The 72,089-nt window shown below is 45.4% G+C and overlaps 6 non-coding genes across 6 annotated transcripts; 4 read left to right on the top strand and 2 right to left on the bottom strand.

Annotated features, from left to right (window-relative positions):
- The first annotated feature begins 17,131 nt into the window (after positions 1-17,131).
- On the top strand, positions 17,132-17,204 carry trnak-cuu (transfer RNA lysine (anticodon CUU)). Its single transcript has one exon. It is a non-coding gene; the product is annotated as a tRNA-Lys (tRNA).
- A 439-nt stretch (positions 17,205-17,643) lies between these two features.
- trnal-cag (transfer RNA leucine (anticodon CAG)) lies at positions 17,644-17,726 on the bottom strand. Its single transcript has one exon. It is a non-coding gene; the product is annotated as a tRNA-Leu (tRNA).
- Positions 17,727-29,151: 11,425 nt separating this feature from the next.
- Positions 29,152-29,223, bottom strand: trnaw-cca (transfer RNA tryptophan (anticodon CCA)). Its single transcript has one exon. It is a non-coding gene; the product is annotated as a tRNA-Trp (tRNA).
- A 10,195-nt stretch (positions 29,224-39,418) lies between these two features.
- trnan-guu (transfer RNA asparagine (anticodon GUU)) lies at positions 39,419-39,492 on the top strand. The gene has a single exon. It is a non-coding gene; the product is annotated as a tRNA-Asn (tRNA).
- Positions 39,493-56,212: 16,720 nt separating this feature from the next.
- trnan-guu (transfer RNA asparagine (anticodon GUU)) lies at positions 56,213-56,286 on the top strand. Its single transcript has one exon. It is a non-coding gene; the product is annotated as a tRNA-Asn (tRNA).
- A 14,023-nt stretch (positions 56,287-70,309) lies between these two features.
- Positions 70,310-70,383, top strand: trnan-guu (transfer RNA asparagine (anticodon GUU)). Its single transcript has one exon. It is a non-coding gene; the product is annotated as a tRNA-Asn (tRNA).
- The last annotated feature ends 1,706 nt before the right edge of the window (positions 70,384-72,089 follow it).

Raw genomic sequence — 72,089 nt, 5'->3', positions numbered from 1 at the left:
CATGTAAGGATTCGGAGCCGGAGTAGGCCTTTCGGCCCCTCGAGCCTGGTCCACCATTCAAGAGGATCCTGGCAGTTCCTCGACAGCAAGTTTAAACATCTGGGGCGGAGCCAACAGGCGCCTGGCTGCAATCAGCGACAAAAAGGTGCATTTGGCAGAAGCCCGGCGAGGTCAATCAGTCGAGCATGAGAATCTTAATCTTTGATTCAGGGGTGTGAGCCCCACGTTAATGGTTAAAACATGTCCCATTTTACACACTGTGCTTTAGGGATCTGATTCAAAATGTTCATTGCTGGTAACATCAACAGGAGAGTGGGGAAACAGTGCGACTGACTTTAGAGCAAGGGTCTGGTTTTTGTGAAACAGCAATTCTGGAAGAATGACATCGAAAAGAAATGTGACCACGACACACAGAAAGAAGTGTTAAGGCAGATGATTAAATGCTGCATTCCTCTGTGCAAAAAATTCCTTTCACAAACATTTCTCTGACCAAAACTGCACAAAACAAAAATGTTCCTTTCAAATTCATTAAACTCCCGAATTTCCACAACCCTCGAATCTCCTGAATCAGATGCATCTTGTTTTGCCGACTCAATCAATGTCCCTTTGCAATGTTCTGCTTCCACCAACACTATGAAATGTGCCACTAACTTATAGAATCATGGAATGGTTACAGCACGGAAGGCCATTCGGCCCGTCGAGCCCGTGCCGACTCTCAGTGAGTCCCACTCCCCCGCTCTTTCCCCTGAGGCCTGCAATTGTTATTCCTTCAGACACTTATCCAACTCCTGTTTGAAAGATAAGATTGAGTCTGCCTCCAGTACATTCCAGATCCTACCCACTCGCTGCTAAATAGCCAGCTCCTGTTCCTATGTGTAAAGTCTGGGAAACACTGGATCAATTCCTACCACACTCACAGCCTTCCTAAATATAGCACCGTCTTTCTATTCTCGTAAAACCAGCTCCTGAAGTATAGTCCAGCTGTGTAGGTTAAAGCTCTGGTAATGTTCCTAACATTACTTCAAATGCAGTGTTTCCGTAGCGTAGTGGTTGTCACATTTGCCTCACACGCGAAAAGTTCCTGGTTCAAAATTGGGTGGAAACATTTTGAAAACTTGCTCAATTAAATATTGGAAAAAATGGATTGATTCATATTCGTGGTTCAATATTAACCAAACACAATGTCCCACAACCTTGTAAATTTTCTGATATCACTGTACAGTTCTGTATACACTCAACCTCTACACTTGAACTGAATGCTGATAAAAGTATTGGAGTGGGAACTCACTGAATAACAGCACAGCTGGTAATGTTTGCAGAATATGTTTGTGCAGTCAAAATGCGCAATGCCAAACTGGAACTGTGCAGCACCGAATCCTCAGGGAAAACACAGTTAAAAACTTCGCTTCTGGGTGGGCTTGAACCACCAAATTTAGGTTAATAGCCCAACGCGCTAAACCATTGCGTCACAGAGACTGACGCAAGTGCACACTGCACGACATCCAAAACCAAGGTGTCAGTCAGTTAAACCTTCAGATTGCTCCTTCCGGGATGGAACTTGTCCACTCTCAGTTGTACTTTTCCCAAATAAAGGGTGGACATTCAGTGTGGATGTATGGAAGCAGTCTGGTCCCGCACACTGCAGACACTTCCATGTCACTGCCAACCAGCTCTCCCACAACCGGTGTGATCTACCTTCCAGCCTTCCGGTGCCTTGTCTGTGACGAAGTACTCTGATTGTCCCGAAGACGGTATTCGGTTTTAATTCCTTTTCTGCTCCCGACTGCAGATATTCCTGTGAATAAACGCGAACAAAGTGCTTACAGGGTCAGTTCGATTGACCGTTTCTTTGCTTGGTGAAATTTCAAAGATTGAAAGCGACGCACATCAACCCCAGAAAATGCTGGAAACACTCAGCAGGTCGGGCAGTATCTGTGGAGGTGGGGAAGTGGGAATAATCGATTGGTTTGTTTGTGGCTTTGATCTGCTGCTGGGAAGTGAGGCAGAGCTGCAGGATGCTTTTTTTCGAGGTGTAAGCAGAGGTTTCCGTCGTATAACGGTTATCACGTTCGCCACACATGTGAAATATCCTCGGTTTCAGCACGGACAGAAACATTGTTTTGGAGAATATTTTTCTGTGGAATACATTTTTTAAAAGTAGCCCCAGGTTCCTTGTATCATGAACGATGGGCATTTTAACTCACTCTCCTAAAATACAGTGTGTGTAAAATCAGATAGGGGATAAAACTTCATCAATGATTAAAGTTCCTTAACTCAGTAAAGTTCAGTTCTTGAAGTTTCCATCAATTCATTTCAAAAACATAATTGAAGTGTGTGAGAGAATTAATAATGGGCTTTAATCGTTAAGGACCCCAGTACTTTATGTTATAAACCCAGGTTACACACTCTCTTGCTTCTGAAAGAGTTGAGGTCCATATGGGGGTGATTTGGGCACATCTTTCCCCACATTACAAGTGTGTAAGGAAATCAACCACCCAAAGCCCTTTCATTAACCACAGGGGTTCCCGCAATTGTCTGGTCTCAAAGCGGTTTTAGTCCTTGTCAATATCTCTTGTCCATTTCCCGGTGTTTCCCGATTCTGTCGGTCTCCCTGGCTCTCTTCAATCTGTGTGTGGCCACCTACAGATTGGATTTCAATGAATACCTGTGTTTGCGTTTTCAATAACAACAGAAAATGTTTCTTATATATTGCTTATGTTCTCTCCAAATCCTCGATATCCTTCCTAAATTATGGTGCCCAGAACTGTAAACAGGATCCAACTGAGGCCGAAGCAGGGATTTATAAAGCTTTGGTGTAAGTTCCTCACCGGTGTAATCTATTTCACGTTATAAAGCCAAGGGTCCTGTATTCTTTTTTAGTAACCTTATCAACTTTTCTACCCACCTTCAAATATTGCTGTGTGTAAATCTCTCGGTCACTCTGTTTCTGCATCCCCTTTAAAACAACACCATTTAGTTGAAGTTTCCAAAGATCAATACCGTGTGTTTCCCAGACCTTACACAGAGGGACATAGGAACAGGAGGAGGCCATTTAGCCCCTCGAGCCTGTTCCACTATTCAGTGAGATCATGGCTGATCTGATCTTGGCCTCAGCTCCACTTCCCTACCATCTCCGCCTAACCCTTGACTCCCATATCGTTCAAAAATCTGTCGACCTCCACCTTAAATATATTCAATGACCGAGCCTTCACAGCTCTCAGGGGTAGAAATACAAAGATTCACGCCCCTCTGAGGGAAGAAATTCCTCCTCATCCCCATTTTAAATGGGCAACCCCTTATTCTGAAACTATGTCCCCTCGTTCTAGATTCCCCCACGAGGGGAAACATCCTCTCTGCATCTACCCTGTCTAGCCCCTCAGAATCTTACACCATTCAAAGATATCATCTCTCACTCTGCTAATCTCCAATAGGTAGATCCCAACCTGTTCAACCATTCTTCATAAGACAACTTTGTGAACCTTCTGTGAAATTCCCCCAATGTAAGTTTATCCCTCCTGAAATGAGGAGAGCAAAACTGTACGCAGTACTCCAGGTTTGGTTTCACCTGTGCTCTGTACATTTGTAGCAGGACTTCCGTACTTTTATATTCCATCCCCCTTGAAATAAAGGCCAATTTTCCATTTGCCTTCCTAATTACTTGCTGTATCTGCATGCTAACTTTTTGTGATCAGGAAGGCCAATGGTATCTTGGCCTTTATTGCAAAGGGGATGGAGTATAAAAGCAGGGAAGTCCTGCGACAGCTGTATAACGTATTGGTGAGGCCAATCCTGGAATACTGCATGCAGTTTTGTTTTCCATATTTACGAAAGGCTGTACTTGCTTTGGAGGCAGTTCAGAGAAGGTTCACTAGTTTGATTCTGGATATGAGGGGGTTGACTTATAAGGAAAGGTTGAGTAGGTTGGGCCTCTACTCATTGGAATTCAGAAGAATGAGTGGTGATCTTATCGAAACGTGTAAGATTATGAGGGGGCTTGAGAAGGTGGATGCAGAGAGGATGTTTCCAATGATGGGGAGACTAGAACTAGAGGGCATCATCTTAGAATAAGGGGCCACCCATGTAAAACTGAGATGAGGAGAAATTTCTTCTCTCAGAGGGTTGTAAAACTGTGGAATTCGCTGCCTCAGTGAGCTGTGGAAGCTGGGACATTGAATAAATTTAAGAGAGAAATTGACAGTTTTTTAAATGATAAGGGGAGAAGGGGTTATGGGGAGCGGGCAGTGAAGTGGAGATGAGTCCATGATCGGATAAGCCATGATCTTATTAAATGGCGGAGCAAGCTCGAGGGGCCGTATGGCCTACTCCTGCTCCTATTTCTTATGTTCTTCTGTAAAAGGACTCCCAGATCCCTCTGCTCCACAGCATTTTGTAATCTCTCCCCATTTAAGTAATTATTAGCTTTTTTTGTTTTACCGACCAAAGTGAATAATCTCATATTTCCCACATTATACTGCAGCTGCCAATTTTATGCTCACTCACTGACCCTATCTATATCGCTTTGCAGATTGTTTGCGTCCTCCTCACAACTTGCTTTCCCACCATATCTTTGTATCAGCAGCAAATTTGTCTACATTACAAACATGCAGAGCCGAGAACAAATTATTTTGCACCCTGGCGATGTTTTCCCATTGCCTTTGAAGGCGTATATCGCAGATTACCCAGAATGAAACCGTACATTTAAGATTTATACTATGAGGGAAAATTGCACCTTATTTTATTAGTTCGAGGTGTTTCATTAATTGATTTGACATGCTGTATTTGTTTGAGGTGCTGTGGAAAAATGGATCCTTACTCATTGCTGACTCTAAGTTAGAACAAATGAGTGTTCGACAGTAAAATGAGCACTGCACTTTAATTGAGAATTACATATCCAGAGTTATAGTAGGCAGCCGCATACCGCAGTGAAGTAGAGCAGACCCGAGAGACTCAGCTAACATTTGGAAAGTAATCACTGAATTAACACAGAAGAGTGCAAAACATTCATCAGAACAATATACAATCAATACAATGCGTCTGATTGTGTTTGAAGGAACACGGCCATTGGAGAGAGAGCATCGTTTCCAATTACATTACATAATAAGTCTGATCAACATTTTCCAGTTTTGGGACGTTTAGCTTCAATTTCGGAATTTTGCATTTAAACATATTCTGTGTCATGAGGGACTCAAATCAGCGGCCGTAATGTGTTTGTTCAAACAACTGAAACTAATTTCAACTCTGTTGCATCTTGACTGTCCCAGTGGGGAGCCCACAGGGTATAATTGAAAGGCTCCGGGAATATTTCAGAGTTTAATTCAGAGAGATTGCCTAAAGCATGAAGAGGCAGCATCGCTTAACACAGAAAATGCCTGATACGTCCTTACTACACAGTATAAATACACACGAGGCCCATGCTTGAGAGAAGGTCAGTCTGTGACCTGTCCTTTATTCCTTCGCACTCAAGTGATGAAGGTGGGTGGAGCTTCCCCTTTTATACCTGAAGGTCCAGGTTAGCAGTATCTCCCACCTAGTGGTCAGTGTTCTCACGGTGTACAACTTAGGTCAGTTTATACATGGGTTACAATGCTGGTTGAATACATGACATCACCTCCTACCCCAAAGTCTTATTGGGATCACAGGTTGAGTCTCTCTGGTGGTTTACGCTCCCTTGTAGAGCGCCTGAGTTGGGGCTCCAGTTGTTGGGCGCTGGCCTGAGCGTCTGCTGTTTGCAGTGCTCAGGCCTGTCCGGACTGCCCACAGTGACTGGGCTCTCCTCCCTTTGGTTCCGGTGTTCGGTCACCTGTGGTGGAGTGAACTCTATATCGTTCTCTTCCTCTGCTTCTTCTATGGGGTTGCTGAACCTCCTTTTTGTTTGATCCACATGTTTGCGGCAGATTTGTCCATTGGTAAGTTTAACTACCAGAAACCTATTTCACTCTTTGGCAACCACAGTGCCTGCGAGCCATTTGGGCCCTGCAGCGTAGTTGAGGACAAAAACAGGATCATTTACATCAATACATCATGCCCTCGCATTCCTGTCATGGTAGTAATATTGTGACTGGCGCCTGCTCTCGACAATTTCTTTCATGGTGGGGTGTATAATGGATAATCGGGTTTTGAGCGTCCTTTTCATTAGTAGCTCTGCGGGTGGAACCCCTGTGAGCGAGTGTGGTCGGGATCTATAGGCCAACAGGAGGCGTGATAAGCGGGTTTGTAGGGAACCCCCTTGGAATCTGAGCATCCCCTGTTTGATTATCTGCACTGCTCGTTCTGCCTGGCTGTTTGAGGCCGGCTTGAACAGTGCCGTTCTAACATGGTTAATTCCATTGCCTGCCATGAAGTCCTGGAATTCAGTGCTTGTGAAGCACGGGCCATTGTCACTGACCAAGATGTCCGCTAGACTGTGGGCGGCGAACATTGCCCGTAGACTTTCTACCGTGGCAGAGGATGTGCTTGAATTTAAAATGTCACACTCGATCATTTGGAGTAGGCGTCTACTGCAAACAAAAACATTTTCCCCATGAAAGGACCTGCGTAGTCCACATGGATGCGTGACCAAGGCTTGGCCAGTGGTTAAGGAGGGCTTCCCTGGGAGCATGGCCCAGCTGGGCACATGTGTTGCACCTGCGAACACAAAGTTCCAGATCTGCGTCTATCCCTGGCCACCAAACGTGTGACCTGGCAATTGCCTTCATCGTGACAATGCCCGGGTGCCCATTGTGGAGTTCTCAGATGAACACCTCTCTGTCCATCTGGGGCATGACTACGCGGTTTCTCCACAGTAGGCAATCGGCTTGAATCGAGAGTTCATCCCTGCCCCTGTGAAATGGTTTAAATTCCTCAGGGCATGCCCTGTACGTGGCTGCCCAGTCCCCATTCAGGACACATTTCTTGACTAGAGACAATAGCGGGTCTCTATTTGTCCAGACTTTAATCTGACGGGCTGTCACTTGTGAGCCTTCGCTTCCGAAAGCTTCAACAGCCATGACCATCGCAGCAGCATGCTCGGTAGCCCCCTCAGTGGTGGCTAGTGGGAGCCTGCTGAGTGCATCAGCGCAGTTTTCAGTGCCCGGTCTGTGCCGAATTGTGTAGTCATATGCAGCTAACGTGAGTGCCACCTCTGTATGCGGACCGATGCGTTTGCATTTATAGCCTTGTTGTCGGCCATAAGGGACGTTAGGGGTTTGTGATCAGTCTCCAGCTCAAATTTCCTGCCAAACAGGTACTGGTGCATTTTCTTTACCACATATACACATGCGAGCCCTTCCTTTTCTACCATTCCGTAGCCCCTTTCTGCCTGGGACAGACTTCTGGAGGCATAAGCTACCGGCTGTAACTGACCCTTAGCATTGACATGGTGCAACACACACCCGACACCATAGGACGACAGATCGCACGTTAACACAAGTTTCTTACATGGGTCATATAGCGTTAACAGATTGTTGGAAGATAACAAATTGCGTGCTCTATTAAAAGCCCTTTCCTGGCTGTCCCCCCAGAGCCATTCACGACCTTTGCTTAGGAGCACGTGCAGCGGCTCCAGCAGGGTGCTCAATTTGGGAAGAAAGTTGCCAAAATAATTCAGGAGCCCCAGGAACGAACGCAGTTCCGTCATGCTACGGGGTCTGGGTGCTCTCTGGATCGCTTCCGTCTTGGATGCAGTTGGGCTGATCCCGTCTGCTGCTACCCTCATCCCCAGGAATTCTACCTCTGGAGCTAGGAAGATGCACTTCACAGTTTTCAGGCGCAGACCTACCCGGTCCAGTCTGCGTCGCACCACCTCCAGGTTGTGGAGGTGTTCTTCAGTATCGTAACCCGTAATGAGGATGTCGTCCTGAAAAACCACCATCCCTGGAATGGACTTGAGGAGGTTTTCCATATTTCGTTGGAAAAGCGCGGCGACCGAGCGAATCCCGAACGGACATCTGTTGTACTCAAACAACCCCTTGTGTGTCGTGATGGTGGTCAGCTTCTTCGACTCACTTGCCAGCTCCTGGGTCATGTAAGCTGAGGTCAGGTCCAATTTTGAAAAAAGTTTGCCACTGGATAGCGTCGCAAAGAGGTCCTCCGCTCTCGGTAGTGGGTACTGGTCTTGGAGTGACACCCGATTGATGGTGGCCTTGTAATCGCCACATATCCTGACCGACCCATCCGCCTTGAGCACCGGCACAATCGGGCTCGCCCAGTCACTGAATTCGACTGGCGAGATGATGCCTTCCCTCAGGAAGCGGTCCAATTCACCTTCTACCTTTTTCCGCATCACGTACGGCACCGCTCTGGCCTTGTGGTGTACTGGTCTGGCGTCCGGGTTTATGTGAATCACTACCTTGGCCCCCATGAAAGTGCCAATGCCGGGTTGAAATAATGAGTCAAATTTGTCCAGGACCTGTGAGCATGATACTCGCTCCACAGAGGAAATTGCATTGACATCGCCCCATTTCCAGTTCATGACAGCAAGCCAACTCCTCCCCAGTAGTGCGGGACCGTCCCATGGGACAATCCAGAGTGGCAACCTGTTCTCTGAATCTTTGTGGCTCACGACTACCGTGGCGCTGCCAAGCACCGGAATGATCTCCTTGGTGTAAGTCCGGAGCTGTGCGTCAATCGGCGATAATTTTGGCCTCCTGGCCTTGGATGCCCACAACTTTTTGAACTGTTTGATACCCATCAGGGACTGGCTGGCACTCGTGTCTAACTCCATTGATATGGGATGCCATTGAGGAGCACTTTCATCATTATTGGTGGCGTCCTGGTGTATGAACTGTATACGTGCTCCACATGAACTCACTGAACTTCAGCTTCCAGCGATTTCCCCCAGTGTCCATTTCTGCAATTTCTGCAGGCATTTTGCTCATCTCTGCAAACTCCGGCTGAATGTATGCCTCCACGCCTCCAGCATGAGTTACGGTTTGAAACAAAAGGTCCCTTGCCAGTCGATCGTCCCTGACTGCCCCTGTTATTGTCCTTGAGTGCACCATTAACAGGTGTTGATGGCCCCATTACTGGCCGCATTGTCCCTTGCAATGGCGTGAATCGCTGTTTAGCTTGCCATTGTCTCTGTCGAACTCCCCCTCTGGGTTCGACTACATGTTGGGGCATGCCTGACTGCCCTTGTCTGCCTGGAGAACTGTGTGCTGCTTTAACAATGTTGAATCTCTGTCCCAACCATTCCTTAACACAGTACCTCTCGTCTGTTCTGCTGGTGGCCATGCTCGCGTGGTTTAAATCCCAGTTTCTTGTCGCCATTGATACGTCCTTACTTCACAGTATAAATGCACACAAGGCCTATGCTTGAGAGAAGGTCAGTCTGTGACCTGTCCTTTATTCCATAGCACTCAAGTGATGAAGGTGGGTGGAGCTTCCCCTTTTATACCTGAAGGTCCAGGTTAGGAGTGTCTCCCACCTAGTGGTCAGTGTCCTCACGGTGTACAACTTAGGTCAGTTTATACATGGGTTACAATGCTGGTTGAATACATGACAATGCCTGCGACATTTTCCATCATTGATAAAATATTCTACGTGATCCTTGCAGTCACTGCTCTTCCTGGTCTGTGATTATAGTCATTGACGTTGTATAACTCTGTGTGTGATCCATATTTGGCCTTGTTCTGTATCTGACAATGTAGTGATGACCATTAAATGATAGGGGCAGTGACATAATTTCAATAAATCGGAAGTCCACATTAGCCAAATTCCCACTGCTCATTTATGCCGTTCCTTTAACAGAAACCGTAACTCTGTACTCTGCAGACACGCAAATGATGAAGTTATTGCTGTTGTTGGAACACTTTGTATACTTGCACCTGCCCTCGGCACTAAAAGCTCGCTAAAGTTTGTTTCTTACTGGGATTCGCTCTCACAATAGAGTTGTGAGAACTGAGAGGCACTGGGCAGACTGCAATATCTGACCTGACTGAATCTGTATTACTGGGACTATCTGTCATTGTACAACTGTATTGAGTGTCGTTCATTGACTGGGGTCGAACATCTGACCATCGTGGCCATGTAATTACTGGAATTCTTTGAGGATACAACGAGCATGGTGGATAGAGGTGTACCGATGGATGTGCTGTATTTAGATTTCCAAAAGGCATTCGATAACGTGCCACACAAAAGGTTACTGCAGAAGATAAAGGTACGCGGAGTCAGAGGAAATGTATTAGCATGGATGGAGAATTGGCTGGCGAACAGAAAGCAGAGATCAGGATAAATGGGTCATTTTCCGGTTGGAAATCAGTGGTTAGTGGTGTGCCACAGGGATCAGTGCTGGGACCACAACTGTTTACAAGATACATAGATGACCTAGAAGAGGCGACAGAGAGTCGTGCAACAAAATTTGCAGATGACATTAAGATTAGTGGGAAAGCGGTTTGTGCAGCGGACTCAGAGAGGCTGCAAGGATATTTGGATAGGTTAAGCGAATGGGCTAAGGTTTGGCAGATGGAATACAATGTCGGAAAGTGTGAGGTCATCCACCTTGGGGAAAGAAACAGTAAAAGGGAATATTATTTGAATGGGGAGCAATTACAACATGCTGTGGTGCAGAGGTACCTGGGGGTCCTTGTGCATGAATCCCAAAAGGTTAGTTTGCAGGTGCAGCAGGTAATCAGGAAGGCGAATGGAATGTTGGCCTTCATTGTGAAAGGGATGGAGTACAAAAGCAGGGAGGTGTTGCTGCAACTGTATAAAGTATTGGTAAGGCCGCACCAGGAGTACTGCGTGCAGTTTTGGTCACCTTACTTAAGGAAGGATCTACTAGTTTTGGAAGGGGTACAGAGACGATTCACCAGGCTGATTCCAGAAATGAGGGGGTTACCTTATGATGATTGATTGAGTAGACTGGGTCTTTACTCCTTGGAGTTCAGAAGGATGAGGGGTGATCTTATAGAAACATTTAAAATCATGAAAGGGATAGACAAGATAGAGGCAGAGAGGTTGTTTCCACTGGAAGGGGAGACCAGAACTAGGGGACACGGCCTCAAAATACGGAGGAGCCAATTTAAAACCAAGTTGAGAAAGAATTTCTTCTCCCAGAGGCTTGTGAATCTGTGGAATTCTCTGCCCAAGGAAGCAGTTGAGGCTATCGCATTGAATGTTTTCAAGTCAAAGATAGATAGATTTTTAAGCAATAAGGGAATTAAGGGTTACAGGGAGAAGGCGGGTAAGTGGAGCTGAGTCCACGACCAAATCAGCCATGATCTTATTGAATGGCGGAGCAGGCTCGAGGGGCTCGATGGCCAACTCCTGTTCCTAATTCTTGTGTTCTTATGTTCTTATGTAATAGCCATTGTTGAATTGTACTGAGTGTGGGTCACGAACTGAAGTGGATCATTTTACCCCAGTTGTCATGTAACACTGGGCGTATATGCCACTATAGAACTGCACTGGTTGTGGGTCATTAACTGCAGTGGAACCCCTGATTCCATTGGCGATGTATTAGTGGAGGTATCTGTCATTGGAGAATTGTTCTGAATGTGAGTCACATATAGAATGACATATTATATACAGCACAGCAATAGCCCATTTGGTGTTTATATTCCACTCGAGCCTCCTCATGTCTTTTCACATCTTACTCTATCAGTGTAACTCTCTATTCCCTTATTCCTCATTTACTTATCTAGCCTCCCCTTAAATTAATCTATACTTTTCGCCTCAACTACTTCCTCACCTATCTCTGTGTAATGACACTTCTGCTGAATTCCCCACTTGGTTTCTTGGTGACTCTCTTATATTGATAGTTCCAGTTTTGTTCTTCCCCACAGATGAACACGCTCTCTCTGTGTCAACTCAATCAAAACCTTTCATCATATTATACACCTCAATTAGGTCACACCTCAGACTTCGCTTTTCAAAAGAAAAGAGATCCAGTCTCTTCATCCCTTTCTGATAGGTATAAAGTCGTATTTCTGGTATCATTCTTGTAAATCGTGTTTGCAACCTCACCAGTGCCTCTATATCCTTTTTATAAGGATATAAATGCAAGAAACAAAAAGGGCGACTGAATATAAAAGGGCTGCAGGAGGGGTCAAAACTAAAAATCATGGTTTAAAAACTAGGATGAAAACACTCTACCTAAATGCACGCAGCATTCAAAATAAAGTAAATGAGATGATGACACAAATCATTACAAATGGGTATGATTTGGTGGCCATTACAGAAACATGGTTGCAGGGTGACCAAGACTGGGAATTAAACATACAGTGGTATCTGACGATTCAGAAAGATAGACAAGAAGGGAAAGAAGGTGGAGTAGCTCTGTTAATAAAAGATGATATCAGGGCAGTTGTGAGGGATGATATTGGCTCTAATGAACAAAATGTTGAATCATTGTGGGTGCAGATTAGAGACAGTAAAGGGAAAAAGTCACTGGTCAGCGTAGTTTATAGGCCCCCAAATAATAACTTCACGGTGGGGCGGGCAATAATCAAGGGAATAATGGAGGCATGTGAAAAAGGAACGGCAGTAGTCATGGGGGATTTTAACCTACATATCGATTGGTCAAATCAAATCGCACGGGGTAGCCTGGAGGAGGAATTCATAGAATGCATGCGGGATTGTTTCTGTGAACAGTATGTAACAGAACCTACAAGGGAGCAAGCCATCTTAGATCTGGTCCTGTGTAACGCGACAGGAAAAATAAATGATCTCCAAGTAAAAGGTCCTCTCGGAATGAGTGATCACAATATGGTTGAATTTGTAATACAGATTGAAGATGAGGAAGTTGTGTCAGAAACGAGCATACTATGATTAAACAAAGGGGACTACAGTGGGATGAGGGCAGAGTTGGCTAAAGTAGACTGGACGCAAGGACGAAACGGTGGCACAATTGAGGAGCAGTGGAGGACTTTTAAGGAGCTCTTTCATAGTGCGCAACAAAAATACATTCCAGTGAAAAACAAGGGCGGCAAGAGAATGGATAACCAGCTGTGGATAACCAAGGAAATAAAGAAAAGTATCAAATCAAAGACCAATGCGTATAAGGTGGTCAAGGTTAGTGGGAAACTAGAGGATTGGGAACATTTTAAGCAACAGCAAAGAATGACTTAAAAAGCAATAAAGAAAGGGAAGATGGATTACGAAGGTAAACTTGCGCAAAACATAAAAACAGATAGTAAAAGCTTTTACAGATTTATAAAACGGAAAAGAGTGACTAATGTAAATGTTGGTCCCTTAGAAGATGAAAAGGGGGAATTAATAATGGGAAATGTGGAAATGGCTGAGACCTTAAACAATTATTTTGCTTCCGTCTTCACAGTGGAAGACAGAAAAACCATGCCTAAATTTGCAGGCCACAGGAATGTGGGAAGGGAGGACCTTGAGACAATCACTATCACTAGGGGGCTAGTGCTGGAGAGGCTAATGGGACTGAAGGTAGACAAGTCCCCTGGTCCTGATGAAATGCATCCCAGGGTATTAAAAGAGATGGCGGAAGTTATAGCAGATGCATTCGTTATAATCTACCAAAATTCTCTGGACTCTGGGGAGGTACCAGCGGATTGGAAAGCAGCTAATGTAACGCCTCTGTTTAAAAAAGGGGGCAGGCAAAAGGCAGGTGACGATAGGCCGGATAGTTTAACATCTGTAGTGGGGAAAATGCTTGAAACTATCATTAAGGAAGAAATACCGGGACATCTAGATAGGAATAGTGCAATCAAGCAGACGCAGCATGGATTCATGAAGGGGAAATCATGTTCAACTAATTTATTGGAATTCTTTGAGGATATAACGAGCATGGTGGATAGAGGTGTACCGATGGATGTGGTGTATTTAGATTTCCAAAAGGCATTCGATAAGGTGCCACACAAAAGGTTACTGCAGAAGATAAAGTTATGCGGAGTCAGTGGAAATGTATTAGCATGGATAAATGGGTCATTTTCCGGTTGGAAATCAGTGGTTAGTGGTGTGCCACAAGGATCAGTGCTGGGACCGCAACTGTTTACAAGGTACATAGATGACCTAGAAGAGGGGACAGAGTGTAGTGCAACAAAATTTGCAGATTACACTAAGATTAGTGGGAAAGCGGGTTGTGTAGAGGACTCAGAGAGGCTGCAAGGAGATTTGGATAGGTTAAGCGAATGGGCTAAGGTTTGGCAGATGGAATACAATGTCGGAAAGTGTGAGGTCATCCACCTTGGGGAAAAAAAACAGTAAATGGGAATATTATTTGAATGGGGAGAAATTACAACATGCTGTGGCGCAGAGGGACCTGGGGGTCCTTGTGCATGAATCCCAAAAGGTTAGTTTGCAGGTGCAGCAGGTAATCAGGAAGGCGAATGGAATGTTGGCCTTCATTGCGAGAGGGATGGAGTACAAAAGCAGGGAGGTCTTGCTGCAACTGTATAAGGTATTAGTAAGGCCGCACCTGGAGTACTGCGTGCAGTTTTGGTCACCTTACTTAAGGAAGGATATACTAGCTTTGGAAGGGGTACAGAGACGATTCACTGGGCTGATTCCAGAAATGAGGGGGTTACCTTATGATGATAGATTGAGTAGACTGGGTCTTTACTCGTTGGAGTTCAGAAGGATGAGGGGTTATCTTATAGAAACATTTCAAATAATGAAAGGGATAGACAAGATAGAGGCAGAGAGGTTGTTTCCACTGGTAGGTGAGACTAGAACTAGGGGTCACGGCCTCAAAATACGGAGGAGCCAATTTAAAACCGAGTTGAGAAAGAATTTCTTCTCCCAGAGGGTTGTGAATCTGTGGAATTCTCTGCCCAAGGAAGCAGTTGAGCCTAGCTCATTTAATGTTTTCAATTCAAAGATAGATAGATTTTTAACCAATAAGGGAATTAAGGGTTACGGGAAGAGGGCGGGTAAGTGGAGCTGAGTCCACGACCAGATCAGCCATGATCTTATTGAATGGCGGAGCAGGCTCGAGGGGCTAGATGGCCTACTCCTGTTCCTAATTCTGATGTTCTCATGTTCTTATGTTCTTATAACACGGCGATGAGAATTGTACAGTGTACTGCAAGTGTGGTCCAAAGAAAGTTTGATACCAGTTCAACAGAACTTCACTACTTTCAACACTATCCATCTTGAATTAACCCTTGGTGCTCCATTTTCTTTTTATGGATGTATAACCCGCATCACGAACTTTACTGTTTATTTGTATTTCTACTCTGAGATCCCTTTGCTCCTCGACCTCACTTAGATTCTTATTCTCACGTAGTATTTGACCTTATCTTTCTTACCAAAGTACATGACCTCACTCCGTCTGTGTTGGATTGAATTTGCCAATTCAATGTCCAGTCTACAAGATTATTAATGTCTTGTTGTAGTTTGTTGCAGTCCTCCTCAATAATGTCTATCAGCCCCACCCCAATTTGGCCTCATCTGAAAGTGTAGAAATTGTTTTTTTGATTCCAAAGTCTAAATGGACAATTTAAATTGTGAACAGCATTGGTCCCACACTGATCCTCATGGGAGCCCACTTTACACCTTCTGCACTCAGAATAACAGTCCTATACTTCTGCTTTCTGTCCTGGGGTCAGCTCGCTATACATTCCACGACTTGTCCCCTAACACCGCAAGCTCTGACCTTATTCATTATTCTAATATGTGGTACCTCATCAAAGATTTTTTGGAAATTTAAGGATATTATATCGACCACATTACCCTGGTCTACTCTCCCTGTTACTTCTTCAATGAAATCAAAGAAGTTGGTCAAGCAAGACTTTTGCTTTTGAATCCACGCTGATTATACATAATTATATTTTTGGTTTATAGATATTCTTCTATTCTCTACTTTAGTAGGGATTCCATTATTTTCCTGCCACCGAAGTTCCACTGACTGGTTTATAGTTCCCCGAACATGTTCTATCTTCCATCTCAAATATAAGTATTACGTTAGCTATCCGCCATTCCTCAGAAACTACACATTTTTCAAACTAATCATTAAATATTTGTAATAGTGCTCCTGCTATTTCTTCGCTGAATTATTTTAAAGTGTATGGATGTAATCCATCCAGACCAGGGGTTCAATCCTCCTTTCATTTGGTTCGTTCATTTAATATTTCTCCTCTTTACTTATTGCAGTTATATAATTTCCCATACATTATTCCACCGTCATGTCCATCTGCCCTGTGTCCCTGGTAAATACAGAGGCAAAGTAATTATTTCATATTTTATGTAATTTTTCCATCGCTTCATGTGATTTAATATTGTCCATCGATTTGTGGCCCTATTCCCATCCGACATTCTTTTTTAAATGAATGTGCCTGTAGAAAGTTAGATGAGCGATTATGTTATCGGCCACCTAATAGTGGGAAGGATAAAGAGGTGTAAATTTAGATAAAATGCAGAAAGATTCAAGATCTGTCGTGATAATGTGGGACTTCAACGTAAACTGGGAAAATAACCATGCAAAGCGAAAATGCAGGGGAGGATTTCCTGAAATCTGTATTAGAACTTTCTCCATCAGTATGTTTCCAGCACGATGAGGAAGAAAGCAGTTCTGGATTTCGGAAATGGATTAAGTAGAACATGTTTCTGTGGAGGAGCATTGAGGAAACAGTGATCACAATATCATTAGGTTTAGAGTAGTTATGGAAAAGGAGAAGGTATAATCATGTGTGAAATTACCCAACTGTAGGAGGACTAATTTTATGAGTTGAAAGGGATCCGGCCTAGGTAGATTGAAACCAAAGATTTCTCGGTAAAACAGTAAATGCACATTGGGAGACTTTCAAAAAGGAGATAGATCGGGTAACGACTAGACACGTTCTCATGCAGGGTGCAGAAATAGCATGATAGCTAGCTACAGCTCGGTGGATGAATGAAGATCAACTGAAACACAAAAATGGAAGCTTGTGATAAACTTCAGTCTCATATTTCAGTAGAGAACCAAGCAGAATACAGAATGTACAGAGAAGGACTATCAAAGGAGGAGGAAGTAGAATCAGCAGAAAAACAGGATATTCGCCCATAGTTCTTATCTGAGGAAAGACACACTTGCCTTGGAGGTGGTGCAACAGAGGTTCAACAGATTGATTCCTGGGATGAGAGGGCTGTCCTATGATGAGAGATTGTGTCGAAAATGCCAATTCTCTATGGGGTTTCGAAGAATCGGAGGTGATCTCGTTGAAACGGACAATATTCTGAAGGGGATTGACAGGGTAGATGTTGAGAAGCCTGGCTAGCTCAGTCGGTAGAGCATGAGACTCTTAATCTCAGGGTTGTGGGTTTTAGCCCCATGTTAGTCGATTACAGTTCCTTAAAATTTATGTTGCTTTCACAGGAAAACATCATTAATGAACCCATTTTCTTCTTTTGCACAATGAAAGAAATGCGAACTGAGAGAGAGCTGATAATTTTATCATCTGTTCTGTGCTCTGCATAAGAACACAAGAACCAGGAGCAGGAGTCGGCCATTTGGCCCTTCGAGCTTGCCTTCTTTTGCACTGAAACAAATTATAACCGTGAGTTTAAATTAGCAGTGCGGGATATTTACAGGGCACCTTTCAATGCTTCACAAAACCATTCCTTTCGCGACAGCCACCCGGGATCGTTTCCCGGTTTGGGAAGTAACTTTGATATCACCGTTTGTAATTGAAGTGGAGTAATTTTATTATGTTAGATGGATGTCCCAAAGCACTTCAGAGTGGTGTCAAAACAAATGAGTTTGCAATTAAAAACATTGAATGTCAGGAGTGGGATTTGAACCCACGTCTCCAGCGGAGACTGCGACCTGAACGCAGCACCTTAGACCGCTCGGCCATCCTGACTGTTGATGCTTCAGTTACAAGTTATTACTCGGGAAACTTTCAGACCGGGCGCTTGTTCAGTGTTGCTGGAAGGCCCAGAGATCGGGATATCCTCTTCCCCGGGGTTTTCCTGAGCCTGTGATCGGTGCACGGGGAGGTTTGGCCCGGGTCTGAGGTAGCTTGCATCCCAGGGATGGACAATAACCCTCTGAGCTCTGGCACTGGGGAAAAGCGAATAATTAATGAGCCGTTTGTGGGTTTCAAATGCAACTTAGATCTGATGGAAGAAACCGATAGTGTTGTTTCACAGAATGAAAGAAATGCAAACAGGGACAATCGAAATTTCAATAACTGAACTTTAATAATTAGTGAAACTTTAACCCTTGATGAAGTTTTATCTCCGATCTGATTTTACACATTCTGTATTTGAGTAGATTAGTTTTAAAATGTTCATTGCTCATGCGACAATGTACCCTTAACTGCTTTTGTTCAATTTTATTGCAGACAAGTTTTTGCTTCACAAATAATGTTTCCGCCCAGGCTCGCAACAGAGACCTTTCGCGTGTGAGGCAAACATGATAACCGCTACTCCAAGGAAACTGCTGCTTAGCTCAGTGCCCAGAGAGAAGTGTTCAGCAACAAGCTGAAATGCTCAATCCCTCTCTCTGCAAAAAGTTCCTTTCACAAACATTTCTCTGACCAGAACTGCACCAAACAACAATGTTCTCCTTTCAAAGTCATTAAAGTCCCCAATTTCTACATCTGCAATTTTAAGGACAAGGACTGAAAGCGCTTTGCGATCAGAAAATTGCCGGAAACCCCTGTGGTTAATGACAGGGCTTTTGATGGTTTATTTCCGTACACACCTTGTGTTATGTATTTAACCCTTGGCCACCTGTATCACACCACCACCAGAGGGCCAACCTGTTGGAGTCCCAAGGGATTCCAGCATCCATTGGGAGCACGGTATATAAGCACTCTGGAGTCTTATTAAAGGAGCTAATGTCACACTTACTCATTGTTCACAGTACTCAGTTTCATTCTTTATTATGAGCGTATCAATTGGCGACGAGACAATGAACAACCACGCAAAAATGCAAGTAACAGTTGGTATAACTTGATAACAGCACAGCTGGCAATGGTTGCGGAATATATTCGTGCAGCCAAAACGCACAATGACAACCTGGAACTGCACTGCACCGAATCCTCAGGGAAAAACAATTAAAGGCTTTGTCCCTGAATGGGCTACGATCCACCAACCTTGCAGTTAATAGCTGAACGCACTAATCCATTTCACCACAGAGACTGATAGATGCATATATTGCAAGACATCCCTGTGATACCTTCACAGAGCACAGCACACACAGCTTCCTAACATGCAGGCTGCTCTCTCGGAACTCTCCGGAAAGAGCCTGTTCTGTTTAATGATTAACTGTACAGTTGCAGTACACAATACGTCCACATCCACAGTGTGGCGCTACAAGCATTACATGCTTAAAGACATGACAATCCCAAACTAGGGTGTCAGTCAGTTAAAGCTTCAGATTGCTCTGACCGGGACGGAACTTGTCCACTCTCAGTTGTACTTTTCCCAAATAAAGGGTGGGACATTCATTGTGGATGTGTGGAAGCAGTCTGGTCCCGCACACTGCAGACACTTCCATGTCACCGCCAACCAGCTCTCCCACAACCGGTGTGATCTACCTTCCAGCCTTCCGGTGCCTTGTCTGTGACGAAGTATTCTGATTGTCCCGAAGCCGGTATCCTTTGTCATCAATAGGGTTTTAAGTTGTTTCGGTAATTTTTACCTGCTGGACAGTCGAGGCACAAATTGTAGAGTGGAAAACTTGCGTGGACCCCGGTTTTCTAGTGGTTGATTTTCCTGGTTGGGTCCGTCGGTCGCGGTGGTCCGGTTGATGCCTGTTACCAAGTCAGTTGGTATTGATGTTCCACTGATTGGTTTTTTGAAGTTCTTTTCTCCGATGTCGTGATGTCTCTTCCTGTGTTATCTCGCCGTTTGCTCTCGATCTTGATCTTGTTGTTCCAAAGTAATGGTCAGAAAAATAGGTTGCTCTTGGTACCATCGGCCCCCAGTTATACTCTGAGAGGCTGCTTAATCTTCGTGCCAAATCTAACGTTTCTTTTGTTTAATTTTTGCTGCCCATTGATTTAAGTGGTCTTCTTTGTATAAGTTTTGGTGGACTAGCTAACTGAGACTTGATTAAATGTTTTAATCTGGTGTTGATAGACTTTGGGATGGTGATACTCCTTATTTATGAACTGATGAACTCTTGTCCATTGTAATAGCACTGCTTTGGCTTCGGGAAGTCAGAGCTGAGCCAGATATTTCTATACATGTTGAAAAGGTGTTGGAATGTGGATGCGATATTTGGGTCCTGTGGGTGGGGTGGATAATGTTTCTTCCATGGTCGATTGTTTAAATGCTAATGTTTTCTGGGAGCCTGACTATGGTTGAAGAGCTCCCCTAGACAAACTGATGAGCTACAATATCCAAACTCTAAATCCCACCCCTCTGTCACTGCAGCTTTTCCCCACAGGCCCAAACATGCCTTTTAAAATCCCAAACTTGGTTAAGAATTGTACATTTCCTCCATATGCTTTTTAGAATCCCAAACTTTATGTTTAATAGTCCTAAATCGAATTTCCTTTTCAGTGAGTCCAAACACTGGGGGGTTTCCATGAATTTTGGAATCGACATTGGCAGTCCCTCGGAATCGAGGAAGACTTGCTTCCACTCCTAAAGTGAGTTCTTTGGTGGCTGAACAGTCCAATACTAGAGCCACAGACCCTATCACATGTGGGACAGATAGTCGTTGAGGGAAGGGATGGGTGGGACAGGTTTGCCGAACGCTCTTTCTGCTGTGTACACTTGATTTCTGCATGCACTCGGCGATGAGACTCGTGGTGCTCAGCGCCCTCTCGGATGCACTTTCTCCAATGAGGGTGGTCTTGGGTCAGGGACTCCTGGGTGTCAGTGGGGATGTTGCACATTATCAGGGAGGCTTTGAGTGTGTCCTTGTAGAGTTTCTGCTGCCCACTTTGGCTCGTTTGCCATGAAGGAGTTCCCAGTAGAGCACTTGCTTTGGGAGTCTCGTGTCTGGCATGCGGACTATGTGGCCTGCCCAGCGGAGCTGATCGAGTATGGTCAGTGCTTCAAAGCTGGGGATGTTAGCCTGAATAAGGTTGTTGATGTTGGTGCATCTGTCCTCCCAGGGGATTTGTAGGATCTTGCGGAGATATCGTTGGTGATATTTCTTCAGCAACTTGAGGTGTCGACTGTACATGTTCCATGTCTCTGAGCCTTACAGGAGGGCAGGTATTACTACAGCCCTGTAGACCATGAGCCTGGTGGCATTTTCGAGGGCCTGGTCTTCAAACACTGTTTTCCTCAAGCGGCCGAAGGCTGCACTTGCGCATGGAGGCCGTGTTGAATCTCGTGATCGATGCCTGCTCTTGTTGATAGGAGGCTCCCGAGATATGGGAAGTGGTCCATGGTGTCCAGGGCCGCGCCGTGGATCTTGATGACTGGGGGGTAGTGCTGTGCGGTGAGGACAGGCTGGTGGAGGACCTTTGTCTTACGGATGTTTAGCGTAAGGCCGATGCTTTCATACGCCTCAGTAAATACGTCGACTATGTCCTGGAATTCAGCCTCTGTATGTGCGCGGACGCAGGCCTTGGTGAGGCCTCACCTGGAATATTGTGTACAGTTTTGGTCTTCTAATCTGAGGAAGGACATTCTTGCTCTTGAGGGAGTGCAGCGAAGGTTCACCAGACTGATTCCCGGGAGGGCAGGACAGACATGTAAAGAAAGACTGGATCAACTAGACTTTTCTTCACTGGAATTTAGAAGAATGAGAAGGGATCGCAGAGAAACATATACAGATCTGATGGGATTGGACAGGTTAGAGGCAGGAAGTATGTTCCCGATGTTGGGGAAGTCCAGAACCAGGGGTCACAGTCTAAGGACAAGGGGTAAGCAATTTAGGACCGAGATGAGGAGAAACTTCTTCACTCAGAGAATTCTGAACCTGTGGAATTCTCTACCACAGAAAGTTGTTGAGGCCAATTCGTTTGATACATTCAAAAGGGAGTTAAATGTTGCCATTACTGCTAAAGGTATCAAGGGTATGGAGAGAAAGCAGGAAAGGAGTACTGAGGTGAATGATCAGTCATGATCATATTGAATGGTGGTGCAGGCTCGAAGGGCCGAATGGCCTAATCCTGCACCTTTTTTCTATGTTTTTATGTTTCTATGTTCTATGCAAAGCACAGAAAAAAATGGTTGAAGTATCGACTCTGCCTCAGTTGGCATTTCTTTCATTGTGCAAAAGAAGGTGACGGGTTAATTAATGATGCAATCCCGTGAAAGCAACACAAAAGTTGAACAAAGAAACATACGGTGACTGGCAGGTGAGCGCTGCTTCTGACACCCGGTGGGAATGGGCGGGGATTTTAAAGCCCCTTGTATTGTGAAACCTTCATATCGTCAAACATTTCCGATGTGCTGTGTCGACCTCGAAGCGCAACGGTACCGTGTCTGACCCCAGATCACGTCGAGGTCACTGTTCTTCAGGGTAATTCGGGAATTTATATTTTCTTTGCTGTTTGGCAATAACCAGACCCTTGCTCCACTGTCTCACTGTTTCCCCGATGTCAGGCAGAGATACGCCTGCTGCCCTTATTTATTTCATGTGACAGGACACAAAAGTTCAAAATAAACTGCAGTTGGCCACATATTGCCCTAAATAGTCAGGATGGCCGAGCGGTCCAAGGTTCTGTGTTTAGGTCGCAGTCTCCTCTGGAGCTGTGGGTTCACATCACACTTCTGACACTTCCTGTTTTTAATCATTAAGTGAAACTCATTGTTTGACACTACGACCAACGCCTAAAAAGTGGGATTTTGTAGTCCTCCTGCTCGCTTAACACTTCCGTCTGACCTGGTGCTGAAAGTGGAGATGTTTCCGCAGTGTAACGGTTAACACGTTCGCTTCACACGTGAAAGCTCACCGGGTGGGATTATTTTCTGGAGCTTTCTCCTCATGCATGCTCAGGGGCGAGTTTGTTCTCCTGTGTAATGTCATAAGATCATAAGCATGTAAGGATTAGGGGCCAGAGTCGGCCATTCGGCCCCTCGTACCTGGTCCACCATTCAAGAAGATCCTGGCAGTTCCTCGACAGCAAGTTTAAACATCTGGCGCGGAGCTGTAATCAACGACAAAAAGTTGCATTTTGCAGAAGCCCAGCTAACTCAGTCAGTCGATCATGAGATACTAAATCTCAGGGTCAGAGGTGCGAGCCCACGTTTGGTGATTATTTTTCATCGAATTATATCATCAGAAGTTTACAGCACGGAAGAAGGCCATTTCGGCCCATCGTGACCGTGCCGGCCAATAACAGGCTCTCCAGCCTAATCCCACTTTCCAGCTCTCGGTCCACAACCCTGCAGGTTACGGCACTTCAGGTGCACATCCAAGCACTTTTTAAATGTGGTGAGCGTTTCTGCCTCTCCCACCCTTTCAGGCAGTGAGTTCCAGACCCCCACAACACTCTGCGTGAAGAAATTTCCCCTCAAATCCCCCCTACACCTTCTACCAATGACTTAAAATTTATGCCGCATGGTTGTTGACCCCTCTGCTAAGGGAAATGGGCCCATTCTGTCCACTTTCTCAAGGACCCTCATAATTGTATACACTTCAATGATGCCTCCCCTCAGCCCACTTTGTTCCAAGAAAAACAACCCCAGCCTATCCAATCTGTCCTCATAGCTAAGATTCTCCACTCCCGATAACTTCCGCGAAATCTCCTCTGTAATCTCCAGTGCAATCACAGTCTTCTTCCTGTAAAGTGGTGACGAGAACTGCACGCAGTACTCTAGCTGTGGCCTAACCAGTGTTTTATATTCAAGCATAATCCACCTGCTCTCTTATTCTAGGCCTCGGCTAATAAAGGCCAGCATTCTGTATGTCTTCTGAACCAGCTAATCCACCTTGCCTGCTACCTTAAGGGATCTGTGGACATGCACTCCCAGGTCGCTTTGTTCCTCTACAATTCTCAATGTCCTACCATTTAATGTTTAATCTCTTTCTATTGTGTCTGTAAGCACTCAAGTAATGACTCCATGAGGCAAGGTATTGTACTTGAACTGTGGTGACCTTAGTCCATTTATTGAAGCTCCTGAGTGAGGGTACATTATGGTGAGCTCCGTTTTATACCTGCTTACCTGTCGTGTACCGGTGACCCCGAGTTCTCCACAAGTTGCACCCTCTGGTGGTACAGGCATCGTATATACAGTGTGAAGTTACATCCAGTAGTCTTATGTAACTGTACATTGAGTGTACAGGAAGTATACTTATATTAAACAGACACAACATCACTCTCCCCTAAGTCTTGTGCCACTTGCCCTTGCATTGTGTGCTCTGGCCCGAGACTTGAGTGCCCAAAGTCCTTGCACCTTGTCTATGCTTTGGCTTGGTTCTCTCCTTGTGGACCCCCAAGTCATTATTGCCACGACATTGGGAAATGTTCAGCAGTGGATGGTTGAAGGTTGCAGTGGGGGTTGAGTGGGTTCTGGGTGTGATCCATGTGTGTCCATGGCTTCATAAAACCATTCCCCTCCCTGCACCCTCCCCCCCCATACATAGACCATGTGTGTGGCTCAACACCTGCATGTGCAGACCTGTACAGACAGAAAGAACAAAAAAAAATCGGATTAGTTACATCACTGTTTGGGTTCTGCAGTCGTGGAACAAGTACATTTTACAGGTAAGGTACATACGTGGTATCACAGTCTTGCCCCTGGGTTGTGTAGGTGCAGGTGGGTGAGGACACTAATTCCAGAGTAACCAGACTGTGTCCAGGTTGTCTGATGGCGGCGCTGTGTCCCCTGCCAGCTGTGTGGGCTCAGATCGCTCACCTGGCTGAGTCTCAGAGCCTTTGCCGTTGCCTAGTGATGGGCAGAGCCACAGGAGTGTGTGGCCTCCTTGTCCTCCTTTGAGGGCTGCAGTGTCTCCCTGCTGCTCTTCAGCGATAATGGGAGCCTGGTCATCCCAGGTCCCGTTGGGAGGGCAGGAGGGTGATATCCGCTCGCTCCCCATGCTGGCCCTGGTGGCCAGAGAGTTAGAGCCGATCGGGGGCAGGGTACCGGTCGTGGTGCCTTTGCCGTCCGCTGATCACTGGGCCTGCAGCTGGTATGCTCCCTCTGTGTGTGGCCACACTCCCTGGGGTATCACATTGGTCCCGGAGGGGCAGGCTACATGGTCGCTGGACCTGGGTGCTGACGGGAGGTTGCCCTTGGTTTTGTCGGCATGCTTGTAAATCCCAGCATCGCACGTCATCACTTCGTTTACTCTCACAATACATTGGTTCTGACCGCAATTGCCCGACTTATCATGATTAGTTACATTTACAAACTTGAAATTGTCAGTTACATCTTTTACATTTGTATCACCATCATGGCTGTATAAAGAGTGGAACTGTCCCTTTAATTGTGATGGGTTGCCGGTCTCCTTGAAGAGGGTCTTTCAATCTTTACCCCAATCCGGTTCGCCGCTCGGCATCACGTGTTGCTCCCTTGTGGTCTGGCTGCCGCCATCTTGACTTCAGGTCCTTCACCTCGTGGTTCAGACGCCATCTTCTTTCTCTCCATGAGGTAGGCTGCGGTGATCCTTTTCTCCCCAGGTTCTGCCACGGATGACAGGAAGTTACCTTCTGCGTGAATTTTCTTCTCCGGCGTCCTGCCACTGGAGCCGGGAAGGTGAGGTCTGGTTGTTTGGGCTGGATCATCTCGCCGTTGGGTTGAGCAGTCTGTGTCGTTACCTCACAGTCGAGTTGGGCGGTTGGTTTTTCAGGTGTTGTGCTGGATCCAACTTCGGGGCCGCGGAGGATGTCGATCGCTGGAGGTTGGAGCTATTCCCAGCTCCAAGTGATCTTTTTCATCCACCTTCTTCCTCACAGCTTTGGACCATCCCCAGCAACGATCCACAAATGTAACCTGTGCATCTCGCCGCCATGGGACACCTGGACATCCACGCTGCCAACGACTGGGATGTATCGTTTGTGTAGGTGAGCAGTTTCACTTCGATCGGGATCATTTTAGGTCGTTCGATTGGATTGTTCCAGAGTTTCTCAAAGGCTGCCTGATTCATCAGTGACTGGCTCGCCCCTGTGTCCACCTCCATCGTGACTGGAACATCGTTGACTTCAACTTCCATTTTCAACGGGGAACTCTCGGTGGTGCAGGTCAACACTCCGTACACCTCATCGTCGCTGGACTCCGGATGATCAGCCAACTCTCCATCGACTCGGTGAGTATGATTTCTCTTGCATATTCGCTGGAGGTGGCCCTTCATGTTACAGCGTTTGCAAGTATAGTCTTTATAGCGGCACTGGTGGGCCCTGTGATTTCCTCCACAGCGCCAGCATGGGGTTGGCCGGTTGGCCACATGTGGCGGACTCAGGATTGTGGGACTCGGGGTTCTGTTCTCTCTTCCCTGAGAGAGACTGCTAGCAGCAGCCCTGCCTCTAAAAGGCACCTTTCCGTTCACAGTACTTGCCGGGTTAGAGTCCTGGGGGTGAGACATCCACTTGGAATCGCAGGCCGAGATCATGAACGCCTGGCTCACGTTAATTGCCTTCTGCAGGGTGACCGTGGTGTCCGCAGAGAGCAGCCTGTGGAGAAGGCCCTTGTGACCGATTCCAATAACAAAGATGTCCCTTCGTGCTTCGATGAGATGATCGCTAAACTCACATGGTGCAGCCAATCGTCTCAGGTCTGCAGCATATTTTGCGATTTCTTGGCCTTCGGATCCACCGGTGGGGAGAGAACCGGTGTCTGGCTGTGAGGATGCTCTCTTTAGGTTTGAGCGGTTCCTGTATCAGCGTTATGAGCTCCACATATGTTATTGTCTTCTCTGGGACTAGCAGGTCCCTGACAAGGCCATAGACGGTGGGCCCACAACTACTGAGCAGGATAGCTCTGCACTTATCAGCCAGCGAGGTCGGGTCGTCTCCCCCCATGTCATTTGCAATAAAGAAGTGTTCGAGCCTTTCCAAAAAGGCCTTCCTATCTTCCCCATCGGCGAATTGTTCAAACGTGCCAAGGTTAGCCATTGTCACATGGAAATTCGTATTCTCGTCACCAGTTATTGTGTCTGTAAGCACTCTAATAAAGACTCCATGAGGTAAGGTATTGTACTTGAACTGTGGTGACCTTAGTCCACATATTGCAGCTCCTGAGTGAGGGTACAGGACTGTGAGCTCCCTTTTATACCTGGTTACCTGTCGTGTACAGGTGACCCCGAGGTCTCCACCAGTTGCACCCTCTGGTGATACAGGCATAGTGCATATAGTGTGAAGATACATCCAATGGTCTTATGTAACTGTAAATTGAGTGTACAGGGTGTATACTTATTTTATACATGCACAACAAAGATCATCGGTTAATTAATGGTGTTTTCCCATGAAAGCAGGATAAAATTTAACAATGATTTAATTTCTGCCTTTGGAAAGACATGGGTTAATCACGGATAGTCAGCATGGATTTGTTCAGGGAAGTTCTTGTCTGACTCACTTGATTGAATTTTTTGAGGAGGTAACCAAGTGGATTGATGAGGGCAGTGCGTACGATGTAGTGTATAAGGATTTTAGCAAAGCTTTCGCCAAGTTCCCACATGGAAGACTGGTCACGAAAGTAAAAGCCCATGGGATCAGGGCAAAGTGGCAAGTTGGATCCAAAATTGGCTCAGAGGCAGGAAGCAAAGTGTAATGTTTAATGAGTGTTTGGGACTGGAAGGATGGTTCCAGTGGGGTTCCACAGGGCTCAGTGCTCGGTCCCTGGCTTTTAGTGGCAACATCAATGATCTAAACTTAAATATAGGAGGTATGATTAAAACGTTTTCAGGTGATACTAATTTAATCCAGAGAAGTGTGAGGCTGTGTATTTGGGGAGGGCAAACAAGGAAAGAAACACACATTAAATGGTCCGACATTGAGAAGTGTGGAAAAACAAAGGGACCTTGGAGTGCATGTCCACAGGTCCCTGAAGGTAGCAGGCCAGTTGGATAAGGTGGTTAAGAAGGCGCACGGAATGCTTGCCTTTATTGGCTGAGGCATGGGATAGAAGAGCAGGTTGGTTATGCCTGAAATGTATAAAACACTGGTTAGGGTACAGCTGGAGTACTGTGTGTCGTTCTGGTCACCGTATTACAGGAATTATGTGATTGTACGAGAGGGTACAGAGGAGATGAACGAGGATGTTGCCAGGCGTGGAGAATCTTAGCTATGAGGACAGATTGGATCGGCTGGGATTGTTTTCATTGGAACAGAGGAGGCTGAGGGGAGACAACATTGAGATGCATAAAATGATGAGGGGCCGAGATATAGTGGATAGCAGAAGGGTCAACAATCAGGGGGCATATATTTAAAGCAATTGGTAGAAGGTTTAAAGAGGATTTGAAGGTAAAATTCTTCATGCAGAGGTTTGTGGGGGTCAGGAACTCGCTGCATGAAAGAATGGCGGAGGTAGATACCACATGTAAAAAGTATTTGGATGTGCACCTGAAGTGCCGTAACCTGCAGGGTTATGGACACAGAGCTGGAAAGTGGGATGAAACTGGATCGCCTCTTGTTGGCCGGGGTGGAAGTGATGGGCTGAAATGGCTGCAAACTTCTATCATTCTATAATTCTATGAAAAATGTAAATGTCCAATGTGGGTGTCGAAACCACGACCCTGAGATTAAAAGTCTTATGTTCCACCGACTGAGCTCGCCAGGCTTCTGCCAAACATACCGTTCGCTCACTAATTGCAGACAGGCGCCTGTTGGCTCCGCCCCAGATGTTTAAACTTGCTGTCGAGGAACTGCCAGGATCTTCTTGAATGGTGGACCAGACTCGAGGGGCCGAATGGCCTACTCCGGCCCCTAATCCTTACATGCTTATCATCTTATGAACTTTTCACAGGAGAACAAACTCGCCCCTGAGCATGCATGAGGAGAAAGCTACAGAAAATATTCCCGTCTGTGAGGCGAACGTGTTAACCGCGACACTGCGGAAACATCTCCACTTTCAGCACCAGGTCAGACGGAGATGTTAAGCGAGCAGGTGAGCTGCTGAATCCCAGTTTTAAGGAGTTGGTCGTGGTGTCAAACAATGAGTTTCGCTTCATGATTAAAAATAAGAAATGTCAGAAGTTGGATTCAAACCCACACCTCCAGAGAAAACTGCGATCTAATCACAGCACCTTCGACCGCTCGGCGGTGTGTGTGGCCACCTGCAAGTTGATTTTGAACTGTTGTGTCCTGTCACATGAATTAAATGAGGGCAGCAGGCGTATCTCTGCCTGACACCGGGGAAACAATGAGACAGACCTTGGAACAAGGGTCTGGTTATTGCCAAACAGCAAAGAAAATATTAATTCTGAAAGAACAGTGACCCCGACGTGATTTGAACACGCAACCTTCTGATCTGGAATCAGACGCGCTATCGTTGCGCCACGAGGCCTACACAATGTGTTTGAGATGTTCCTCTATATGAAGCTTTAACAACACAAGGGGCATTAAAATCCCCGTCCATTCCCACCAGGTGTCAGAAGCAACGCTCACCTGCCAGTCACCGTCTGTTTTTTTCTGAAACTTTTGTGTTGTTTTCATGGAAAAGCATCATTAATTAACCCGTCACCTTCATTTGCACAATGAAAGAAATGCTAACTGAGGGACAGTCGATACTTCAATCATTTGTCCTGTGCTTTGCGGAGCGGGCAGGGAAGTGGACCTGAATCCATGATCACATCGGCCATGATCGTATTAAATGGCGGAGCAGGCTCGAGGGGCTTATGACCGACTCCTGCACCTATTTCTTTTGTTCTTATGTTCTTCAGCATGTTAACCCATTTTACACACTGTATTGCCGATGTCACCAGGAATCTGGGGCAACTTTTGTCAAATTTAACAGCACCGGTTATTCCTTCCGTGCAGATAAATTAGAATCAGTAGTGAAGATAAAATCCCATGGTGCTCATTTTCAGATTCAACGCAGTAGGATTTCAAATAAAGTGAAAGAATTTTACAGTGAAAAGATTTGGAAGTGTTACTTGTATTTGTATTTTAATTAAATTTTGTGGCGTCTGATTCCCGTTCATGCCTCTGCTGAATAAGAAAGGAGGGTTTGACGTTGACCAGGCTGCACCGCCCCTGATATTTGTGAGATCATCCTTTATATTCAGTGGTTTCTCACCCTTTTATTGGTTGCAGTGTAGCGGATATCACGTTGGCCTCACACACGAAAGGTCCCCGGTGGATCGTTTTCTCTCACTGAAAGTTATCTATTTATTGGTTAAATAAAGAGCAATTCAGGAATAAGGGAGCCCTTTTACCAGGAGAATAAATAGCAAGTAACGACAGCAAACGCTGGATATCTCAGCAGGTCAGGCAGCATTTTCCAGGAGACTAAACTCTCCTCCGATTGTTCCCTTATAGCAAGTTTAAACATCATGTTTCTACCCAGAATCAAACCCGGTACATTTCATGTATAAAGCAAATGTGATAACCACTACACGACAGAAACCTCTGGCACAACCGCCCCAACAGAGGGGAGCTGGCCAGTGAGCCCCCTCTGTGCTGATCGGGAATGTGTTGGCTCACCTGAAACAACTTCTGTCCCACACTGAAAGTTCTCAATCCTTCTCCTCCGCTGCCCTTTACAGAAATGTCACGGTTCACCCAGCCACCGTGTTCACTTCCACATCCTCACAGTGGGGCCACAGAGGCACCTACCGTCTCCCCGCGATCAGCAAACTCGCCCAGTTTACTAAATTAAACCCGGTACACGTGCCCGGCAAAGGGCAGGAGAAGCCAGATAGTCTGTAAGCTTGGTCTATAGCAGAAAGTATTGGTATTCATGGTGATTACAGCAATTATTAATCGTCTCACAGTCCTCAATTATTTTTATGCGATGAATTGATCGAGAATTGAAATCAGTTTAGTGCGCCGGATCTTAACCCCTCGACCACAAGGGAACGGTTATGATACATGTAGATATATTTATATATATTTATATATGAACCTGAATATCAACGGCTCGCTGCCGAGACCTCATGGTGCAACGGGAGTGCATGTAACTTTGAGTGAGAGAAATTGTTCCACGGTGATACCCATTTCATCTTTTGTTCCCTTTTAAACACTAGAAACTGAGACAGGGGGAATAAATAGAGAAATAAAAGCCCAGGGATATAGACAAAAGGAAGAGAGAAGGGGAAAGATACTGCCCCACGCAGAACTAATGCAGAAACCCCTCTGCTGCGCTCGGGGTGGCCACCCACAGCCTGGATACACTAACGGGAGAACACCAGCGGCAGGTCGGGGCCATAAAAGGAACGGCGAGCGGCCCTGGGAGCAGCTTGGAGGTCCCGGGAGACTACTCCAGGGAGCAGCGCGAGCTGGTGCAGGAGGGCGGCGGCAGCGAAGAGTGACGTCATCAAGGTCCAGGTCAGTGATTGGAGCGTGGGCAAATACAGCAGGAGCGGCGAGATCGGGGCGAAGGAGCGGCGAGAGACTGTAGAGGGACGTGATCGGGGCCCAGGGGAGGCATGAGTTTGGGACCAGGGGCCCAGGGGCAGCACGGACCAGCCCACACTGTGATATGTGTGTGCACTCGGTCCGTGCAGCAGAGCTGGTCGCCTGTCGTCTTGGATAACTCTTGCCACTGGATCAAGACCTCGCTCTGTCAAGCCCGTGTGATGGCTGGGGTGAAACGGCCACCACACGTTAAAAAAATCCACGCACAGGCATCTTCCACCCTTTGGGATGTAGTTCGGGTCTTTCATTGAAACGCCTGTGAAATCATCCTTTTTCGGCGTGAAAGCAAGACATCCTCGTTTCGAGGGACCGCCTATGATGATAATGATGATGGATACATTAACGTCGCAACAGCTCATTTACTGCAGGAGTGGGACCGTGCGGCGCTTCAGAAGACATGTCAAAAAGGCAAAGTCACTGATTCCGTCTCATGTGCTGCTCCGATCAAGAACAGCAACACACACTAAAAATGCTTCAATAATGGTTACATCTTATCTCCACATTTGCTCAGCAGGTGGTTTGTTGGTCGAGGGGTATGATTCTTGCTACGCAGTTGTTACTTACAATTTGCAGAAAAATCCTGGCTTCAAATCCCAGACCAGCCTTGAGTTTGCATTGAAATTTTGCAAAGAAGGACTTGCGTTTCTGCAGCGTCTGTCAGGAACTGATGATGCCCCAAAGCGCTTTGCAGCCGTTGAGTTGCCTTTAAAATGTTGTCATGTGAGGAAAGATGTGCCCAAATCACCTCAACTCTTTGCAAACGAGTTCATAGAATCAAATAAGTTTACAGCACAGAAGGAGGCCATTTCGGCCAATCGTGTCTGCGCCGGCCAACAAGAGACTATCCAGCCTAATCCCACTTTCCAGCTCCAGGTCCATAACCCTGCAGGTTACTGCAGTTCAGGTGCACATCCAAGCACTTTTTAAATGTGGTGAGGGTTTCTGCCTCTACCACCCTTTCAGGCAGTGAATTCCAGACCCCCACAACCCTCTGCATGAAGAAATCTCCCCTCTAAACTTTCGACCAATTACTTTAAATTTATGCCTCCTTGTTGTTGACTCCTCTGCTAAGGGAAATAGGTCCTTTCTATCCACTATATCTCGGACCCTCATAAATTTATACATCTCAATGAGGTCTCCCCTCAGGCTCTGTTCCATGGAAAACAAATCCAGCCTATCTAATCTGTCCTCATGACTAAGATTCTCCACTGCCGGCAACATCCTCATAAATCTCCTCTGCACCATCTTCAGTGCAATCATGTCCTTCCTGTAATATGGCGACCAGAACTGCACGCAGTACTCCAGCTGTGACCAAACCTGCCCCACCGACCCCATCTCTTGTATTCTATGCCTCGGCGAATAAAGGCAAGCATTCCATATTTCTTCTCAACCACCTTAGCTACCTGGCCTGCGACTTTCAGGGATCTGTGGACATGCACTCGCTTCATTCTGGGAAGGACCCAGCAGATTGGAAAACTGCAAATGTAATGCCCCTATTTAAAAAAGGAGGCAGACAAAAAGCAGGAAACTATAGACCAGTTAGCCTCACATCTGTGGTTGGGCAAATGTTGGAAGCCATTATTAAAGAAGCAGTAGCAGGACATAGAAACATCGAAACATAGAAAATAGGTGCAGGAGTAGGCCATTCGGCCCTTCGAGCCTGCACCACCATTCAATAAGATCATGGCTGATCATTCAGCTCAGTACCCCTTTCCTGCTTTCTATCCATACCTCTTGATCCCTTTAGCCTTAAGGGCCACATGTAACTCCCTCTTGAATATATCTAACGAACTGGCATCAACAACTCTCTGTGGCAGAGAATTCCACGGGTTAACAACTCTCTGAATGAAGAAGTTTCTCCTCATCTCAGTCCTAAATGGCTTACCCCTTATCCCTTAGTCTCCGATCCCTGGTTCTGGACTTCCCCAACATCGGGACCTGTCCAGTCCCGTCAGAATTTTATATGTTTCCATGAGATCCCCTCTCATTCTTCCAAACTCCAGTGATCTCTCGATCCCTTGATTCCCAGAGACTCGAAAAATCTATCTAACGCAGCCTTGAATATATTCAGAGACTCAGCATCCACAGGCCTGTGGGGCAGAAAATTCCAAAAATTCATATCCCTCTGAGTGAAGAAATTCCTCCTCATCTCTGTCTTAAATAGCCGACCCCTTAACCTGAGACTGTGCCCCCTGGTTCTAGACACTCCAGCCCGGGGGAAACAACCTCTCAGCATCTACCCTGTCAATCCGCTTCAGAATATTGTGTGTTTCAATGAGATCACCTCTCATTCTTCGAAACTCCGGAGAGTATCGGCCCATTCTACACAGTCCTCTCATACCAGGAATCAATCTGGTGAACCTCTGTTGTACCTCCTCCGAGGCAAATATTTCCTTCCTCAAATAAGGAGACCAAAACTGTGCGCAGTACTCCAGGGCCCTGTACAATTGTAGCAAGACTTCCTTACTCTTGTACTGTGGGCTATATATTAGGTACTATGGGGCGAGTGCCCTGTTTTTTTTGCTGTTTCGATGGTTGTATAAAAAGTTATTAAATTTGACAGTTGCTCGGCAAACATATTTGTATTTCCTTCGGTGTACTCCTTACTCTTCAAGGGCTAGATTTGCCCCAAGCAGTTTTCTCGGCGCACTGACCTCAAGCGCACCGATTTTGCGCGCTGGAAACTGCTCGGGGAAAAACTCGCCCCATCCTGGCCGCTGTGTACAGTCCCCGGAGTCCTGGCGTGGTGTCGATGGTGAAGTGGGGGGCGGAGCCAAATGCCTGCGCCGAAAACACTGCCGGCACCTTCGCGCATGGGCAGTAGGGGGAGAAAACTTGGCACTCTGCCATTTTTAAACTGTGTCAAACCCGATGAATAGCACAGCAGCTTCTCAGCTTCTCCGGTCGCTCGGCGGGCTCTCCCCCCATCCCTCCCCGATAAAACGCACAGCTCCAGCAGCTGCAAATTCTCCGGTCCACAAGCTCACACTTCTCCGGTGTGTAGAGGCAGTATTTCCCCTTCTCTCTTCCACTTGTCTATATCTCTCAGCATTGTTTTCTGGATTTATTCCCCCGGCTTCATTTTATGTGTTTAAAAGGGAACAAAAGATGAAGTGTGTGACACTCTGGAACAATTTCTCTCACTCAAATATATCTATTTAGTGAAGTGAAATAAAGCGCAATTAAAGAATAAGGGAGAAGCCACTGTCGCCCTTCTGACAGGAGAATAAACTCGCCCATGGCTGTTCATCCACAGAAAGTTTAAAAATAATCTTCCTGCACGGGATCCTTCCGCGTGGAAAGCAAACGTGATATCGGCTCCACTGCGGAAACCGCTCTGTCCAGAAGTACAGCAGAGGGCAGCTGACCAGTGAATGCCTTCTGTGCTGATCGGGAATGTGTTGGCTCACCTTAAACAACTTCTGTCCCTCACTGACAGCTGTCAATCCTTCTCCTCCGCTGCCCTTTACACAATCATGTCACTGATCCCCACCCACCACCCCACATCCCCACATCCCCATCGTGTTATCTTCCATGTTAGCACAGTGAGGCCGCGGAGAAACCTACTCCCTCCCCGCGGTTAGTGAACTCAGTCAGTCTGTAAAATTAAAGGGGAACAAGTGTCCCGCAAAGGGCAGGGGAAGGGAGAGAGTCTGTAACCTGGGTTTAATTGTTTGTCAAAGGCTACCCGTCCTGTTGTGTATTTCCAGCAGTTTCCTACTTTCACAGGTGGAGATACCGGGGCTGGACCATGTTCCTAAAATACAATGAGGTCGGGATAAAAGTTCCTCACATACTCAGGGCAAATTAAATGATTGAAGTTCTACAATGGATTAATTAATGATGTTTAAATCAATGAATCTTTTTTTCCACATGAGATGCATGTAACTCTTTCTTCCAAGGTTTTAATTTTGATGGAAGTGCAATTTCCCTGGCCGGAAATCGACCCAGGGCCGCGGTGGTGAGAGCGCCGAATCCTAATCACTGGACCACCAGGGAACGCTGCACTGCTGCATCTCTGCATCGTAATGCTTGGTGTCATTATTGTCCTTTTCAATCCACTTGTTTCACACCGAAACACATCGTAACCTTGATCTGAATTTAACGCCACGTCATTCTTTGAAATCACCTTTAAATGATTGGGCAAAACCACTTCTTGTACCACAGAAAAACAGCTTCGATTCCAGGTCAGGGCGGTAACTTCTGTAACAACTTTTTTCAATTCAAAACCTTATAAAATTGAAGACATGCAGCTAATAAGAAAAAATAAGAATTAATTAAATCACAGTTAAATAACCGATAACATTTTTCAGGATGAAATAAATATTAATATAGCTACTGAGGGACAGTAGTATCTTTAATCATTCATTTTCTCTTTACATGTGATGAATTTTTATCCCGATCTCATTTACATGCTGTATGAGAAATTGTAAGTGTTTATGACTCAGTTGTAAAACCATTGATTGTGTGTGTGTCTATTCTTGATTGGAGGAGCACTTGAGACCAAAGTTCCAGTTCGATATATGCATCAATAGAATCAATTTTCACCAGTTCCTTTAAACCTAATAACATAATTTATTTTGATTGGACTGGATGGAGGAACATGACCCATGTAAAAAATTGTTATCGTTTTACTTGTGCTGAATGCTCATAAAAGTATTGGAGTGGGAACTCACTGGATAACAGCAAAGCTTGCAATGTTTGCGGAATATATTCGTGCAGCCAAAATGCACAATGACAACCCGAAACTGTGCGGCACCGAATCCTCGGGGAAAAACATTAAAAGGCTTCACCCGGAGATGGGTTTGGATTACCCACCTTTCAGTTACCAGCCGAATGCGCTAAACCATTGAAACACAGATACACACTGCAAGACATGCAAAACCAGGGTGTCAGTCAGAGCTTCAGATTGCTCCGACCGGGATCGAACTTATCCACTCTCAGTTGTACTTTTCCCAAGTAAAGGGTGGGACATTCATTGTGGATGTTTGGAAGCAGTCTGGTCCCGCACACTGCAGACGCTTCCATGTCACCACCAACCAGCTCTCCCACAACCGGTGTGATCTACCTTCCAGCCTTCCGGAGCCTTGTCTGTGACGAAGTATGGTTCAAAAGTTTTGGAATAGTTGGTTCCATGGTGTAATGGTGAGACCTCTTGATTTTAAATCTAGCGATCTGAGTTTAAATCTCGGTGAAACCTAAATTCTTGTTGTCCCAGCTGCTGAAAATTTGGGACAAACAAGTGAAAGACACCTGGTGCTGGTGGGCAGTTTTGTTGCCTTTTTCATTGATGCTTGATCTACAAGTCTAGTTGTCAAATTGTGTGCTCAACCGTCAGTTATCTGCTGCAAATCAGCGGAGGACAAATCACTTTGTTGTCTAATGCTGCCTTTGTCTGCACAATGTGTGCTGAGAATATCTGTGCAACATGCATTCCGCAGGGTGAATAAAAGCAATGCTTTTTTAAATGCAGGCACTGCATGTTTTGCACTCGATAAAACGTTGCATTTTCTTTTCATTAATTTTACATTAATGCATTGCAATGCCAACGCACTTTTTACGTGGCAAGATCGATAATTAGCAGAGCGTAATGAAGACATCGCAAAGTTTCTGTTTAAAGAATGGACTCAGTCGAGAATATTTTGTGGATTTTATTTTTCTGAGGCTATTTTCCCTGTGCTGGGGTCACCCTGCGCAGATATGTGAAAAAGCTGGTTTTGTTAAAACTCCAGAGACCGCATGGCAGTTCGCTCGGACAAAAGAGCTGTCAGTCATCCATTGACAAAAGAGCTGTCGGCCAGGAAGGGGGGCCACTGACAAAGCCACTCTAATTTGTAAAAGCACTTCTCACCTCCATCTCAGAAGGAGACACTGAACAATGAACCCACCAGCCTGGCCAGCCAAGGAGGAGCTGGGTCTTTCCCAACACAAAGGCTCAGAGAGATGCCCAGACTAAGGGCCATCAGCCCAATGCATGGGTGGGATGGCCCATCACTGACTAAGTACCCGTGCTTAGAAACAAAGGGGTTATAGAGATTGGCAGGAAAGATAGGGGTAGCAAGACTCCCAGAAAGACAGTGTCTTTCCACTTTATTTTTAGCTTGGAGCTTGGTGTGAAGCTTGGAGCTTGCAGCTTGCATCTTGTGTCTAGAGAGAGCCCTCTCTCCCTCTCGCTCTCGCTCCACCGATCGATGTACCAGAGGAAGGGGCCGCAGTACTGCAGAAGAAGCCACCGAGACTGAAGACCAGGCAGTGACTTCCCACAGCTGAGCTGAGCAAGGAAACGGGCTGCGTGTGGTGTGAACATGGTCGCGAGTGTCCCAAGCCAGTAACCAGATATCCCAGGCCAGCTTGGTAAGGGCTCAGGGTTTTCTCAGAAGTGAAGCTTTCCAGGGCTATTCTGGGGAGGGTAATTCATTGGTTGTGGTGGGGTTAGAATCCACCAGGGAATTACTGCGTGTTACTAGGTTCATTTCTGTACTGTATGTATGTTGTTTGTAACCGGGATTTTATTCTCCACAGAGACAGTGATTTCGTTTAGCAGTGCATGTTTTAGACAGTGTATGTTAGACCAAATAAATATACTACGATTTATCACTGAAGCATCCCTTTCCGTGACTCATTTAAGTTACACTCTGAATAATAATTCCCGGCTCTAGAACTTTCGTAAGGTGGGGGCGATTCAAACCGTCCGTCTGGCAATTGAGCGAGGATCACAAACACTTACAATATTTTCTAAAGGATATACTTGCTTTGGAGGCAGTTCAGAGAAGGTTCACTGGGTTGACTCCGGAGATGAGCGGTCGACTTATGAGAAAAGGTTGAGTAGGTTGGGCCTCTACTCATTGGAATTCAGAAGAATGAGAGGTGATCTTATCGAAACGTATAAGATAATGAGGGAGCTTGATAAGGTGGATGCAGAGAGGATGGTTCCACTGATAGGGGAGACTAGAACTAGGGGGCATAATCTCAGAATAAGGGGCTGCCCATTTAAATCTGTGATGAGGAGGAATTTCTTCTCTCAGAGGGTTGTAAATCTGTCGAACTCACTGCATCAGAGAGCTGAGAAAGCCACGACATTTAATACATTTAAGACAGAGATAGCTTCTTAACTGATAAGGGAATAAGGCTTATGGGGAACGGGCAGGGATGTGGACTTGAGTCCATGATCGGATCAGCCATGATCATCTTAAATGGTGGAGCAGGCTCGAGGGGCCATATGGCCTACTCCTGCTCCTCGTTCTTAAGTTCTTATGTTCTGAATAGCGACACACAAAAAAATGCTTTGATCATGGTTACACCTTATCTTCACGTTTGTCAAACAGTTGGCTCGTTGGTCTCGGGCTGTGAATTCCCTTCGAAGTTGTTAATTGAAATTTACGAGGGGTCCCAGAGGAGCCCTGATATTGCTCGCATATTTTGAAATTGCATCGAACTTTTGCAAAGAAGGACTTGCATATCTGCAGCGCCTTTCAGGAACTCATGACGCCCCAAAGCGCTTTACAGCCATTGAGTTATGTTTGAAGTGTTGTAGTTTGGGGAAAGATGTGCCCAGATCACCAAACATGTACCTCAACTCTTTGCAAAGAATGTGGTGCAAATAATCAGGCGTCTCAGGGACTTGGACTTTCTTTGAATAAGTTCTGCTGGTACCTGCATTCAATCTTGAAACAGCAACTGGGCTTCCATCTCACGGGACGTTTGGTGTTGATGTGCGTTGCTTTTAATCTTTGAAATTTCACCAAGCAAAGAAACGGTGAATCCAACTGTCCCTGTAAGCATTTAGTTCCCGTTTAATCACAGGAATATCCGCAGTCAGGAGCTGAAAAGGAATTCAAACCTAATACCGGCTTCGGGACAATCAGAATACTTTGTCACAGACAAGGCACCGGAAGGCTGGAAGGTAGATCACACCGGTTGTGGGAGAGCTGGTTGGCGGTGACATGGAAGGGTCTGCAGTGTGCGGGACCAGACTGCTTCCACGCATCCACAATGAATGTCCCTCCATTTATTTGTGAAAAGTACCACTGAGAGTGGACAATTTCCATCCCGGTCGGAGCAATCTGAAGCTTTAACTGTCTGACACCCTGGTTTTGGATGTCTTCCACCTTATACTTCCATCAGTCTCTGTGGCGCAATGGGTTAGCGCGTTCGGCTGTTAACCGAAAAGTTGGTGGTTCGAGCCCACCCAGGGACGAAGTATTTAATTGTTTTTCCCCGAGTATTCGGTGCCGCACAGTCACAGGTTGTCATTGTGCGTTTTGGCTGCACGAATCTATTCCGCAAATGTTGCCAGCAGTGCTGTTATCCAATTAGTTCCCACTCCAATATTTTATGAGCATTCAGTTCAAGTAAAACGATAACAATTTTTTACATGGATCATGTTCCATCCAGCCCATTAGAAATCAATTATGTTATTGGGTTTAAAGAAACTGGTGGAAATTGATTCTATTGATATATATATAGAACTGGAACTTCGGTCTCAAGTGCTCCTCCTATCAAGTATAGACACACACACAATCAATGGTTTTACAACTGAGTCATAAACACTTACAATTTTAAACCATTCTCATACAGCGTGTAAATGAGATAGGGATAAAACTTCATCACATGTAAAGAGAAAATGAATGATTGAAGATACCACTGTTCCTAAGTAATTATATTATTATTTATTTCATTCTGAAGAAGGTTATCGGCTAATTAACGGTGATTAAAAGAATTCTTACTTTTGCACGTTGGCTGCATGTCGTCAATTTTATCAGGTTTTGAATTTAAAAATGGGTTACAATGCTGGTTGAATACATGACCCCAAAGTCTTTTTGGGATCACAGGTTGAGTCTCTCTGGTGGTTTACGCTCTCTTGTAGAGCGCCTGAGTTGGGGCTCCGGTTGTTGGGCGCTGGCCTGTGTGTCTGCTGTTTGCGGTGCCTCAGGCCTATCGGGTCTGCCCACAGTGACTGGGCTCTCCTCCCTTTGGTTCCGGTGTTCGGTCACCTGTGCTGCAGTGAACTCTGTATCGTGTTCTTCCTCTGCTTCTTCTATGGGGTTGCTGAACCTCCTTTTTGTTTGATCCACGTGTTTGCAGCAGATTGGTTAGTTTAACTACCAGAATCCTATTGCCCTCTTTGGCAATCACAGTGCCTGTAAGCCATTTAGGCCCTGCAGTGTAGTTGTGGACAACAACAGGGTCGTTTACACCAATATATCGTGCCCCCGCATTCCTGTTATGGTAGTTATATTGTGATTGGCGCCTGCTCTCAACAATTTCTTTCATGATGTGGTGTATAAGGGATAACGGGATTTGAGCATCCTTATCATTAGCAGCCCTGCGAGTGGAACCCCTGTGAGTGAGTGTGGTCGGGATCTATTGGCCAACAGGAGGCGTGATAAGTGGCTTTGTAGGAAACACCCTTGGATTCTGAGCATCCCCTGTTTGATTATCTGCACTTTTCGTTCTGCCTGGCCGTTTGAGGCTGGCTTGAACGGTGTCTTTCTGACATGGTTAATTCCATTGCCTGCCATGAAGTCCTGGAATTCAGTGCTTGTGAAGCACAGGCCATTGTCGCTGACCAAGATGTCCGGTAGACCGTGGGCGGCGAACATTGCCCGTAGACTTTCTACCGTGGCAGAGGATGTGCTTGAATTAAAAATGTCACACTCGATCCATTTGGAGTGAGCGTCTACTACAACCAAAAACATTTTTCCGATGAAAGGACCTGCGTAGTCATCATGGATGCGTGACCAAGGCTTGGCGGGCCATGGCCAGGGGCTAAGGGGGGCTTCCCTGGGCGCAGTGCACAGCTGGGCACACGTGTTGTACATGCGAACACAAACTTCCAGATCTGCATCTATCCCTGGCCACCAAACGTGTGACCTGGCAATTGCCTTCATCATGACAATGCCCGGATGCTCATTGTGGAGTTCTCTGATGAACACCTCTCTGCCCATCTGGGGCAAGACTACGCGGTTTCCCCACATAGGCAATCGGCCTGAATCGAGAGTTCATGACTGCCCCTGTGAAATGGTTTAAATTCCTCAGGGCATGCCCTGTACTTGGCTGCCCAGTCCCCATGCAGGACACATTTCTTGACTAGAGACAATAGCGGGTCTCTATTTGTCCAGACTTTAGTCTCACGGGCTGTCACGGGTGAGCCATCGCTTGCAAAAGCTTCAACAGCCATGACCATCTCAGCGGCATGCTCGGTTGCCCCCTCAGTGGTGGCTGGTGGGAGCCTGCTGAGTGCATCGGCGCATTTTTCAGTGCCCGGTCTGTGCCGAATTGTGTAGTCATAGGTGGCTAACGTGAGTGCCTACCTCTGTATGCGGACCGATGCGTCTGCATTTATGGCCTTGTTGTCGGCCAAAAGGGACGTGAGGGGTTTGTGATCTGTCTCCAGCTCAAATTTCCTGCCAAACAGGTACTGGTGCATTTTCTTTACCGAATATACACATGCGAGCGCCTCCTTTTCTATCATCCCGTAGCCCCTTTCTGCCTGGGACAGACTTCTGGAGCCATAAGCTACCGGCTGTAACTGACCCTTGGCATTGACATGCTGCAACACACACCCGACACCATAGGACGACGCATCGCATGTTAACACAAGTTTCTTACATGGGTCATATCGCGTTAACAGATTGTTGGAACATAACAAATTGTGTGCTCTATTAAAAGCCCTTTCCAGGCTGTCCCCTCAGACCCATTCGCGACCTTTGCTTAGGAGCACGTGTAGCGGCTCTAGCAGCGTGCTCAATTTGGTAAGAAAGTTAGCAAATAGTTCGGGAGCCCAAGGAACAAACGCAGCTCCATCGTGTTACGAGTTCTGGGTGCTCTCTGGATCGCTTCCGTCTTGGACGCAGTAGGGCTCATCCCGTCTACTGCTACCCTCTGTTCTACCTCTGGAGCTAGGAAGATGCACTTCGCCTTTCCCTGTCGCAGCCCTACCCGGTCCAGTCTGCGTAGCACCTCATCCAGGTTGTGGAGGTGTTCTTCAGTCTCGTAACCCGTGATGAGGATGTCGTCCTGAAAAAGCATCGTCCCTGGAATCGACTTGAGGAGGCTTTCCATATTTCGTTGGAAGATCGCGGCGGCCGAGCGAATCCCGAACGGACATCTGTTGTACTCAAACAACCCCTTGTGTGTCGTGATGGTGGTCAGCTTCATCAACTCTCTCGCCAGCTCCTGGGTCATGTAAGCGGAGGTCACATCCAATTTTGAAAAAAGTTTGCCACCGGATAGCATCGCAAAGAGTTCCTCCGCTCTCGGTAGCGGGTACTGGTCTTGGAGTGACACCCGATTGATGGTGGCCTTGTAATCACCATATATCCTGACCGACCCATCCGCCTTGAACACCGGTACAATCGGGCTCGCCCAGTCACTGAATTCGACAGGCAAAATGATACCTTCCCTCAGCAGGCGGTTCAATTCACCTTCTATCTTTTCCCACATCACGTACGGCACCGCTCTGCCCTTGTGGTGTCCTGGCCTGGCTTCCGGGTTTATGTGAATCACTACCTTGGCCCCCATGAAAGTGCCAATGCCGGGTTGAAATAATGAGTCAAATTTGTGCAGGATCTGTGAGCATGAAACTCGCTCCACAGAGGAAATAGCATTAACATTGCCCCATTTCCAGTTCATGACAGCAAGCCAACTCCTCCCCAGTAGTGCGGGACCGTCCCCCGGGACAACAGAGAGTGGCAACCTGTTCTCCGAATCTTTGTGGGGCACGATTGTCGTGGCGCTGCCTAGAACCGGAATGATCTCCTTGGCGTATGTCCGTAGCTGTGCGTCAATCGGTGATAATTTTGGCCCTACTGGTCTTGGACGCCCACAACTTTTCAAACTATTTGTTACCCATCAGGGACTGGCTAGCCCCCGTGTCTAGCTCCATTGATAATGGGATGCCACTGAGGAGCACATTCATCATTATCGGTGGCGTCCTGGTGTATGAACTGTATACGTGCTCCACATGAACTCACTGAACTTCAGCTTCCAGCGATTTCCCCCAGCGTTCATTTCTGCAATTTCTGTAGGTATTTTGCTCATCTCTGCAACCTCCGGCTGAGTTTGTGCCTCCATGCCTCCAACATGAGCTGTTGTTGGAAACAAAAGATCCCTTGCTAGTCAATCGTCCCTGACTACCCCTGTGACTGTCCTTGAGTGTGCCATTAACAGGTGTTGATGGCCCCATTACTGGCCATATTTGTCCCTTGCAATGGTGTGAATCACCGTTCTGCTTGCCATTATCTCTGTCGAACTCCCCCTCTGGGTTCGACTACATGTTGGGGCATACCCGATTGCCCTTCTCTGCCTGGAGAACCATGTGCTGCTTCAACAATGTTGATTCTCTGTCCCAACCATTCCTTAACACAGTATCTCTCGTCTATTCTGCTAGCGACCATGCTCACGTGGTTTAAATCCCAGTTTCTCGTCGCCATTGATACATCCTTACTATACAGTATAAATGCACACGAGGCCCATGCTTGAGAGAAGGTCACTCTGTGGCCTGTCCTTTATTCCTTAGCACTCAAGTGATGAAAGTGGGTGGAGCTTCCCCTTTTATACCTGAAGGTCCAGGTTAGAAGTGTCTCCCACAAATTCACCACCTAGTGGTCATTGTTCTCACAGTGTACAACTGAGGTCAGATTATATATGAGTTACAATGTTGGTTGAATACATGACAATAAGCACTTAAAATTTTAAACCATTCTCCTAAAATACAGTATGTAAACGAGATAGGGATAAAAGTTCATCACATGTAAAGAGAAAATTAATGATTGAAGCTAGTAAAAGATCCTCTCGGAATAAGTGATCACAGTATGGTTGAATTTGTAATACAGATTGAGGGTGAGGAAGTAGTGTCTCAAACGAGCGTACTATGCTGAATCAAAGGGGACTATAGTGGGATGAGGGCAGAGTTGGCTAAAGTAGACTGGAAACACAGACTAAACGGTGGCACAATTGAGGAACAGTGGAGAACCGTTCAGGGGCTTTTCATAGTGCTCAACAAAAATATATTCCAGTGAAAAAGAAGGGCGGTAAGAGAAGGGATAACCAGCCGTGGATAACCAAGGAAATAAAGTAGAGTATCAAATTAAAAACCAATGCGTATAAAGTGGCCAAGGTTAGTGGGAAAATAGAAGATTGGGAAAATTTTAAACGACAGTAAAGAATGACTAAGAAAGCAATAAAGAAAGGAAAGATAGATTACGAAGGTAAACTTGTGCAAAGCATAAAAACGGATAGTTAAAGCTTTTACCGATATGTAAAACGGAAAAGAGTGACGAAAGTAAATGTTGGTCCCTTAGAAGATGAGAACGGGGATTTAATAATGGGAATCTATATGGGTAGAGCTGCAGAATACCAAAGGGCAAAAAACGTTAGTGGGAGTTGTGTACAGACCTCCAAACAGTAGTAGTGATGTTGGGGAGGGCATCAAACTTGAAATTAGAGGTGCGTGCAATAAAGGTGCAGCAGATATAATGGGTGACGTTAATATGCACATAGACTGGGTTAACCAAACTGGAAGTAATACGGTGGAGGAGGATTTCCTGGAGTGCATAAGGGATGATTTTTTTGACCAATATGTCGAGGAACCAACTAGGGGGGAGGCCATCTTAGACTGGGTGTTGTGTAATGAGAGAGGATTAATTAGCAATCTCGTTGTGCGAGGCCCCTTGGGGAAGAGTGACCATAATATGGTGGAATTCTGCATTAGGATGGAGAATGAAACAGCTAATTCAGAGACCATGGTCCAGAACTTAAAGAAGGGTAACTTTGAAGGTATGAGGCGTGAATTGGCTAGGATAGATTGGCGAATGATACTGAAGGGGTTGACTGTGGATGGGCAATGGCAGACATTTAGAAACCGCATGGATGAACTACAACAATTTTACATTCCTGTCTGGCGTAAAAATAAAAAAGGGAAGGTGGCTCAACCGTGGCTATCAAGGGAAATCAGGGATAGCATTAAAGCCAAGGAAGTGGCATACAAATTGGCCAGAAATAGCAGCGAACCCAGGGACTGGGAGAAATTTAGAACTCAGCAGAGGAGGACAAAGGGTTTGATTAGGGCAGAGAAAATGGAGTAGGAGAAGAAGCTTGCAGGGAACATTAAGACGGATTGCAAAAGTTTCTATAGATATGTAAAGTGAAAAAGGCGAGTAAAGACAAACGTATGTCCCCTGCAGTCAGAAACAGGGGACGTCATAACGGGGAACAATCAATTGAACAAGTACTTTGGTTCGGTCTTCACTGAGGAGGACACAAACAACCTTCCGGATATAAAAGGGGTCGGAGGGTCTAGTAAGGAGGAGGAACTGAGGGACATCCTTATTAGTCGGGAAATTGTGTTGGGGAAATTGATGGGATTGAAGGCTCATAAATCCCCAGGGCCTGATGGGCTGCATCCCAGAGTACTTAAGGAGGTGACCTTGGAAATAGCGGATGCATTGACAGTCATTTTCCAACATTCCATTGACTCTGGATCAGTTCCTGTGGAGTGGAGGGTAGCCAATGTAACCCCACTTTTTAAAAAAGGAGGGAGAGAGAAAATAGGGAATTATAGACCGGTCAGCCTGACATCGGTACTGGATAAAATGATAGAATCAATTATTAAGGATGTCATAGCAGTGCATTTGGAAAGAGGTAATATGATAGGTCCAAGTCAGCATGGATTTATGAAAGGGAAATCATGCTTGACAAATCTTCTGGAATTTTTTGAGGATGTTTCCAGTAGAGTGGACAAGGGAGAGCCAGTTGATGTGGTATATTTGGACTTTCAGAAGGCTTTCGACAAGGTCCCACACAAGAGATTAATGTGCAAAATAAAAGCACATGGGATTGGGGGTAGTGTGCTGACATGGATTGACAACTGGTTGTCAGACAGGAAGCAAAGAGTAGGAGTAAATGGGGACATTTCAGAGTGGCAGGCAGTGACTAGTGGGGTACCGCAAGGTTCTGTGCTGGGGCCCCAGCTGTTTACACTGTACATTAATGATTTAGACGAGGGGATTAAATGTAGTATCTCCAAATTTGCGGATGACACTAAGTTGGGTGGCAGTGTGAGCTGCGAGGAGGATGCTATGAGGCTGCAGAGCGACTTGGATAGGTTAGGTGAGTGGGCAAATGCATGGCAGATGAAGTATAATGTGGATAAATGTGAGGTTATCCACTTTGGTGGTAAAAACAGAGAGACAGACTATTATCTGAATGGTGACAGATTAGGAAAAGGGAAGATGCAAAGAGACCTGGGTGTCATGGTACATCAGTCATTGAAGGTTGGCATGCAGGTACAGCCGGCGGTTAAGAAAGCAAATGGCATGTTGGCCTTCATAGCGAGGGGATTTGAGTACAGGGGCAGGGAGGTGTTGCTACAATTGTACAGGGCCTTGGTGAGGCCACACCTGGAGTATTGTGTACAGTTTTGGTCTCCTAACCTGAGGAAGGACATTCTTGCGATTGAGGGAGTGCAGCGAAGGTTCACCAGACTGATTCCCGGGATGGCGGGACTGACCTATCAAGAAAGATTGGATCAACTGGGCTTGTATTCACTGGAGTTCAGAAGAATGAGAGGGGACCTCATAGAAACGTTTAAAATTCTGACGGGGTTAGACAGGTTAGATGCAGGAAGAATCTTCCCAATATTGGGGAAGTCCAGAACCAGGGGACACAGTCTAAGGATAAGGGGGAAGCCATTTAGGACCGAGATGAGGAGGAATTTCTTCACCCAGAGAGTGGTGAACCTGTGGAATCCTCTACCACAGAAAGTTGTTGAGGCCAATTCACTGAATATATTCAAAAATGAGTTAGATGAAGTCCTTACTACTAGGGGAATCAAGGGGTATGGTGAGAAAGCAGGAATGGGGTACTGAAGTTACATGTTCAGCCATGAACTCATTGAATGGTGGTGCAGGTTAGAAGTGCCGAATGGCCTACTCCTGCACCTATTTTCTATGTTTCTATGTTTCTAAATGTGGAAATGGCTGAGACCTTCAACAATTATTTTGCTTCGGTCTTCACAATGGAAGACACAGAAACCATGCCAGAAATTGCTGGTCACAGGAATGTGGGAAGAAAGGACCTTGAAACAATCACTATCACTTGGGGGGTAGTGCTGGACAGGCTAATGGGACTCAAGGTAGACAAGTCCCCTGGTCCTGATGAAATGCCAGGGTATTAAAAGAGATGGCGGAAGTTATAGCAGATGCATTCGTTATAATCTACCAAAATTCTCTGTACTCTGCGGAGGTACCAGCGGATTGGAAAGCAGCTAATGTAACGCCTCTGTTTAAAAAGGGTGCAGACAAAAGGCAGATAACTATAGGCTGGTTAGTTTAACATCTGTAGTAGGGAAAATGCTTGAAACTATCATGAAGGAAGAAATAGTGGGACATCAAGATAGGAATAGTGCAATCAAGCAGACGCAGCATGGATTCATGAAGGGGAAATCATGTTTAACTAATTTATTAGAATTCTTTGAAGATATAACGAGCATGTTGGATGGAGGTGTACCGATGGATGTGGTGTATTTAGATTTTCAAAAGGCATTCTATAAGGTACCACACAAAAGGTTACTGCAGAAGATAAAGATACGCGGAGTCAGTGGAAATGTATTAGCATGGATAGAGAATTGGCTAGCTAACAGAAAGCAGAGAGTCGGGATAAATGGGCCCTTTTCGGGTTGGAAATCGGTGGTTAGTGGTGTGCCACAGGGATCGGTGCTGGGACCACAACTGTTTACAATTTACATCGATGACCTGGAAGAGGGGACAGAGTGTAGTGCAACAAAATTTGCAGATGACACAAAGATTAGTGGGAAAGCAGGTTGTGTAGAGGACAGAGAGGCTGCAACGAGATTTAGATAGGTTAAATGAATGGGCTAAGGTTTGGCAGATGGAATACAATGTCGGAAAGTGTGAGGTCATCCACCTTGGGAAAAAAAACAGTAAAAAGGGAATATTATTTGAATGGGGAGAAATTGCAACATGCTGCGGTGCAGAGGGACCTGGGGATCCTTGTGCATGAATCCCAAAAAGTTAGTTTGCAGATGCAACAGGTAATCAGGACGGCGAATGGAATGTTGGCCTTCATTGCGAGAGGCTTGGAGTACAAAAGCAAGGAGGTCCTGCTGCAACTGTATAGGGTATTGTTGAGGCCGCACCTGGAGTACTGCGTGCAGTTTTGGTCACCTTACTTAAGGAAGGATATACTAGCTTTGGAGTGGGTACAGAGACAATTCACTCGGCTGATTCCGGAGATGAGGGGGTTACCTTATGATGATAGATTGAGTAGACTGGGTCTTTACTCGTTGGAGTTCAGAAGGGTGAGGGGTGATCTTGTAGAAACATTTAAAATAATGAAAGGGATAGACAAGATAGAGGCAGAGAGATTGTTTCCACTGGTCGGGGAGACTAGAACTTGGGGGCACAGCCTCAAAATGCGGGGGAGCCAATTTAAAAGCAAGTTGAGAAGGAATTCCTTCTCCCAGAGGATTGTGAACCTGTGGAATTCTCTGCACAAGGAAGCAGTTGAGGCTAGCGCATTGAATGTATTCAAGTCACAGATAGATAGATTTTTAACCAATAAGGGAATTAAGGGTTATGAGGAGCGGGCGGATAAGTGGAGCTGAGTCCACGGCCAGATCAGCCATGACCTTTTTGAATGGCGGAGCAGGCTCGAGGGGCTAGATGGCCGACTCCTGTTCCTAATTTTTATGTTTTATGTTCTTATGTACCACTGTCCCTCAGTAACCATATTATCATTTCTTTAATTCTGCAAAAGAAAGTTATCGGTTCATTGAACATGATTAAATGAATTAATTTTTTCACATTAGCTGCATGTCGACATTTATATTGGGCTATTAGTTTGAAAACTGTATTGTAATTATTATCTCCCTGACCAAGAATCGAACCTGTGTTGCGGTGGTACAAAGGGTGGATTCAGTGAATCATTTGAATGTGATTTCAAGTGGCGTTTACTGTAGTGTATGTAGTCACCTTTAGTAATGACTCCACGAGGCAGGGTATGATACTTAAACTGTGGAGACCTGTAGTCATTTATTTGAAGCTCCTCAAGTGAGGACACCAAGCTGTGAGCTCCTTTATACACTGGGTTGCAGGTAACCTTTCAGTCTCATGCAGCAGCATCCTCTGGTGTAGGTAAGGTGTGTAGAGTGTAAGAGTCGATTCAGTGTTGCATAGCAGTGTTACAGATATCACACAGTAAACAGGCATGCATACACAACAGTTACAATATTTTTCGGTGTGAATCAAGTAAACTGAAAATGACAATAATGTCATGAACTATAATGATGCAGCAGTAAAACGGTCGATTGGTCCCTGGTTGTCGAGTGGGAAAGATTCAATACTCTCAACGTGGTGTCCTGGATTCAATTCCCACCCTGGGAAGTTGTACTTTTAATTCAAAACCTTATAAAAAAAAGAGTTCATTTATTTTACAGATCTATATGCAAATCTGTATAAAAAATAATAATCATTGACTTGACCATCATTAATTAATACATAAATTATTTTGTAAATCTTTTACCATTTATTTTGCCATGAGCATGTGAGGAACTTTTATGCCGATCTCATTGGGTTAAATTGTGGTACAAATGACGAACCGGGGGCTGGGTTAAGGAAAGGTTTACGTAGTGTAGCCGTTATCATGTTCACCTCCCACATGAAATGTCCCTGGTTTGAGCCTGGGCGCGTGCTTTATTTTAGAATATATTTGCTGTGAAATACATTGAACAAAAGTAGCCCCAGGTTACATGTCTTATGAGCAATAAACATTTTAAACCAATCTCCTAAAATACAGGGTGAGTAAAGTCAGATTTATGGATTGAGTCGGCACAACTAGAGCTTTCTGATCCAGAAGATTCGGGGGGTGCGTTAATTTGGGAGTTTGACGACTTTGAAAGGAACATTTTTGACTTGTGCAGCTTCGGTCAGAGAAATGTTTGTGATAAGATTTTTTCACAGAAAGGGATTCAGAATTACACCTTCTGGCTTAACACTTCTCTCTGGGCACTAAGTTTAGCAGTGGTTTCTGTAGTGGAGTGGTTATCACGTTTCTCTCACACACGAAAGGACCCAGGTTCGAGCCCGGGTAGAATCATCATTTTAGAATATATTTGCTGTGAAATAAATTGAAAAAAGTACCCCAGGTTCCTTGTCTTCTGAGCAATGAACATTTTAAACCAATTTCAAAAATTCAGAGTGTGTTAAGTCAGATAGGGTGTAAAATATCATCTGTGATGAAAGCTCCTGAAATTATTACAGTTCAGTTGTTGAAGTATTGACTGTAAGTCTGCAAAACAATCCGGGTGGGAATATTGGCCCAAAAATTCCGGTTGGAGGCTTCCTGCGGACAATTCCTTTCCGATCGGTGATGTTTTAATCACCCCACCTCCCACAGAGTTTAATTAATTGCATGTAATTATTTGAAAAAAGTTTGAATTAAAAAGTTACTTTCCGAACTCGGGCTCCCTCTGTGAATGCCTAACCACTAAACGAGCAGGATACACATTAAATAATTTAATTCCAGACGTAATATTTTCTTTGCTGTTTCACAATAACCAGACCTATGCTCCAAAATCTGTCTCACCGTTTCTCCGGTGTCAGTCAGAGAAGCACATGGGACTGAATCAGTGACTTTGCTTTTTCGACCTGTCTTCTGAAGCGCCGCACGGTGCCACTCCGACAATCAATGAACTGTTGGGACGTCAGTGTATCCAGGCTGCGGGTGGCCACCCCGAGCGCAGCAGAGGAGTTTCTGCATTAGTTCTGGGTAGAGGCAGTATTTCCCCTTCTCTCTTCCTCTTGTCTATATCCCTCGGCTTTGTTTTCTGGATTTATTCCCCCGGCCTCATTTTATGTGTTTAAAAGGGAACAAAAGATGAAGTGTGCGACACTCTGGAACAATTTCTCTCACTCAAATATATCTACTTAGTGAAGTGAAATAAAGAGCAATTAAAGAAGAAGGGAGAAGCCACTGTCGCTCTTTTGACAGGAGAATAAACTCGCCCATGGCTGTTCATCCACAGCAAGTTTAAACATAATCTTCCTGCACGGGATCCTTTCACGTGGAAAGCAAATGTGATAACGGCTCCACTGCGGAAACCGCTCTGACCAGAAGTACAGCAGAGGGCAGCTGACCAGTGAATGCCTTCTGTGCTGATCGGGAATATGTTGGCTCACCTTAAACAACTTCTGTCCCACACTGACAGCTGTCAATCCTTCTCCTCCGCTGCCCTTTACACAAACATGTCACTGAACCCCACCCGACATCCCCACATCCCCATCGTGTTATCTTCCATGTTAGCACAGTGGGGCCGCGGAGGCACCTACTCTCTCCCCGCGGTTAGTGAATTCAGTCAGTCTGTAAAATTAAAGGGCAACAAGTGTCCCACAAAGGGTACGGGAAGGAAGAGAGTCTGTAACCTGGGTTTAATTGTTTGTCAAAGGCTACCCGTCCTGTTGTGTATTTCCAGCAGTTTCCTACTTTCACAGGTGGAGATACCGGGGCTGGACCATGCTACTAAAATACAATGATGTCGGGATAAAAGTTCCTCACATACTCAGGGCAAATGAAATGATTGAAGTTCTACAATGGATTAATTAATTATGTTTAAATCAATGAATCTTTTTTTCCACATGAGATACATGTAACTCTTTCTTCTCAGGTATTAATTTTGATGGAAGCGCAATTTCCCTGGCCGGAAATCGACCCAGGGCCGCGGTGGTGAGAGCGCCGAATCCTAATCACTGGACCACCAGGGAACGCTGCATTGCTGCATTGCTGCATCGCTGCATCGTAATGCTTGGTGTCATTATTGTCCTTTTAAATCCACTTGTTTCACACCGAAACACATCGTAACCTTGATCTGAATTTAACTTCACGTGATTCTTTGAAATCACCTTTAAATGATTGGGTAAAACCACTCCTTATACCACCGAAAAACAGCTTTGATTCCAGGTCAGGGCGGTAACTTCTGTAACAGCTTTTTTCAATTCAAAACCTTTTAAAATTGACGACATGCAGCTAATATGAAAAAATAAGAATTCATTTAATCACCGTTAAATAATCGATAACCTTTTTCAGGATGAAATAAATAATAATATAGTTACTGAGGGACAGTAGTATCTTTAATCATTCATTTTCTCTTTACATGTGATGAATTTTTATCCCTATCTCATTTACATGCTGTATGAGAAATTGTAAGTGTTTATGACTCAGTTGTAAAACCATTGATTGTGCGTGTGTCTATTCTTGATAGGAGGAGCACTTGAGACCGAAGTTCCAGTTCGATATATGCATCAATAGAATCAATTTTCACCAGTTCCTTTAAACCCAATAACATAATTTATTTTGATTGGACTGGATGGAGGAACATGATCCATGTAAAAAATTGTTATCGTTTTACTTGTGCTGAATGTTCATAAAAGTATTGGAGTGGGAACTCACTGGATAACAGCAAAGCTTGCAATGTTTACGGAATATATTCGTGAAGCCAAAATGCACAATGACAACCCGGAACTGTGCGGCACCGAATCCTCGGGGAAAAACATTAAAAGCTTCGCCCGGAGATGGGTTTGGATTACCCACCTTTCAGTTACCAGCCGAATGCACGAAACCATTAGAACACAGATACACACTGCAAGACATGCAAAACCAGGGTGTCAGTCAGTTAAAGCTTCAGATTGCTCCGACCGGGATGGAACTTATCCACTCTCAGTTGTACTTTTCCCAAATAAAGGGTGGGACATTCATTGTGGATGTGTGGAAGCAGTCTGGTCCCGCACACTGCAGAAACTTCCATGTCACCGCCAACCAGCTCTCCCACAACCGGTGTGATCTACCTTCCAGCCTTCCGGTGCCTTGTCTGTGACAAAGTATGTTTCAAATGTTTTGGCATAGTTGGTTCCATCGTGTAATGGTGAGCCCTCTTGACTTTAAATCTAGTGATTTGAGTTCAAATCTCAGTGAAACCTAAATTCTTGTTGTCCCAGCTGCTGAAAATTTGGAACAAACAAGTGAAAGACACCTGGTGCTGGTGGGCAGTTTTGTTGCCTTTTTCATTGATGCTTGATCTACAAGTCTAGTTGTCAAATTGTGTGCTCAACCGTCAGTTATCTGCTACAAATCAGCGGAGGACAAATCACTTTGTTGTCGAATGACGCCTTTGCCTGCACAATGTGTGCTGAGAATATCTGTGCAATATGCATTCCGCAGGATGAATAAAAGCAATGCTTTTTGAAATGCAGGCACTGCATGTTTTGCACTCGACAAAACGTTGCATTTTCTTTGCATTAATTTTACATTAATGCATTGCAATGCCAATGCACTTTTTACGTGGCAAGATCGATAATTAGCAGAGCAGAATGAAGAGATCACAAAGTTTCTGTTTAAAGAATGGACTCAGTCGTGAATATTTTGTGGATTTTATTTTTCTGAGGCTATTTTCCCTGTGCTGGGGACACCCTGCGCAGATATGTAAAAAAGCTGGTTTTGTTAAAACTCCAGAGACCGCATGGCAGTTAGCTGGGACAAAAGACCTGCCAGTCATCCATTGACAAAAGAGCTGTTGGCCAGGAAGGGGGGCCACTGACAAAGCCACTCTAATTTGGAAAAGCACTTCTCACCTCCATCTCAGAAGGAGACACAGAACAATGAACCCACCAGCCTGGCCAGCCAAGGAGGAGTTGGGTCTTTCCCAACACAAAGGCTCAGAGAGATGCCCAGACTAAGGGCCATCAGCCCAATGCATGGGTGGGATGGCCCATCACTGACTAAGTAGCCGTGCTTAGAAACAAAGGGGTTTTAAAGATTGGCGGGAAAGATAGGGGTAGCAAGACTCCCAGAAAGACAGGGTCCTTTCCACTTTATTTTTAGCTTGGAGCTTGGTGTGAAGCTTGGAGCTTGCAGCTTGCAGCTTGTGTCTAGAGAGAGCCCCCTCTCCCTCTCGCTCTCGCTCCACCGATCGATGTACCAGAGGAAGGGGCCTCAATACTGCAGAAGAAGCAACCGAGACTGATTACCAGGCAGTGACTTCCCACAGCTGAGCTGAGCAAGGAAACGGGCTGCGTGTGGTGGTGAACATGGCCGAGAGTGTCCCAAGCCAGTAACCAGATATCCCAGGCCAGCTGGGTAAGGGCTCAGGGTTTTCTCAGAAGTGAAGCTTTTCAGGGCTATTCTGGGGAGGGCAATTAATTGGTAGGGGTGGGGTTAGAATCCACCAGGGAATTACTGCGTGTTACTAGGTTCATTTCTGTACTGTATGTATATTGTTTGTAACCGGGATTTTATTCTCCACAGAGACAGTGATTTTGTTTAGCAGTGCATGTTTTGGACAATGTGTGTTAGACCAAATAAATATACTACGATTTATCACTGAAACATCCCTTTCCATGACTCATTTAATTTACACTCTGAATAATAATTCCCGGATCTAGAACTTTCGTAAGGTGGGGCCGATTCAAACCGTCCATCTGGCAATTGGGCGAGGATCACAAACACTTACAATATTTACGAAAGGATATACTTGCTTTGGAGGCAGCTCAGAGAAGGTTCACTGGGTTGACTCTGGAGATGAGCGGTCGACTTATGAGAAAAGGTTGAGTAGGTTGGGCCTCTACTCATTGGAATTCAGAAGAATGAGAGGTGATCTTATCGAAACGTATAAGGTAATGATGGAGCTTGATAAGGTGGATGCAGAGAGGATGGTTCCACTGATAGGGGAGACTAGAACTAGGGGGCATAATCTCAGAATAAGGGGCCGCCCATTTAAATCTGTGATGAGGAGGAATTTCTTCTTTCAGAGGGTTGTAAATCTGTCAAACTCACTGCCTCAGAGAGCTGAGAAAGCCACGATATTAAATAAATTTAAGACAGAGATAGCTTCTTAACTGATAAGGGAATAAGGCTTATGGGGAACGGGCAGGGATGTGGACTTGAGTCCATGATCGGATCAGCCATGATCATATTAAATGGCGGAGCAGGCTCGAGGGGCCATATGGCCTACTCCTGCTCCTAGTTCTTAAGTTCTTATGTTCTGAATAGCGACACACAAAAAAATGCTTTGATCATGGTTACACCTTATCTTCACGTTTGTCAAACAGTTGGCTCGTTGGTCTCGGGCTGTGATTTCCCTTTGGAGTTGTTCATTGAAATTTACGAGCGGTCCCAGAGGAGCCCTGATATTGCTCACATATTTTGAGATTGCAACGAACTTTTGCAAAGAAGGACTTGCATATCTGCAGCGCCTTTCAGGAACTCATGACGCCCCAAAGCGCTTTACAGCCATTGAGTTATGTTTGAAGTGTTGTAGTTTGGGGATAGATGTGCCCTGATCACCAAACATGAACCTCAACTCTTTGCAAAGAGTTTGGTGCAAATAATCAGGCGTCTCAGGGACTTGGACTTTCTTTGAATAAGTTCTGCTTGTACCTGCATTCAAGTTTGAAATAGCAACTGGGCTTCCATCTCACGGGACGTTTGGGGTTGATGTGCGTCGCTTTCAATCTTTGAAATTTCACCAAGCAAAGAAACGGTGAATCCAACTGTCCCTGTTAGCATTTAGTTCCCGTTTAATCACAGGAATATCCGCAGTCAGGAGCTGAAAAGGAATTCAAACCGAACACTGGCTTCGGGACAATCAGAATACTTTGTCACAGACAAGGCACCGGAAGGCTGGAAGGTAGATCACACCGGTTGCGGGAGAGCTGGTTGGCGGTGACATGGAAATGTCTGCAGTGTGCGGGACCAGACTGTTTCCACGCATCCACAATGAATGTCCCTCCATTTATTTGTGAAAAGTACCACTGAGAGTGGACAATTTCCATACCGGTCAGAGCAATCTGAAGCTTTAACTGTCTGACACCCTGGTTTTGGATGTCTTCCACCTTATACTTCCATCAGTCTCTGTGGCGCAATGGGTTAGCGCGTTCGGCTGTTAACCGAAAGGTTGGTGGTTCGAGCCCACCCAGGGACGAAGTATTTAATTGTTTTTCCCCGAGTATTCGGTGCCGCACAGTCACAGGTTGTCATTGTGCGTTTTGGCTGCACGAATCTATTCCGCAAATGTTGCCAGCAGTGCTGTTATCCAATTAGTTCCCACTCCGATATTTTATGAGCATTCAGTTCAAGTAAAACGATAACAATTTTTTACATGGATCGTGTTCCATCCAGCCCATTAGAAATAAATTATGTTATTGGGTTTAAAGAAACTGGTGGAAATTGATTCTATTGGTACATATATAGAACTGGAACTTCGGTCTCAAGTGCTCCTGCTATCAAGTATAGACACACACACAATCAATGGTTTTACAACTGAGTCATAAACACTTATAATTTTAAACCATTCTCATACAGCGTGTGAATGAGATAGGGATAAAACTTCATCACATGTAAAGAGAAAATGAATGATTGAGGATACCACTGTTCCTCAGTAATTATATTATTATTTATTTCATTCTGAAGAAGGTTATCGGCTAATTAACGGTGATTAAAAGAATTCTTACTTTTGCACGTTGGCTGCATGCCGTCAATTGTATCAGGTTTTGAATTTAAAAATGGGTTACAATGCTGGTTGAATACATGACCCCAAAGTCTTTTTGGGATCACAGGTTGAGTCTCTCTGGTGGTTTACGCTCTCTTGTAGAGCGCCTGAGTTGGGGCACCGGTTGTTGGGCGCTGGCCTATGTGTCTGCTGTTTGCGGTGCCTCAGGCCTATCCGGACTGCCCACAGTGACTGGGCTCTCCTCCCTTTGGTTCCAGTGTTCGGTCACATGTGCTAGAGTGAACTCTATATCATGTTTTTCCTCTGCTTCTTCTCTGGGGTTGTTGAACATCCTTTTTGTTTGATCCACGTGTTTGCGGCAGATTTGTCCATTGGTAAGTTTAACTACCAGAATCCTATTGCCCTCTTTGACAATCACAGTGCCTGCGAGTCATTTAGGCCCTGCAGTGTAGTTGTGGACAACAACAGGGTCGTTTACACCAATATATCGTGCCCTCGCATTCGTGTCATGGTAGTTATATTGTGATTGGCGCCTGCTCTCAACAATTTCTTTCATGGTGGGGTGTATAAGGGATAACATGTTTTGAGCATCCTTATCATGAGCAGCCCTGCGAGTGGAACCCCTGTGAGCGAGTGTGGTCAAGATCTATTGGCCAACAGGAGGCGTGATAAGTGGCTTTGTAGGGAACCCCCCTGGATTCTGAGCATCCCCTGTTTGATTATCTGCACTTTTCGTTCTGCCTGGCCGTTTGAGGCTGGCTTGAACGGTGCCTTTCTGACATGGTTAATTCCATTGCCTGCCATGATGTCCTGGAATTCAGTGCTTGTGAAGCACGGGCCATTGTCGCTGACCAAGATGACCGGTAGACCGTGGGCGGCGAACATTGCCCGTAGACTTTCTGCCGTGGCAGAGGATGTGCTTGAGTTTAAAATGTCACACTCGATCCATTTGGAGTGGGCGTCTACTACAACCAAAAACATTTTTCTGATGAATGGACCTGCGTAGTCATCATGGACGCGTGACCAAGGCTTGGCGGGCCATGGCCAGGGGCTAAGGGGGGCTTCCCTAGCGCATTACCCAGCTGGGCACACGTGTTGCACCTGCGAACACAAACTTCCAGATCTGCATCTATCCCTGGCCACCAAACGTGTGACCTGGCAATTGCCTTCATCATGACAATGCCCGGATGCTCATTGTGGAGATCTCTGATGAACACCTCTCTGCCCATCTGGGGCATGACTACACAGTTTCCCCACAGTAGGCAATCGGCCTGAATCGAGAGTTCATCCCTGCCCCTGTGAAATGGTTTAAATTCCTCAGGGCATGCCCTGTACGTGGCTGCCCAGTCCCCATTCAGGACACATTTTTTGACTAGAGACAATAGCGGGTCTCTATTTGTCCAGACTTTAATCTGACCGGCTGTCACAGGTGAGCCTTCACTTGCGAAAGCTTCAACAGCCATGACCATCTCAGCGGCATGCTTGGTAGCCCCCTCAGTGGTGTCTAGTGGGAGCCTGCTGAGTGCATCGGCGCAGTTTTCAGTGCCCGGTCTGTGCCGAATTGTGTAGTCATAGGTGGCTAACGTGAGTGCCCACCTCTGTATGCGGACCGATGCGTTTGCATTTATGGCCTTGTTGTCGGCCAAAAGGGACGTTAGGGTTTTGTGATCTGTCTCCAGCTCAAATTTCCTGCCAAACAGGTACTGGTGCATTTCCTTTACCGAATATACACATGCGAGCGCCTCCTTTTCTATCATCCCGTAGCCCCTTTCTGCCTGGGACAGACCTCTGGAGGCATAAGCTACCGGCTGTAACTGACCCTTGGCATTGACATGCTGCAACACACACCCGACACCATAGGACGACGCATCGCACGTTAACACAAGTTTCTGACATGGGTCATATCGCGTTAACAGATTGTTGGAACATAACAAATTGTGTGCTCTATTAAAAGCCCTTTCCTGGCTGTCCCCCCAGACCCATTCGCGACCTTTGCTTAGGAGCACGTGTAGCGGCTCTAGCAGCGTGCTCAATTTGGGAAGAAAGTTACCAAATAGTTCGGGAGCCCCAGGAACAAACGCAGCTCCGTCGTGTTACGGGGTCTGGGTGCTCTCTGGATCGCTTCCGTCTTGGACGCAGTTGGGCTCATCCCGTCTACTCCTACCCTCATCCCCAGGAATTCTACCTCTGGAGCTAGGAAGATGCACTTCGCCTTTCCCTGTCGCAGCCCTACCCGGTCCAGTCTGCGTAGCACCTCATCCAGGTTGTGGAGGTGTTCTTCAGTCTCGTAACCCGTGATGAGGATGTAATCCTGAAAAACCACCGTCTCGGGAATCGACTTGAGGAGGCTTTCCATATTTCGTTGGAAGATCACGGTGGCTGAGCGAATCCCGAATGGACATCTGTTGTACTCAAACACCCCTTGTGTGTCGTGATGGTGGTCAGCTTCTTCAACTCTCTCGCCAGCTCCTGGGTCATGTAAGCTGAGGTCACGTTCAATTTTGAAAAAAGTTTGCCACCGGATAGCATCGCAAAGAGGTCCTCCGCTCTCGGTAGCGGGTACTGGTCTTGGAGTGACACCCGATTGATGGAGGCCTTGTAATCAAGATATATCCTGACTGACCCATCCGCTTTGAACACCGGTACAATCGGGCTCGCTCAGTCACTGAATTCGACTGGCAAAATGATACCTTCCCTCAGCAGGCGGTTCAATTCACCTTCTATCTTTTCCCGCATCACGTATGCCACCGCTCTGGCCTTGTGGTGTCCTGGCCTGGCTTCCGGGTTTATGTGAATCACTACCTTGGACACCATGAAAGTGCCAATGCCGGGTTGAAATAATGAGTCAAATTTGTGCAGGATCTGTGAGCATGATACTCGTTCCACAGAGGAAATAGCATTGACATTGCCCCATTTCCAGTTCACGACAGCAAGCCAACTCCTCCCCAGTAGTGCGGGACCGTCCCCCGGGACAACCCAGAGTGGCAACCTGTTCTCCGAATCTTTGTGCGTCACGATTACCGTGGTGCTGCCAAGCACCGGAATGATCTCCTTGGTGTATGTCCATAGTTGTGCGTCAATCGGTGATAATTTTGGCCCTACTGGCATTGGACGCCCACAACTTTTCAAACTATTTGATACCCATCAGGGACTGGCTAACCCCCGTGTCTTGCTCCATTGATACTGGGATGCCACTGAGGAGCACTTTCATCATTATCGGTGGCGTCCTGGTGTATGAACTGTATACGTGCTCCACATGAACTCACTGAACTTCAGCTTCCAGCGATTTCCCCCAGCGTTCATTTCTGCAATTTCTGTAGGCATTTTGCTCATCTCTGCAAACTCCGGCTGAGTTTGTGCCTCCATGCCTCCAACATGAGCTGTTGTTGGAAACAAAAGATCCCTTGCTAGTCAATCGTCCCTGACAACACCTGTGACTATCCTTGAGTGTGCCATTTACAAGTGTTGATGGCCCCATTACTGGCCACATTGTCCCTTGCAATGGCGTGAATCACCGTTCTGCTTGCCATTATCTCTGTCGAACTCCCCCTCTGGGTTCGACTACATGTTGGGCATGCCCGATTGCCCTTGTCTGCCTGGAGAACTGTGTTCTGCTTCAACAATGTTGATTCCCTGTCCCAACCATTCCTTAACACAGTATCTCTCGTCTATTCTGCTCGCGGCCATGCTCACGTGGTTAAAATCCCAATTTCTTGTCGCCATTGATACATCCGTACTCTGCAGTATAAATGCACACGAGGCCCATGCTTGATAGAAGGTCAGTCCGTGGCCTGTCCTGTGTTCCTTTGCACTCAAGTGATGAAAGTGGGTGGAGCTTCCCCTTTTATACCTGAAGGTCCAGGTTAGGAGTATCTCCCACAAGTTCACATCCTAGTGGTCATTTTTCTCACAGTGTACAACTGAGGTCAGATTATATATGGGTTACAATGTTGGTTGAATACATGACAATAAGCACTTAAAATTTTAAACCATTCTCCTAAAATACATTGTGTAAACGAGATAGGGATAAAAGTTCATCACATGGAAAGAGAAAATTAATGATTGAAGCTCGTAAAAGATCCTCTCGGAATGAGTGATCACAATATGCTTGAATTTGTCATACAGATTGAGGGTGAGGAAGTAGTGTCTCAAACGAGCATACTATGCTTAAACAAAGGGGACTACAGTGGGATGAGGGCAGAGTTGGCTGAAGTAGACTGGAAACACAGACTAAACAGTGGCACAATTGAGGAACAGTGGAGGACTTTTAAGGAGCTCTTTCACAGTGCTCAACAAAAATATATTCCACTGAAAAAGAAGGGCGGTAAGAGAAGGGATAACCAGCCGTGGATAACCAAGGAAATAAAGGAGAGTATCAAATTAAAAACCAATGCATATAAGGTGGCCAAGGTTAGTGGGAAAATTGAAGAATGGGAAAATTTTAAACGACAGCAAAGAATGACAAAGCAAGCAATAAAGAAAGGAAAGATAGATTACGAAGGTAAACTTGTGCAAAGCATAAAAAGCAATAGTTAAAGCTTTTACTGATATATAAAACGGAAAAGAGTGACGAAAGTAAATGTTGGTCCCTTAGAAGATGAGAAGGGGGATTTAATAATGGGAAATGTGGAAATGGCTGAGACCTTAAACAATTATTTTGCTTCGGTCTTCACAATGGAAGACACAGAAACCATGCCAGAAATTGCTGGTCACAGGAATGTGGGAAGAAAGGACCTTGAAACAATCACTATCACGAGGCGGGTAGTGCTGGACAGGCTAATGGTAGACAAGTCCCCTGGTCCTGATGAAATGCCAGGGTAGTAAAAGAGATGGTGGAAGTTATAGCAGATGCATTCGTTATAATCTACCAAAATTCTCTGGACTCTGGGGAGGTACCAGCGGATTGGAAAGCAGCTAATGTAACGCCTCTGTTTAAAAAAGGCGGCAGACAAAAGGCAGGTAACTATAGGCTGGTTAGTTTAACATCTGTAGTAGGGAAAATGCTTGAAACTATCATGAAGGAAGAAATAGCGGGACATCAAGATAGGAATAGTGCAATCAAGCAGACGCAGCATGGATTCATGAAGGGGAAATCATGTTTAACTAATTTACTGGAATTCTTTGAGGATATAACGAGCATGTTGGATAGAGGTGTACCGATGGATGTGGTGTATTTAGATTTTCAAAAGGCATTCGATAAGGTACCACACAAAAGGTTACTGCAGAAGATAAAGATACGCGGAGTCAGTGGAAATATATTAGCATAGATAGAGAATTGGCTGGCTAACAGAAAGCAGAGAGATGGGATAAATGGGCCCCTTTCAGGTTGGAATTCGGTGATTAGTGGTGTGCCACAGGGATCGGTGCTGGGACCACAACTGTTTACAATATACACAGATGACCTGGAAGAGGGGACAGAGTGCAGTGCAACAAGATTTGCAGATGACACAAAGATTACTGGGAAAGCAGGTTGTGTAGAGGACACAGAGAGGCTGCAAAGAGATTTAGATAGGTTAAATGAATGGGCTAAGATTTGGCAGATGGAATACAATGTCGGAAAGTGTGAGGTCATCCACCTTGGGAAAAAAAACAGTAAAAGGGAATATTATTTGAATGGGGAGAAATTGCAACATGCTGCGGTGCAGAGGGACCTGGCGGTCCTTGTGCATGAATCCCAAAAAGTTAGTTTGTAGGTGCAACAGGTAATCAGGAAGGCGAATGGAATGTTGGCCTTCATTGCAAGAGGCATTGAGTACAAAAGCAGGGAGGTCCTGCTGCAACTGTATACGGTATTGGTGAGGCCGCACCTGGAGTACTGCATGCAGTTTTGGTCACCTTACTTAAGGAAGGATATACTAGCTTTGGAGGGGGTACCGAGACGATTCACTCGGCTGATTCCGGAGATGAGGGGGTTACCTTATGATGATAGATTGAGTAGACTGGGTCTTTACTCGTTGGAGTTCAGAAGGATCTTGTAGAAACATTTAAAATATTGAAAGGTATATCAAGATAGATGCAGAGAGATTGTTTCCACTGGTCGGGGAGACTAGAACTAGGGGGCACAGACTCAAAATACGGGGGAGCCAATTTAAAACCGAGTTGAGAAAGAATTCGTTCTCCCAGAGGGTTGCGAATCTGTGGAATTCTCTGCCCAAGGAAGCAGTTGAGGCTAGCGCATTGAATGTATTCAAGTCACAGATAGATAGATTTTTAACCAATAAAGGAATTAAGGGTTATGAGGAGCGGGCGGATAAGTGGAGCTGAGTCCACGGCCAGATCAGCCATGACCTTGTTGAATGGCGGAGCAGGCTCGAGGGGCGAGATGGCCTACTCCTGTTCCTAATTCTTCTATTCTTATGTTCTTATGTACCACTATCCCTCAGTAACCAGATTATCATTTCTTTAATTCTGCAAAAGAAAGTTATCGGTTCATTGAACAAGATTAAATGAATTCATTTTTTCACATTTGCTGCATGTTGACATTTATATCGGACTATTAGTTTGAAAACTGTGTTGTAAATATTATCTCCCTGACCAAGAATCGAACCTGTGTTGCGGTGGTACAAGGGGTGGATTCAGTGAATTATTTGAATGTGATCTCAAGTGGCGTGAATTTCAGATCACGTTTACTGTCGGCACCTTTAGTAATGACTCCACCAGGCAGGGTATGATACTTAAACTGTGTAGACGTGTAGTCCTTTATTTGTGAGCTCCTTTATATACTGGGTTGCAGGTAACCCTTCGGTCTCAAGCAGCAGCATCCTCTGGTGTAGGTCAGGTGTGTACTGTGTAAGAGTACATTCAGTGTTGCATAGCAGTGTTACAGACATCACACAGTAAACAGGCATGCATACACAACAGTTACAATCTGTTTCGGTGTGACTCAAGTGAACTGAAAATTACAATAATGTCATTAACTATAATGATGCAGCAATAAAAAGATATATCAGTCCCTGGTTGTCGAGTGCTCAGGAGTCCATGCTCTCAAAGTTGTGTCCTGGGTTCAATTCCCACCCTCGGAAGTTGTACTTTTAGTTCAAAACCTTATAAAAAAAAAGAGATCATTTATTTTACAGATCTATATGCAAATCATGTATAAAAAATAAGAATCATTGACTTGAACATCATTAATTAATAAATAAATTATTTTGTAAATCTTTTACCATTTATTTTGCCATGAGCCTGTGAGGAACTTTTATTCCGATCTCATTGGGTTTAATTGTGGTACAAATGACGAAACGAGGGCTGGGTTAAGGAAATGTTTACGTAGTGTAGCCGTTACCATGTTCACCTCCCACATGAAATGTCCCTGGTTTGAGCTTGGGCGCGTGCTTTATTTTAGAATATATTTGCTGTGAAATACATTGAACAAAATTAGCCCCAGGTTCCGTGTCTTATGAGCAATGAACATTTTAAACCAATCTCCTAAAATACAGGGTGAGTAAAGTCAGATTTATGGATAGAGTCGTCACAACTCGAGCTTTCTGATCCAGAAGATTCGGGGGGTGCGTTAATTTGGGAGTTTGACGACTTTGAAAGGAACATTTTTGAATTGTGCAGCTTCGGTCAGAGAAATGTTTGTGAAAAGATTTTTTCACAAATAGGGACTCAGAATTACACCTTGTGGCTTAACATTTCTCTCTGGGCACTAAGTTTAGCAGTGGTTTCTGTACTGGAGCGGTCATTGCGTTTGTCTCAGACACGAAAGGTCCCAGGTTCGAGCCGGGGCAAAAACATTATTTTAGAATATAATTGCTGTGAAATAAATTTAAAAATGTACCCCAGGTTCCTTGTCTTCTGAGCAATGAACATTTTAAACCAATTTCAAAAATTCAGAGTGTGTTAAGTCAGATAGGGTGTAAAATATCATCTATGATGAAAGATCCTGAAATTATTACAGTTCAGTTATTGAAGTATTGACTGTAAGTCTGCAAAACAATTCGGGTGGGAATATTAGCCCAAAAATTGCGGTTGGAGGCTTCCCGCGGACAATTCCTTTCCGATCGGTGATGTTTTAATCACCCCGCCTCCCACAGAGTTTAATTAATTGCATGTAATTATTTGAAAAAAGTTTGAATTAAAAAGTTACTTTCCGAACTCGGGCTCCCTCTGTGAATGCCTAACCACTAAACGAGCAGGATACGTATTAAATAATTTAATTCCAGACGTAATATTTTCTTTGCTGTTTCACAATAACCAGACCTATGCTCCAAAATCTGTCTCACCGTTTCCCCGGTGTCAGTCAGAGAAGCACATGGGACTGAATCAGTGACTTTGCTTTTTCGTCCTGTGTTCTGAAGCGCCGCACAGTCCCACTCCGACAGTCAATGAGCTGTTGGGACGTTAGTTTATCCAGGCTGTGGGTGGCCACACCGAGCGCAGCAGAGGGGTTTCTGCATTAGTTCTGGGTGTGGACAGTATTTCCCCTTCTCTCTTCCTCTTGTCTGTATCCCTCTGCTTTGTTTTCTGTATTTATTCCCCGGCCTCATTTTACCTGTTTAATGGGGAAGAAAAGATGAAGTGTGCGACACTCTGGAACAATTTCTCTCACTCAAATATATCTATTTAGTGAAGTGAAATAAAGAGCAATTAAAGAATAAGGGAGAAGCCACTGTCGCCCTTTTGGCAGAGAATAAACTCGCCCATGGCTGTTCATCCACAGCAAGTTTAAACATAATCTTCCTGCACGGGATCATTTTGCGTGGAAAGCAAATGTGATAACGGCTCCACTGCGGAAACCGCTCTGACCAGAAGTACAGCAGAGGACAGCTGACCAGTGAATGCCTTCTGTGCTGATCGGGAATGTGTTGGCTCACCTTAAACAACTTCTGTCCCTCACTGACAGCTGTCAATCCTTCTCCTCCGCTGCCCTTTACACAAACATGTCACTGATCCCCACCCCACATCCCCACATCCCCACATCCTCATCGTGTTATCTTCCATGTTAGCACAGTGGGGCCGCGGAGACACCTACTCTCTCCCCGCGGTTAGTGAACTCAGTCAGTCTGTAAAATTAAAGGGGAACAAGTGTCCCGCAAAGGGCAGGGGAAGGAAGAGAGTCTGTAACCTGGGTTTAATTGTTTGTCAAAGGCTACCCGTCCTGTTGTGTATTTCCAGCAGTTTCCTACTTTCACAGGTGGAGATACCGGGGCTGGACCATGCTCCTAAAATAGAATGAGGTCGGGATAAAAGTTCCTCACGTACTCAGGGCAAAATAAATGATTGAAGTTCTACAATGTATTAATTAATGATGTTTAAATCAATGAATCTTTTTTACCACATTCGATGCATGCAACTCTTTCTTTAAAGGTTTTAATTTTGATGGAAGTGCAATTTCCCTGGCCGGAAATGGACCCAGGGCCGCGGTGGTGAGAGCGCCGAATCCTAATCACTGGACCACCAGGGAACGCTGCATTGCTGCATCGCTGCATCGTAATGCTTGGTGTCATTATTGTCCTTTTCCATCCACTTGTTTCACACCGAAACACATTGTAACCGTGATCTGAATTTAACGCACGTGATTCTTTGAAATCACCATTAAATGATTGGGTAAAACCACTCCTTATACCACCGAGAAACAGCTTCGATTCCAGGTCAGGACGGTAACTTCTGTAACAGCTTTTTTAAATTCATAAAATAATAATTCATTTAATCACCGTTAAATAACCGATAACCTTTTTCAGGATGAAATAAATAATAATATAGCTACTGAGGGACAGTAGTATCTTTAATCATTCATTTTCTCTTTACATGTGATGAATTTTTATCCCGATCTCATTTACATGCTGTATGAGAAATTGTAAGTGTTTGTGACTCAGTTGTAAAACCATTGATTATGTGTGTGTCTATTCTTGATAGGAGGAGCACTTGAGACCGAAGTTCCAGTTCGATATATGTATCAATAGAATCAATTTTCACCAGTTCCTTTAAACTCAATAACATAATTTATTTTGATTGGACTGGATGGAGGAACATGATCCATGTAAAAAATTGTTATCATTTTACATGTGCTGAATGCTCATAAAAGTATTGGAGTGGGAACTCACTGGATAACAGCAAAGCTTGCAATGTTTGCGGAATATATTCGTGCAGCCAAAATGCACAATGACAACCCGGAACTGTGCGGCACCGAATCCTCGGGGAAAAACATTAAAAGGCTTCGCCCGGAGATGGGTTTGGATTACCCACCTTTCAGTTACCAGCCGAATGCGCTAAACCATTGCGCCACAGATACACACTGCAAGACACGCAAAACCAGGGTGTCAGTCAGTTAAAGCTTCAGATTGCTCCGACCGGGATGGAACTTATCCACTCTCAGTTGTACTTTTCCCAAGTAAAGGGTGGGACATTCATTGTGGATGTGTGGAAGCAGTCTGGTCCCACACACTACAGACACTTCCATGTCACCACCAACCAGCTCTCCCACAACCGGTGTGATCGACCTTCCAGCCTTCCGGTGCCTTGTCTGTGACGAAGTATGTTTCAAAAGTTTTGGCATAGTTGGTTCCATCGTGCAATGGTGAGCCCTCTTGAATTTAAAGCTAGTGATCTGAGTTCAAATCTCAGTAAAACCTACATTCTTGTTGTCCCAGCTGCTGAAAATTTGGGACAAACAAGTGAAAGACACCTGGTGCTGGTGGGCCGTTTTGTTGCCTTTTTCATTGATGCTTGATCTGCAAGTCTAGTTGTCAAATTGTGTGCTCAACCTTCAGTTATCTGCTACAAATCAGCGGAGAACAAATACTTTGTTGTCCAATGCTGCCTTTGCCTGCACAATGTGTGCTGAGATTATCTGTGCAATATGCATTCCGCAGGATGAATAAAAGCAATGCTTTTTGAAATGCAGGCACTGCATGTTTTGCACTCGACAAAACGTTGCATTTTCTTTTCATTAATTTTACATTAATGCATTGCAATGCCAACGCACTTTTTACGTGGCAAGATCGATAATTAGCAGAGCAGAATGAAGAGATCGCAAAGTTTCTGTTTAAAGAATGGACTCAGTCGAGAATATTTTGTGGATTTTATTTTTCTGAGGCTATTTTCCCTGTGCTGGGGACACCCTGCGCAGATATGTGAAAAAGCTGGTTTTGTTAAAACTCCAGAGACCGCATGGCAGTGAGCTGGGACAAAAGACCTGTCAGTCATCCATTGACAAAAGAGCTGTCGGCCAGGAAGGGGGGCCACTGACAAAGCCACTCTAATTTGGAAAAGCACTTCTCACCTCCATCTCAGAAGGAGACACAGAACAATGAACCCACCAGCCTGGCCAGCCAAGGAGGAGCTGGGTCTTTCCCAACACAAAGACTCAGAGAGATGCCCAGACTAAGGGCCATCAGCCCATTGTATGGGTGGGATGGCCCATCACTGACTAAGTACCCGTGCTTAGAAACAAAGGGGTTTTAAATATTGGCGGGAAAGATAGGGGTAGCAAGACTCCCAGAAAGACAGGGTCCTTTCCACTTTATTTTTAGCTTGGAGCTTGGTGTGAAGCTTGGAGCTTGCAGCTTGCAGCTTGTGTCTAGAGAGAGCCCCCTCTCCCTCTCGCTCTCGCTCCACCGATCGATGTACCAGAGGAAGGGGCCGCAGTACTGCAGAAGAAGCTACCGAGACTGAAGACCAGGCAGTGACTTCCCACAGCTGAGCTGAGCAAGGAAACGGGCTGCGTGTGGTGGTGAACATGGTCGCGAGTGTCCGAAGCCAGTAACCAGATATCCCAGGCCAGCTGGGTAAGGGCTCAGGGTTTTCTCAGAAGTGAAGCTTTTCAGGGCTATTCTGGGGAGGGTAATTCATTGGTAGGGGTGGGGTTAGAATCCACCAGGGAATTACTGCGTGTTACTAGGTTCATTTCTGTACTGTATGTATGTTGTTTGTAACCGGGATTTTATTCTCCACAGAGACATTTCGTTTAGCAGTGCATGTTTTAGCCAGTGTATGTTACACCAAATAAATATACTATGATTTATCACCGAAGCATCCCTTTCCGTGACTCATTTAATTTACACTCTGAATAATAATTCCCAGATCTAGAACTTTTGTATGGTGGGGGTGATTCAAACCGTCCGTCTGGCAATTGAGCGAGGATCACAAACACTTACAATATTTACGAAAGGATATACTTGCTTTGAAGGCAGTTCAGAGAAGGTTCACTGGGTTGACTCCGGAGATGAGTGGTTGACTTATGAGAAAATGTTGAGTAGGTTGGGCCTCTACTCATTGGAATTCAGAAGAATGAGAGGTGATCTTATCGAAACGTATAAGGTAATGAGTTAGCTTGATAAGGTGGATGCAGAGAGGATGGTTCCACTGGTAGGGGAGACTAGAACTAGGGGGCATAATCTCAGAATAAAGGGCCGCCCATTTAAATCTGTGATGAGGAGGAATTTCTTCTCTCAGAGGGTTGTAAATCTGCCGAACTCACTGCCTCAGAGAGCTGAGAAAGCCATGATATTAAATAAATTTAAGACAGAGATAGCTTCTTAACTGATATGGGAATAAGGCTTATGGGGAACGGGCAGGGATGTGTACTTGAGTCCATGATCAGATCAGCCATGATCATATTAAATGGTGGAGAATGCTCGAGGGGCCATATGGCCTACTCCTGCTCCTAGTTCTTAAGTTCTTATGTTCTGAATAGCGACACACACAAAAATGCTTTGATCATGGTTACACCTTATCTTCACGTTTGTCAAACAGTTGGCTCGTTGGTCTCGGGCTATGATTCTCACTTTGGAGCTGTTCATTGAAATTTACGAGGGGTCCCAGAGGAGCCCTGATATTGCTCGCAAATTTTGAAATTGCATCGAACTTTTGCAAAGAAGGACTTCCATTTCTGCAGTGCCTTTCAGGAACTCATGTCACCCCAAAGTGCTTTAAGGCCGTTGAGTTATGTTTGAAGTGTTGTAGTTTGGCAAAAGATGTGCCCAGATCACCAAACATGAACCTCAAATCTTTGCAAAGAGTTTGGTGCAAATAATCAGGCGTCTCAGGGACTTGGACTTTCTTTGAATAAGTTCTGCTTGTACCTGCATTCAAGCTTGAAACAGCAACTGGGCTTCCATCTCATTGGACGTTTGGGGTTGATGTGCGTCGCTTTCAATCTTTGAAATTTCACAAAGCAAAGAAACGGTGAATCCAACTGTCCCTGTTAGCATTTAGTTCCTGTTTAATCACAGGAATATCCGCAGTCAGGAGCTGAAAAGGAATTCAAACCTAACACTGGCTTCGGGACAATCAGAATACTTTGTCACAGACAAGGCACCGGAAGGCTGGAAGGTAGATCACACCGGTTGCGGGAGAGCTGGTTGGCGGTGACATGGAAGTGTCTGCAGTGTGCGGGACCAGACTGTTTCCACGCATCCACAATGAATGTCCCTCCATTTATTTGTGAAAAGTACCACTGAGAGTGGACAAGTTCCATGCCGGTCACAGCAATCTGAAGCTTTAACTGTCTGACAACCTGGTTTGGGATGCCTTGAACCTTATACTTCCAGCAGTCTCTGTGGCGCAATGGGTTAGCGCGTCCGGCTGTTAACCGAAAGGTTGGTGGTTCGAGCCCACCCAGGGACGAAGTGTTTAACTGTTTTTCCCCGAGTATTCGGCGCCGCACAGTCCCAGTTTGTCATTGTGCGATTTGGCTGCACGAATCTATTCCGCAAATGTTGCCAGCAGTGCTGTTATGCAGTTAGTTCCCACTCCAATATTTTATGAGCATTCAGTTCAAGTAAAACGATAACAATTATTTACATGGATCATGTTCCTCCATCCAGCCCACTCGAAATAAATTATGTTATTGGGTTTAAAGAAACTGGTGGAAATTGATTCTATTGATACATATATAGAACTGGAACTTCGGTCTCAAGTGCTCCTCCTATCAAGAATAGACACACACACAATCAATGGTTTTACAACTGGGTCATAAACACTTACAATTTTAAACCATTCTCATACAGCGTGTAAATGAGATAGGGATAAAACTTCATCACATGTAAAGAGAAAATGAATGATAGAAGATACAACTGTTGCTCAGTAATTATATTATTATTTATTTCATTCTGAAGAAGGTTATCGGCTAATTAACGGTGATGAAAAGAATTCTTACTTTTGCACGTTGGCTGCATGTCGTCAATTTTATTAGGTTTTGAATTTAAAAATGGTGTTACAAAATTTATCGCCGAGAACTGGAATCAAAGCTGTTTTTCGGTGGCATAAGAAGTGGTTTTCCCCAATAATTTAAAGATGATTTCAAAGAATCACGTGGCTTTAAATTCACATCACGGTTACGATTTGTTTCGGTGTGAAACAAGTGGATAAAAAAGGACAATAATGTTAAATAAAGAGTAAAGCTACCACTACACAGTCACATCAAAGCCTCCCAGGGCAGGTACAGTACGCGTTAGACACAGCGTAAAGCTTCCTCTACATTGTCCCATCAAACTCTCCCAGGACAGGTACAGCACGTGTTAGATACAGAGTAATGCTCCCTCGACACTATCCCATCAAACCCTCTCAGGACAGATACAGCCCGTGTTAGATACATAGCAAAACTCACTCTACACTGTCCCATCAAGCTCACCCAGGGCAGGTACAGTACGCGTTAGATACAGAGTAATGCTCCCTCTGCACTGACCCATCAACACTCCCAGGGCTGGTACAGAACGGGTTAGATACACAGTAAAGCTCCCTCAACACTGTCCCATGAAACTCTCCAAGGGCAGGTACAGCATGGGCTAAATACAGAGTAAAGATTCTTCTAAACTGTCCCATCAAACGCTCCTTGGGCAGATGCACCACGGGGTTAGATACAGAGGAAAGCTCCCTCTACATTGTCCCATCAAACTCTCAGGGCATGTACAGCACAAATTAGTTACAACATAAATCTCCCGCGACACAGCCCCATCAAACTCTTCCAGGGCAGGTGCATGTTGCATATGCAATAACTCAGCAGGCTTACGACCGTGAACTCAATCAGGTGCATCCTGACCGTACTTTTCTAGCTCTCGAACAAAGGATTAAACATGGAGGCTTTCTTTATATACAAGAGTTGCATGTGTGTGCCTGTGGCCCAATGATCTTCGACGGTCGGTCCCCCTGGTGGCAGGCAAACCCGGGCATATATACATTACAGTGCAGCACGTGTTTAAATCTCCCTCTACACTATCCCATCAAACCCTCCCAGGGCAGGCACAGCACAGGATAGATACAGAGCAAAGCTCCCACTATACTGTCCCATCAAACCCGTCAGGGCAGGTACAGTACGGATTAGATACAGATCA

Source organism: Pristiophorus japonicus, unplaced genomic scaffold (genome assembly GCF_044704955.1).
Source record: "Pristiophorus japonicus isolate sPriJap1 unplaced genomic scaffold, sPriJap1.hap1 HAP1_SCAFFOLD_112, whole genome shotgun sequence".
Lineage (NCBI taxonomy): Eukaryota > Metazoa > Chordata > Chondrichthyes > Pristiophoridae > Pristiophorus > Pristiophorus japonicus.
This window is presented reverse-complemented; position numbering and strand designations above follow the sequence as displayed.